Here is a 72,089-nt window from a genome sequence, read left to right as displayed (position 1 = left end):
AGCACAGATTAGGTAAACTTATCAAGACACTTCGATCTGATCGAGTATTTGAGTATTTCTTGGGATAGTGCAAAGACTATATGGTCAATGAGGGTGTTGTGTACCAGTTTTCCGCAATTGACGCTAAATTAATTTAGGTATCAAATAGGAATAACAGAATTCCACTTAACATGGTTAGATCTATGATCAGTTATGCCACATTATCTCTTTCATTTAAGAGTTTAGCGTTAATGACATCGATGCGTATTATGAACTGCATTCCATCTTAGTCTGTCTCAAGGATACCGTTGAGCTGTGTTTTTGACTAAATCTTAGTTTGAATCACATGCATATATGGGGTAGTCTTGCACATGTGCGCTTGATATGGACAAGTAAGTTGGAAACAGATCATATAGATTTGATAGCTACTCTAAAATGTCACTAGGACTGATTATTTTATGATCTCAATGATAAAAGTTGATTGTTTACACTCACTGTTTATCTATAAGAGAATCATATTATGAATCACATACCTAGTAGCATAGTGTTAGAGAATATGGTAAGAGTACCAGATGTACCACATATGAACACACTTATTATAGAAATTGAGAATAATATATGAATTCCCTATTAATGCGTTAGCATCATCGATTTCTGCATCGGTACATTGATGTAGTGGAAGGATTATCATCCAATTCGACAGAATTATGTTTTTAGGTGAGACCATTATGGACATCCCTGTTAAACATGAGTTGGACCCAGTAAGCTACACGGAAGCGTGAACCGATGTGGATACAGATCGTTTTGGTGAGTTACTATGAAATCAGAGTTGGAATCTATGTATCCTAAAAAATTCTGGGATCTTGTAGAACTTTCTAGTAGGGTGATTCCTATGGAAGGCAAGTTAATCTACAGATAGATACCAGAAGATTTCTTAGTGAATATATCATGAGTGTACAAGGGAATGTCATTATTTTTCTAATTCTATATATATTGATGACATCCTACTCATTTAGAATGATGTGGAAGTTTTGTCATTAATAAAGAGGTAGTTGTTCAATTACTTTTAAATGAAGGATTTTCAGGATGTAAGCTAGATTCCTAGGATCAAGCTTTTGCAAGATCAGGTTAAAAGGAAAATAGGCTTATCTTAATAATCCTACATTGATAAAGTTTTGACCAGGTTTGGTATGCATAACTCAAAGAATGAGTTCTTGCTTTATTGATATGGATGGCTCTCTCTAGTAAGTAGTTTTTCAAGACTATCAAAGGAGATTAAGCAAATGAGACTGGAACAATATGTTTCGGCATATGAGAGTCTCATATATGCCATGGTCTATACCAAACAGGACATCCGCTACATAGTAGGGATAGTCAGTAGAGATCAGTCCAATACTGGACTTGACAACTGGTCTATTGTGAAAAATATCATTAAGTACCTAAGGAGAATCAATGATATCATACTCATTTATGGATGTGATGATATGGTCCTAGTCAGGTATGCTAGTTCTGATTTTCAATCAGAAGTAGATACTGTGAGGTTCATGACTTAGTGTATGTTCACTTAATGGAAGGGAAATCAGTTGGTAGATTGTCAAGCAGATTTCAACTGTTGACTCAAACCTGCAGGTGGAATATATTGCAGCCTTAAAGGTGGCAATATAAGCCTATTGGTTTGATCTCACTGATTTAGAGGTTGTGGAGCATACTAGCCTGCCTATCGAGCTATATTGCGATAATAGTGCAGAAGTAGTCCAAACCAATGACCCAAGTTTCCATAGATGAACAAAATACACTGATAGGAAGTATCATGTTCTACATGATATTATCCGGCAAGAAAATGTACTTGTAGCTAGAACATTGCATTGGAACACAACTTTGTTGATCCATTATCAAAGGTGTCATTGATCAATAATTTTGATCATCATCTGGATAACATTGGAGTTAGGTGCAATTTGAATTGGCTATGAGGGCAAGTGGGAGCTGTTGGGATTTATATGCCCTGGCATAGCAAATTCCTGTTTGGATTAATTGACATATGTTCCTGACGTTTCTGAAATATTTATGTTTTATACAATTGGTGAATTCAATGTATTATATTTCGATTCACTATGAAATTGATAGTGTCCATGTAATTACAAGAAATATTTATATATATGTATGTGATGGCAATCAATGTATGATATATAAATAGTAATTATAAATTGTTCATAGTCGGTAATTATGGATGAACTCATAATTAATTAAGACTTGAACTGGATCCGCGTTAGGTTGAGATATATTGCGAGAGCCGTCGTATGCAATTACTCCCTATCACTATCATGGCATTTGACTCTTAAGCATGAGAAAAGTATAGACTCTTTTATTAATTAATAATTATTTTGATTTGTTCGGCGGATTCTTCGGGATCCTTAGACCGACACTTCGGGTAGTTATGTAATTAATAGTTAGAGGGTTATATTTTCAATATTTGCAACATTGCTACTTGTATTTATTTTTTATTGATTATGGTTGATCACAAAGTAAATTCGAAGGCCTTCGTATGATTTTAGACAAAATGATTTATTATATATTTATTTATTAAATTATTATTTTTGTCGAACAAATGTTTTATTGTGATCGAGCCAGAAATAATCAAAGGTACCAAAATAAATATATTAATTAAGTAGTCGGATTGATGGCATTATTTATCCGATAACTAATTATGCATAGAGGGGTCAAAGTGCAACATTGACTTAGAGGTTATTTATTATTTAATTGGAGTTCAATTAATTTCTTTTAGTGGAGTAGAAATTAATTTATGAATTAATTTAATTGGGTCCATGGACCGGGTCAATCATTAATTCATTGTAGCCAATAAAATAATAGGCCCAATGGATTCTCACTCATAGCCCAACTTGATATTGGAATCATATTAGATTTGAGACATGTGAATTAGAGATTGAGAATGATTAGTTGTTTCCTTTTCTTTACCTTTATGTTGCCTATAAATATACATGGTCTATGTATATTTTGGGGGTGATTTTGATGAGAAGAAAAAAAGGAATAACTTTTCTCTCTCTAGAAAATTAAGGTTTATGTTCTCATCTAATGGAGGCTCCTACAAGCCTAGTTTTCCAAGGTCATTCATGGGGGCATATGAGTGATTCCTAAAGGCAAAATAATTACCAAGAAGATAGAGATCCAAGGAGAAGGCATCTTGCTAAGGGATCTACAATAAGTGAGAACATTCACTTTAGAGGAAAGTTTTAAAGGTTTACTCAGACCTTTGATGTAAGTATTCAATCCATTAATTGAATGATACATCATATTTTTATTTTTGCATAAAACTTGTCTCTATGTAATGAATCAAGATCTATGAATCAAAATCCCTCGAAAAGTTTTTAAAACTTGCACGTTTCCCAACAGAATACATGCAACAAGACAAATGGAATGGTAACTTCTCTGTTAAGTGGCCTAGAGAACAATTTGTTGAAGCATATTGCCCTAGAGAACAATGACAACAAACCTGTGACTAATTGTAGGGACACTAAAGAGGCATGATTCCCAAGTCCCTTTGTTTAGTTCTTTTCTCTTCCATATGCTTAAAACATAAATATTTTCTTGATATTTTGCAGGTTAAACTAGAGCATGGGCTTCAAAATACTAAAAATATTCAAAGAGTATACTAACAAAATATGCATCTTGAATGATTTTAGTTATTATGAGGGTCCACATAAGACAATGCAGGAGAAGAAGGCTAAACAACAATGAATCATATTATTCAGTATTTTGTTCACTTTAATTTTAGGGGCTCAAAAATATCTAGCACATAGCGTTGTATATTTTGATTTAACAGAGCCGAGATCGAAAGAATAAAACAGACAGTGATCGACGAGGAAAATTGGAGAGAGACAGGAGATAGCAAAGATAGAGACTATATTTTTATTTTTATTTAAATAATTTACCATTAACATCGTTGTTTGTTCCATTTCACTCTTAAATTATCTTTTTAATAAACATACCTTAAATAGAGTTATTTATATTACAGCATGGGTACAACATGATCCATTTACAACAGAGGATCCTAATCTGAGAAAAAGAATTAGGAATGGGCTAATATAAGATTGTGAGAGAGAATATTAGAGACAGAGATTTTAGGGAGATAGTTGTTAGAAAGAGAGAGAAATGAGCTAATATAGGCTAAATATATATAGAATTGAGAGAGGGCGGGAGAGGGTGTAACGACCCGTACCCAGGGGTCCGAATCACTAATTGGGTCCTTACCCGAACCCGAGGTCAACTAAGGGCATTATAGTCATGTCCTGTGTCCATTCAAGGTTAATACATCATTTTTGCCAAAATAAATTTGGTTACATCAAAATACTACAAAATGACCATAGTTATAATTACAAGGTCACAAGTTACAAGTCGATACATATCATGCTAAGGCTTAACAAAAAAAATGGAACGTTGGTTATAAAAGATAACAAAAATTTAATCTTCTAATGCCGCCTAAGCTTGTGGTGGAACATCGTCTACCATTCCCTTCCTGTGACCTGAAAATGGTAATATAAGGGCTGAGCACAACGGCTCAGTAGGAGGTACCTAGGACACACCACTTAATAACTCTGTGAATCCAAACAAAGCATAGAAAATACAGTACGAGATCATGCTATATTAGAGGGGAAACATAGTAATAACATAGTCCATCCAACCATATTTACACAATGCCATGCCAAAGGGATGCAATGATATGCCAATGTCGCTCCCCATTTACCAAAACATTTCTGTTTTTCCATTCCAAACTGTTAAATGCAACCCGACCCATAGCAGCTCTATGGCGTCACGAAAGAAGGATTGACTAATTGTCCAAGACCACAAGGTAACTCCAGGGCATCATTTGGGGCCTAGGTAGCTCAACCACACTAGGGTCTCTCCCTAGTTCCCTCTAGATCACATTAACGCCACGGATCACTAGGCAGCTCCTAGGCACCCTGGTTTTCGCAAACCATTTCAAATCTTTTCCTCAAAACAAATCTCATTTCTTTTCAAATCATATAAGAGCACCAATGCTCACAACATACTAACACTAGGAACGATCACTGTACGTTAGACACCGCGTCCCGTTCTACCTAGAACTGTCATTCTCAAATGACGACCTTTATGCCATACTACGACACTTGATCACCTATTCTATCTCTACCTTTCTAGGTGTGATACCCCTCAAATCCGAGACACGGGTTGATCAGGCCCACGCCCGAACTCGAGGGAATATCAAAATATTAATATTTTAAAACGAACACGGAATACAAAACGAAATAATAAATAATTAACAGCTGGAAGAAACTAAAAATAAAATCCTTTAAAATTAAAAACTTAAATCCAAAACCTCTAATAACAAAACAACTCGGGAATCCATCCATTGGACCCCTAATACAAAAATCCAAACTGAAATAAACTACAAGACCTCCAAAATTAATCCATAGAGAGAGGTCCTACGTCATCGGAAGAGTGAGTAGTAATCTCTGCTCAGCACGATCAGGTCTAAGTCTGGAACTGACGAGTACCTAAAAAATAGAAGTGGGTCAGGCCCACGAACAAGTTCGATCCTATTACAATCCAAGCAGAGACTCGATATGCATATACATTCTAACCAACTCAACAATATCTATATAGTCCGTATATATTTATATATCCACACTACAGGACTCTCACTGGACTATGCAGGGGATCTAAACCTGAGTAGAAGGCAACATGCAAAGCGCACCTGAGTGAGCATTAGTACCTAAGCCTAACAGAGTACACCTCAACCTAGCATATCCAGCTACGCATCCTGCTGCATATACACACCCTAACCATCAACTCTGAGACTCAAACTCATATCGCGGTACTATAAAAATATATTTAAAGTCCTGTTCCATCCATCCATAAGAAATCTAGTTGGTCATTCAGCTTGTGCAGCTTCTTTGACCTAACATAGATATCCAGCAATCCAGTTAGTCATTCAGCTTGTACAGCTTCTTTGACTTAAGTATAAGTAGGATTTATTTTATAATCCATTCCCTTATTCCATGTAGGTAGGATATAGTATTTTGAAACTAATCCAAACCTAAACATGCCACCGTCCCATACCGGTGCATGTAATTCAACAATCAGCAGTTGATAAAACAAGTAATAAATGTAATTATCAACTATATAGTATATCCAGCAACCGACAGTCAAACATTTAATTGTAAACATCAACTCTTTCATATTAAGCATGCTAAAACTTTGTAATTTAACAGGCCTATTTAATACTACTCCACACAGTTCCATGATTGATAATACAAATCACATATATAACTTTCAATTAAATCCAAGTAAGCATATCATATTTTACAAATTTACAGGTTTATCTTATAATACCACACAGCTGTTCAGGCGTGAATAAAACAGTTAATGTATGTATACATCATTCATCCATTATAGGCATATAATCATTTTGTAGTCCTACATGCTTATAATCCACTACAGAAACATGAACAAAACATATCTCCATTCACAGATAAGCTGCTACACATAAGTTGTGCAGTTTAAATCCTCAATCTCCAAGACAGTCTACTAATTTTCTTTAAAATTATGTATGTTCCAACAACAGACATTACTTTATTTACTATGAATTGTCAAGCTCTCTAAAGATTGAATTTGATCATAGACCTCAACCAAAACTCGCAATTACAGCTTCTAAACACATCTGTAGCATCAGAAACTAGTCCTGAACCAACCCAGAGTGTCAAAAACACAATAAAGGAGGAAGGAGACGTCTCCCCACAAGGGGAGCCGCCTCCCCCTTGAGTGAAGCCGCCTCCACCATTGATGGAGCCGGCTCCCCCTTGTGGGGAGCCGCCTCTCTGCTCCAAATCTCCTCTTCTCCTCCAACCCTATCCCCTCCGACGACATCCAGTGCATTCATCCTAAATTTCGCTACAATTGGGTAACCTATGTCCCAATGTGATCCAAAAATAGTTCAATGCCTTAGTCATTCACCGACAACAATCGGAACAAGAATTATGTAACAAGAAGTTAGAACGATCAGTTTATCCTTTAAGAACACACGCGGTTCTTAACCAAATCCACCATGTGAACCAGAGTAATATTAAGGCTTCTCAGAGTGTTATAAACTAACTCAACACGGTATATACCAGTTTACATGAATTATCAATCTAGTTACATGTATTATTTTATGCGTTACATATAAAAGATTTCAGAACAAGCAATATAACACAAGGCTAAGTTCAGTTTAAAAAATAACAGAGTCATGTAAACCAGTTTACTTTTAATCCTTATACATTCCTGGAGTTGTATTAGACATGCAAAGAACACAAGTCAACGGGATAGAGTTAGGATTAGAACTTGCCTTACACTGACGTCTTCCTAACGTCTCCGGCCAATTTTCTATTTCTTCCCTCTCTGTTGCTTCCCAGACTTCTCCAAATTACTCTCTGCCTTTACTATATCTTGAATATAGTTCTTAAACCATAGGCAGATCATTATTGGTATATTTATAGGCCATGAATCGTAGGTCAATTAAACCCTAACTGACTTACCCGACCCGTAGACCAACCTATATTGTATAAACGTCGGCTACTTAAGTTAGTTTTATTATAAAGCTAAAACCCTAACCTAATTTAATAACCTAATTATTACAACAGTGACTTTAAATGGAATAATACAATTAACAATTTAATTAGCACACAACAATTAGACAATTAAATAATTCATATAATTCACACAAAACAATAAATCAAATAATTCACATAAAATAATTAAATCAATTTAAATTCAAATATAAAATAAAACTAAAACAAATAATCAATTAAACAACCCAAATTAACAATTAAACAAATAAAAATGCAATAAAAGAAAAATTAAAATACCGAGACTATCCTTTTTAAAATTAGGGGTATTACATTCTTCTCCCCTAACAAAAGGAATTCCGTCCTCGGAATTCGCTCTTATCTTCTTCCAATATTTCAAGAAACTGCGAGCGAATGACATCCTCCCGTTTCTAAGTAGACTCATCCTCATTGTGATGACTCTACTGGACACGAACTAAAGGGATAACCTTATTACGAAGGATTTGATACCAACGGTCGACAATACGACACAGTGGCTCCAAATAGGTTGCATCCGGCTGCAACTCAATCTCTCCAACATCGATATACTGATACCGATCCTCATCTCGCAGAAATTTCCGCAACATGGAAACATGGAAAACGTTGTGTATTTTGAAACTAATCCAAACCTAGACATGCCACCGTCCCATACCGGTGCATGTAATCCAACAACCAGCAGTTGATAAAACAAGTAATAAATGTAATTATCAACTATATAGTATATCCAGCAACCGACAATCAAACATTTAATTGTAAACATCTACTGTTTCACATTAAGCATGCTTAAACTTTGTAATTTAACAGGCCTATTCAATACTATTCCACACAGTTCCATGATTGATAATACAAATCATATATGTAACTTTCAATTAAATCCAAGTAAGCATATGAGATTTTACAAATTTACATGCTTATCTTATAATACCACACAGTTGTTCAAGAGTGAATAAAATAGTTAATGTTTGTATACATCATTCATCCATTATAGGCATATAATCATTCTGTAGTCCTACATGCTTATAATCCACTACAAAAACATGAACAAAACATATCTCCATTCACAGATAAACTGCTACACATAAGTTGCGCAGTTTAAATCCTCAATCTCCAAGACAGTCTACTAATTTTCTTTAAAATTATATATGTTCCAACAACAGACATTACTTGGTTTACTATGAATTGTCAAGCTCTCTGTAGATTGAATTTGATCATAGACCTCAACCAAAACTCCCAATTACAGCTCCTAACACATCTGTAGCATCAAAAACCAGTCCGGAACCAACCTAGAGTGTCCAAAACATAACAGAGGAGGAAGGAGACGTCTCCACACAAGGGGAGCCACCTCCCCTTTGAATGGAGCAGGCTCCACACCATGTGGAGCCACCTCCACCATTGATGGAGCCAGCTCCCCCTTGTGGGGAGCCTCCTCTTTGCCTCTCTGCTCCAAATCTCCTCTTCTCCTCCAACTCTGTCCCCTCTGGCGACGTCCAGTGCATTCATCCTAAATTTCTAAGGCTACAACTAGGTAACCTATATCCCAATGTGATCTAGAAATAGTTCAACGCCTTAGTCATTCACCGACAACAATCGGAACAAGAATTATGTAACAAGAAGTTAGAACGATCAGTTTATCCTTCAAGAACACATGCGGTTCTTAACTAAGTCCACCATGTGAAACATAGTAATATTAAGGCTTCTCAGAGTGTTATAAACTAACTCAACACTATATATACTAGTTTACATGAATTATTAATCTAGTTACATGTATTATTTTATGCGTTACATATAAAAGATTTCAGAACAAACAATATAACACAAGGCTACGTTCAGTTTAAAAAATAACAGAGTTATGCAAACCGGTTTACTTTTAATCCTTATACATTCCTGGAGTTGTATTAGACATGCAAAGAACACAAGTCAACGGGATAGAGTTAGGATTAGAACTTGCCTTACACCGACGTCTTCCTAACGTCTCCGGCCAATTTTCTGTTTCTTCCCTCTCTGTTGCTTCCCAGACTTCTCCAAATTACTCTCTGCCTTTACTATATCTTGAATATAGTTCTTAAACCATAGGCAGATCATTATTGGTATATTTATAGGCCACGAATCCTAGGTCAATTAAACCCTAACTACCTTACCCGACCCATAAACCAACCTATGTTGTATAAATGTCGGCTACTTAAGTTAGTTTTATTATAAAGCTAAAACCCTAACCTAATTTAATAACTTAATTATTACAACAGTGACTTTAAATGGAATAATACAATTAACAATTTAATTAGCACACAATAATTAGACAATTAAATAATTCACATAATTCACACAAAACAATAATTCACATAATTCTCATAAAATAATTAAATCAATTTAAATTCAAATATAAAATAAAACTAAAACAAATAATCAATTAAACAACCCAAATTAACAATTAAACAAATAAAAATGCAATAAAAGAAAAATTAAAATGCCGAGACTATCCTTTTTAAAATTAGGGGTATTACACTAGGCGACACTCCTTTGAACACCGTGCACACAAGACTCGTGACCTCAGTCACAGTAACCCACTGACTAATCAAAAGAGAAATGTGCCTATATGACAACATCGCCCTCACTAGCTATAACGACTAAACCGTCAACAATCGCCTCGACCAACGCACAACCCTATCACCCACCTAATAATATACGATAAACAACTTACATTACAACAGTTTTGGTTTTTACCAGCGCTCAAAAGCGCTGGTAAAAGCCTTAAAAAGCGCTGGTAATTCAATTACCAGCGCTTCTTTAAAAGCGCTGGTAAATCCAGTGTCGGTAGGCCTTTACCAGCACTTTTGGAGAAACGCTGGTAAAGAGCTTATGCCAGCGCTTTTTTAAAAGCGCTGGTATAAGGTCTTTACCAGCGCTTTTTGGGAAAGCGCTGGTAAAGGGTTATTTGAAAATTTTTTTTTTAATATTTTTTTTCCCCTTATGCCAGCGCTTTTTGGAAAAGCGCTAGTAAAGGGTTATTTGAATTTTTTTTTTTTTAAATATATATATATATATTTTTTAAAATATATTTTTTTCCCTATGCCAACACTTCTTAAAAGAGCATTGGTAAAATTATTTACATTTTTTTTTCCCATTATTGTTTTTCGAAAAAAATTTCTTCACGGCTACTAAATGTATCCTAACACAAGTCAATATAAAAATACCATCCAAATTGTTTTTACAAACAACCACAAGTTAACCCTGCCAATATGAAAAATACCATCGAAATTGACTACTAATACCACCACAAGTTAAGCTAGTAAAAAATGTATACTAATACAACCACAAGTTAACCTGCCAATATGAAAATACCATCCAAATTGTGTAGATAAAGGTACTAAATGTCACAAAAAAAGAATTAAGAATTTTTAACAAATGTAGTACAAGTTTTTCAAAAAGAACCCATCCAAGACGAAGGAAATTCAAAAAGCACAGCCACAACCCCATCTTCAACTTCAACAATTCTTCTTGCCCATTTGATTTGAATTACCCTACATTTTTTTATAAATTCATTAAGCGCACATTATAATAAATGAAAATTTAACATATATATAAGATAAATTAAAAAGTTCATAACCTTAACTGAATTGGCATCACGATTAGAAAATGGATTTGTGGATACTCTAGGAGGAGCATTTAAAGAATCAGAATCCTTGAAAATAACAAAACAAAATACATGAAATCTTAGCATAAGTAAACATATATTTAGTAAAGAGTAAAACTAATAATAAATATACCTGTCCACTACAATTTTGTTGTTGCATCTGCATTAGCATAGCCACCTGTTGTTGTAAATTTTCCAACTTGTCGTCGTAGTTGGCTCGTAAATTTTCCAACTTGTTGTCATAGTCGGCTTGCATTTTTGAAATCGTCTTCTGCAACTCTACACGTGTAGCACGTGCCTCCTCCTGGGATTTTTTAGCATTATTAATCAGTTCAGCTTTACTAGGAGAGGGCCCCCAAACATCGCTTGGTGTAGGCCCGAAACCAAGCATTCGCACATGACCAGTTCTCTCTTCTCCCCTCACAATGGAGAACAAATCATTGGAGCTGCCAATAGGCGAGTCAGAGTAACTTTTTTGAAGTTCTCTTATGTTTTCCTGCCAAAAAAAAAAAAAAAATTTGAACTATCATGACATACTACTATGAAACATCCAGAACTGAAAACCCTAGATTCTAAATAAAGCACAAAAGAACTGAAATCTCAACAACCTATAAACATGTAATGCTTAAATATACATGTGCATGTATAATATATATATATATATATATACACACACACACACACACACACACACACACACACACCCCTAAGCTTTCATGACAAAAAACAAAAGGATTTAAATGAAGTAAATAGAGAGAAAAAAAATTAAATTTTTATCAAATTAGTAGTTCTTTTAATACATTGTGCTAAAGTATACACTTAATAACAAATGTAATCGAGTCATTATAGAAGAGAAAAAATCAAATTAGTAGTCTTTTGAGGTACCAGACATTGTGCTAAAGTATACAATATGATTAAAGAAATTGCCAACTTATGAGTACTGTTGTTTATGTCTAAATTTGAATGTCCCATCTAATTGAAGAATCTTATGTAGGTAATTGGACAAAAGACTTTGTGTGCAATTATTATTATAGGACACATAATTCTATGTCTTTTAGTTAATTAGATTCACTAGGCAAAAGTTTTTGCACCTAATATTATATTTTACTTTTTCCCTAGGTTATCATAATGCAATAGAAGAAAAAGCAAGTAAAATTGTTACTAGAATAATTTCTCTGGATGCATTTATTCTTCCAAACACTCACTATCCATAGAAAGAAGGAAAAAAAGGTGAAGGGTGAAATTGAATTTGAGTAATTTACTAAGGAGATGTGAAACCTCTTCTGTAATTGTGTTTCTTTCTGCCTTTAAGTTTGGTATACTTTGATGTAAATCAGCATAATTTCTCAGTGATCATGATTCGTGTGCGTGTGAGATGTAATAATTTGATTTTCATGGCAAGCTTTTTGAAAAAAGAATCTAAATTGGATTAGAAATCTACAGAGATTGAATCTGAAACAATTTTTATCAACATGCCAAGCTTTTTGAAGATGGAAATCTTTTCAGAACTGAAAAAAAAAAAAGAAAAAAGAATCTAAATTGGATTAGAAATCTACAGAGATTGAATTTGAAACAATTTTTATCAACATGCCAAGCTTTTTGAAGATGGAAATCTTTTCAGAACTGAAAAAAAAAAAAAAAAAAAAAAAAATTCTGAATTGGATTAGAAATCTACAGAGATTGAATCTGAAACAATTTTAACCAATATGCCAAGTTTTTTGAAGATGGAAATCTTTTCAGAACTGAAAGAAAAAAAAAAAAAAAAGAATCTGAATTGGATTAGAAATCTGCAGAGATTGAATCTAAAACAATTTTTATCAACATGCCTAGCTTTTTTAAGATGGAAATCTTTTCAGAACTGAAAAAAAAAAAAAACAAAGAATCTGAATTGGATTAGAAATCTGCAGAGATTGAATCTGAAACAATTTTTATCAACATGCCAAGCTTTTTGAAGATGGAAATCTTTTCAGAATTGAAAAAATAAAAAAGAAAAAAAAGAATCTGAACTGGATTAGAAATCTGCAAAGATTGAATCTGAAACAATTTTTACCAACATGCCAAGGTTTTTTGAAGATGGAAATCTTTTCAGAACTGAACAAAAAAAAAAAAAAGGAATCTGAATTGGATTAGAAATCTGTAGAGATTGAATCTGAAACAATTTTTATCAACATGCCAAGCTTTTTGAAGATGGAAATCTTTTCAGAACTGAAAAAAAAAAAAAAAAAATCACAAGAACTTTATAGATCATGAACAAGTGTTTAGTAGCCTTAACATAGCTTGTATATAATATTTGAAGTTGTCCACATTCAAAAGACTATTGCCACAATATATGAGTAACAAATTAACACAAACAACAAACAACAAATAGCAAATACTTCTTCTTCGCAACACAAATCAATCAACAAGAAGCCTCCACATACAATGATTCCATACTCCCATGTTTTTCAACAAATACAAGAAAGTAAATTGCCTCCATACAGGCCGATGATTTAAAAATTGGTCACTTCAAGGCACGTGACTCCCTAATACAGCGTAAAGAGTTTAAAAATTGGTCACTTCAAGGCACGTGACCCCCTAATACAGCGTACACCCCTTTTTTGTAAAATGGAAGTGTGAAAAATTACAATCATCTCCGAAGCAGCAGCATCAGTAGCTTTGCCATCCTTATTTACATGTGTGCGGATGAATAAATCTACACGAGAAAGCTGAATACATTGTTCTTCCTCAATCTATAAAAGAATACATTGTGATATATATTATTTACCACTAACATTTATAATCATTCAACGACATAAGAATTGAAATAATTTATATTTTCCATAAAAACTTCAACTAACCTCGGCAGAAACACGTGCAAAACTTTTTGTCCTTGTAGTATCCATCATTGTCTGCTTCCCACGACGTTCTTTATTTTTTTTGCTGACCTCCTACAAAAAGTGTGAAAAAGTAAAAGTTCTTTGAGTAAAGAACATTCCACCTAAAATAATGAATGAAAACAGGTAAACTATAAATTCAACTCATTGACATCAAAAAACATTGTGATAAATGGAGGATTACCTTCGCCATAGGCATACCCCCCAATGCCTAAACAAAAATTCCCAATGCTCCTTTTCAACATTAGGTGGTGGTTTTGCCAATCTTTCTTCATCTGTATCCCTAACTGAGTAGTATTCATTTTTTAACTCACACTTATACCCCTTCCATTTTTTTTCCGATGGAGGATATTGTCCATTGTTTTGTCATGATTCCCACATCATATTTTCCCTGAAAATGTGATAATTGTTATATGTTAGTCCACTTTTTCCATAAAAATTATTTTAATGTTATTGAAGGGTTTTACATTTACAATGTTCCACATATTCTCCTTCAGCCGTTTAGGCATCTCCCACTAAGTTTTGTAGCACAAAGGAGCTAATTCACCCTTCCAGGCAAGTGTTCCCAGATAATTAGTATGTGTACCACTCCCAGGACCGATCGGCTGTCCAAACTTATTAACCCTAAACAAAAATTAACAATTGTAGATGTTTAGTACAAAAATAAAGATAGAAATCCTTTTTTCTCCTTCATATTGAATATAGTCTAATTATGTAAACTATATAAGATGATCTATATATATATATGTACCTTAAAGGTAATAAGGTTTTCGCGTCTATGACATTCTTGCATTGTGTCAGACCCCGTCTCTTCTTTGGCGGTGGTTGGGATGATTTTGAAGTTGAAGCTTCGGTATTTTGTTCACTCACTTTTTCCACTTCACTAACCGTTCGTTTCATTGTCAACTTATTATTTATCCTTCCTAGAAAAGCAAACAAAAAAGTGAGAATTCAATTAAGAGAATGCAATCAAATTGTTAAAAAAAGACAATAAAATTGTAATTCAACACAACATCTAAACATCAGCATGGGCAATTTAATAACTATGACACAGTGGTAATTATTGACTCTTCTCTTCAATCTTTTCACAAAAAAAAAAAAGCGCCGGTACTGTAACACCAATACCAGCGGTTTTCCTTAAAGCGTTGGTACTATAACACTTACACCAGCGCTTTTCCTTAAAGCGCTGGTATAGGTGATACAGTACCAGTGCTAGTAGAAGTGCTGGTACTGTATCACCTATACCAGCGCTCTTCCCAAGAGCGCTGGTAAAAGACTAATCTGTTGTAGTGAGTGGTCATCTCTTAATAGTATCCATTTTCATTCAAGACAATGTGCAGACTGCTATTATAAATATGTTCTAAAAGCAACAATTATTTTTATTTTTATTATCAATTCTATACATAACACCATCTGACCCAAGGAGTATGTTTACATATAAAGTCCAATGTGTCTCCTCATAGAGGATTTACTTCAATTCAGAAGCCTTTTCATACCCAAACACCCTTCTGATTCAGGATTAATTGGATATAGCATCCATTCGACTTCTCTGCTACTTGGTGCTTGAATTCTGAACCAGTCCAAAGGAAAGATCACAAAATTTACTACTCCGTAACTAGTATGAATATTTGAATACAAACTAAAGTCGAGCAGAATTGTTAGGTCAACTTAGTTCTAACTCTTGTTGATAATTTTGTCCAAAAATTCCTTGCAATATCAGGCCAAAAAAGCCTACCAGAGATTAATGATAGTCCAAAACATATTATTGGAAGTTTACCAATTTCTATATCATGAATTAAAACTGACATTGACACCACTAAGGATAAATAGGTCATCCCACTTTGAAGACAATTAAGGTGAAATGGAAATTATTATATGCAAAATTGCAGAGAAAGCTTCATGAAGTAGGTAAGGAGATATAGGATCTACTCACCTAAGCCCTCTAGATTGTTAATATATATATGTGTGTGTGTGTGTGTAATATATATATACACACATAGCACCATTTAAGCTCACTGAAAATGTAGCAGTAGTTACACACTGTAATATTATCAGGGAAATAATAGGTTGTTAATATATATATCCATGAAAAAAAATAAATAAAATCTAGCTCACAATATAATAGGATTTCATAAGATCAACATTTATATAGAGCATCAGGAGAGCCTATGTCCCAATCTTAGTTCCTCACATGCTGTTGTATTAAGGGGATATTGTCAACTATGCTTCTTTCTTTCACAAAGGCAACCTGTTTGAATTAATGATAGACAGCAATATATATATATATATATATATATATATATAGATTTAGGTTTGCTTTTCGTAAAACGAAAAATTTGGCAATAAATTTGTATGTGGTGGTTTATTTATTTATTTATTTTTACCTGACAGAACTTTGTAGGCATTGTTACATCAAGGCATGCGTCTGATTTTTTTTGACAACTTGGATTTTGCACTTTTGATGCCAATGCGCAATGGCTATTAAATTCCTTTACTTCAGCATCCAACCTCATTCAAAGAAAAATTCAGTTGCTAGCATACCATCACCACTCACCAACCATTTTTTCTGTCAAGTATGGCTCAGCCAAGAAGCATGAGCTCCCCTGCACAAGCCTTATTGTATTAGTTTCGTAAAGCCAAGCTTTGGCTCTCAAAAGACTAGAGAAATGGATTACTTGGTACAGTTTGAATTTACTATCATATTTTTAGTGATTATTAGAGCTCAATAGATGCGGAAAGATATTGACAAATTTGTTCTTCGCATCACTATACTTCTCCAACCCCGTCTGTCCTGAAAATTAATTAGATTTTGTTGCTTGTTCTAATGTAGTTTACCCTTTCCCAAAAAAGGAGAAGTTGTGATCTCCCATATATAAACCATTTTGGCCTTAGTTTCTACCTGTAATATGCTACCTTCGCAGCACGTAGTTTAACATAGGCCAGAATAATATATTTTTCTTCTGCTATAAGCTCACTGTTTTGGGGATTATTATATGTATGCTTTTGAATCTTCTTCGATTTAATTATCCCTAGCTTCGATCAGTAGTTCAAGAAGAGATATTACTAATTAGTCTTTTATAAAAAACTTTGACATCAGATCTTAAACCTTTCCAGTTTTTTTGATATTGGGTTATCTTTGAAAGACTGATTCTATTAATTAGTCTCCATAACTAACCTAAACAGTGTATGGTGCTTAAGGTGTGCCGTTTACCATCGTCAGCTCAAAATACAATTTGTTTGTTTGTTTTAGTGAGGTAAAGGTGTAAAGCAAACACATATGCACCGCATGCACATTGCCCCACTTGGGACTTGAACCCTCACATTTTTGGGAGGAGAGGTGGTACTACCCAAGCCAATGACCTAATGGTGAATTGCAAGCCAATGATGCAAATACTCAATTTTGTAAAATATTCAACTTAAAGTGGTAAAATGAAAGTAGTCTGTGGATTGAGATTTTTAAAATATCGAATCCAGTTCAAGGGTCTTGGTTATCTATTGGAAATTAGAAGTCATGCAATTTTGGAGGACTGAAAATTCCTCATAATCTTGGATGAGTTTAGTGAAGGTGATGAACTTCCTAATCTTCATGATATTTCAGTAGCTAATGGTGATTGGACGTAGTGTAACAAGCAGAGAAAATTTTGGTGTATTTGTGCCAAACTTTATAGCCTCAAAGTTTGTGGCTGAAACTTTCCAGCATACCAAGATTATGGTATGATAGTTAACTGCCTCTTAAATGCAGCTTCAGTTCCAAAACCTTTCTAGTTCGTAAAGTTCCAAAACCTTTCTAGTTCGCAAAGGTTTGTGCCATGAGAAACACATTGAAGGCATTACTAAAAGGACTATAAGGAATAATTTTAAATGAATAGATAAAAAATTAAAAAGCCGGAAAAGCAATCTTCAATACCTTCAAATAATATTAGCCAATCAAATGTGAGTTATCCCCTTCTTGATTGCTAACGCGAAGGAAACCAGGACAAAGGCTGAATTATAATGGTCACACTATCAGCAATAGCAAGAACATAGCAAGCTTAGTGTCTTGTAGCATACAAAAACAAAAATTTTTGTTCAACTAGGAGGCAAAAGATCTTTGACTTCCATTTCAATATTCTCTCAATGTTTGGTTTCCAAAGTTTCAGAGAGTTTAGAACCCTTTTTGCAATTTGCAGTGGGTCGGTCAGTCGCTTGAGGGGTGGGGTGATTCGATGCTACGTTTAGGGAAGAGAAGACAACAGAAAGTGAAATTTTTTGAAGACAACATAATACACCTCCAACCTCAATCTAATCTGTTTAGAAAACTGGTCATAGAGCTGGTCATCTAACTTAGCATTAGTTCAAGTAAGAAATGATCATTACTTATAAGATAATGTTATGATTATCCTAAACAGGTCTATGAATTAGTTTATGGTCTATGAACTTTATTGAAGTGTATTTTTTTAATAATAATAATTAAAAATAAAAATAAACCTTTATTAAAATATGTACTTATTTTGTGACTCGGGTGGAAGCCATAATATCACAACATCCAGGAGTATCTGGTGTAGTTGTTGTTAGACTTCCAGACACTCGATTTACGGAGATGGTTGTTGCTTGTATTCAAATAAGAGACAACTGGAAATGGATTGATTTGGGATCTCATATCTCAGCAAAGAACATTGAATTTTGCTTATCCACTCACTGGCACAAACTAATTTCTAATGCGGATATCTAAAATACATAGCAGAAACAAGACATTAATCCATGTTCTTATTTTCATATTCAACGGCTATTATAGTCTCTTGACAGTGGTAAGGAAAGACAGTTATGAGGTTCTTGTCCGACCAACTTCTGTATGATGTTAAAGTACGTATTTAGAATTAAGCATAAAGTTTATTGGATTAATCCTCATATAAAGAACTTGCTTTTAATCCATATAATTTATATGGATTACAGGCCAATTCCATGAATAATCCCTTATGATTGAAGAATCTAAACTATTCCTGAATGCACTATATAACCCAGTGGAAGCCAAGCATCAAATCACAGTTAATGTTTTTATCATTCGTTCTAAACACTTATTACAGAGTTACTGTATAAAAAAGGCTGTTCTAAACACAATATATTTTAGTGTTTGACGACTTGCATGGCCATTAAGTATATACATTTATATAAAAGAACAAAAGAGCTAGAGAAGAAAATAGTAACCTGCAACAAGACAGAGTATGGAAACTAATCTACAAAATACCATGAAAACCCCACAAGAAAAAGGTACGGAAGTAGAGATATAGGAGGATGCATATCCTCCATTGAAAGCTATTCAAGATGCAATTAGCATCAAAGAAGTCAAAGAGCAGGAATCAATAGTCGTTAAGCATCACGCTCGCAACTCAAAAATATGCAACCATGCAGAAATTTTCTGTTTCATTTATGATTGATTTTTCAATTTGGATGAACAAATTCTTATTTCATAATAACACAAACACTACATATATATATATATATATATATGAATTTACCTGATTCAGTATCAGAGAGATCTGACGAAACAAAATCACCTACACAAGAAAGAATCAACAAAATAAATATGGAGCTTTCCCAATCCAAAAACCCTAGAAAACAGAGAACAAGGGAAACTAAGAAGAACAGATAAGAAAAGCAGCCGATGCCAATCCAAGCTAAAGTTTAAGAGTTAAAGTTTTCTCAATGTTGGAACAAAAAAAAAAAAAAGAAGAAGAAATTACCTGAAAAACGAAATCAGACAAAACTTGTTCCAGTAATCCAAGCTAAGATCGATTATTTCCTCCTGTACAAAGAAAAAAAAAATTTGAAAACAACAATCTTAAGTACAGAATGAGATCAAATAGTGGTTGCAGAATCATTGAAATTAGGAGGATGCGTTGTCGCGTGAAATCAAACCCACCTGATCTCAAATCAAACCCACTCGAAGCACTTCTGCCCCTACGCACTCGAAGCACTTCTTCCCCTTTGCGTGAAATTAGGAGGATCTTGTTTACTGCTTTGGCTGTTTCCGTATTCCCAGCTAGATGACCGCGCTTCTTTCCCTACGCACTCGAAGCCGAATTGCTTCAAAATCTGCTTTGGTTGTTTCCTTCGAATTGCTGTTTCCGCATTCCCGACTAGATGACGGCTAGATGATGTCTGGAATGGGAATGTGAAGTGGAGAATGGCTGAAGGATTAGGGCTATTGCAAAATGAAAGGATTAGAGGGCTTTGCAAAATGAAATGGGAAAGTGGAGAATGCAATGTTAATTCCCCACAAAACAACATAGTTTTAGGGCCCAAATTTCTCTATATATAAAATCAATGGAGGGAAAAAATAGAGGGAAGGTAAAAAAAAAATGGAGGGAAGGGTAAAAAATGGGAACACCTACACCAGCACTCCTAAAAGAAACGCTGGTATTACACATATACTAGCGCTCCTACAAAAAGCACTGGTACTATTACCATTACACTTATACCAGCGCTTCTAATAGGAGCGTTGGTAATATTTAAACCTATACTAGCACTTCTACAAAGAGCGCGGCCACTATTACCATTATACCTATACCAGCGCTTCTAAAAGAAGCGCTGGTAATATTTAGACCTATACCAGCGCTCCTACAAAAGCGCTGGTACCATTACACGTATACCAGCGCTCCTATAAAAAGCACTGGTACCATTACACTTATACCAGTGCTTCTAAAGAGAGCGCTGGTAATATTAGACCTATACCAGCATTTTTTTTAAAAACGTTGGTAAAAACCTAATATGTTGTAGTGTTATACTCTTTAATCCACCCTTGGATCATACCTTAAACCATTATACTCATCAGTGCTAAGACATCACGTCATAACGCCTCTACTACCATCATCCTCAAATGACAACCAGGACTCACATCCCACCGACTCAATAGGCTACCGCCAAGTAATCTCCCCTCAAGCACCCTTGGATGACATCATCATAACAAAGAGAGTATGCATTACTCTCGAAACTCTCCACAGCGACCACTACTTGCCACTAGAAAAGAACCTTTATATGGCAATGTCATGCTGACAAATCCCAAAAAGGAAAAATGAGCACCGCAACCGGAACACTCAAAGCCCAACTGTCTTATAAAAACCAACTACAACACAATCAACCACTAACACTTAACCGATTACTTAAACCACTCTTCCCAAGGCTATCTACACGTCTAGTTAAAGAAACTCCACATTCTAGGTTCAACATCATCACCTCTCCTCTTCATCGTTCCTCAAAACACCATTGACCCGAATAAAAGTCAAATGGGGCTACCAACTAAACCTATAATGTAATGATCTTCATTTTTTTTCATTTTTCATTTTTTTGGGATTTTTTTTATTTTCTGGATTATTTTTGTCTTGTCTCGTATTATGTGTCGGACACCGTGGGGTGTGCCGGGTGTGTTTGAGAGTTGGTTGGGGCATTTCCTTGAGTTCAGGACTCTTGGAAATGCAATGGATACCATTTCGGCTTTTTTTTTTTCCTTTTCCATTTTTCGTGTAGAGAGGTCCCAGGTGGGACCCGCTACTAGGGCCATTGAGCACGGGAGTTGTGTCACAGATCCATTACATATCATGCACTATTATTTTTAGCATATTTCATGGGTGTTGCTGGATTGTGTAGTTGTAAATTAATTTGTAAATGTATATATATATATATATTAATGTTATAATGAAAATATACTTTTTATGCGGGACCCGCAACATCACCAAGCCTTATAATGGCTTATTAACCATTTTTGGCTATCAGTTCTTCTCTCTCTTGCAGCCAGACCTCCCCTCTGTTTTCTTTTCTTTTTTCTTTGAGCTTCATTATTCTCCTCCATTTTTCGGCCAAACGGTTGGGTTTCCAATCTTGATTCCTTGACGGAAAACGTTCCTCCCGTCGTTGTCTATCACATAGTCAAAGGATTTAATTTTTGGAGGAGCAGTGATTATTTTACGAATTTTTGAAAATTTTTGATTTAATGCTTCGGAAGGGGTTTTGGGCCACTTGGAGTCAGATTCCGGAGCTAAGCCTTTGGAACAGTAGAATCTCCTCGTCGACGGCTGCGTTCCCACTGAACAATTTTCCGTTCCGCCGCCATTAACCGACGTTGACTTTTGTTGACCAGCATTGACCGCGTTGACCGGCGTTGACTTTTCCGGCCGGGGATGCATTTTGGCTACATTTGTGGTAGGGGTGTTCTAATGCATAAATTCTTATACTTTTGTGAATTTTCTTTCTTAATTTGATGTTAAGCATGCTCAATTTGTATAATTTTTGCAAGGATTGTTTAAATGTTGGAAGCGGAATACATGGCTACTTGTTAATTGTTACGTAGTGATTATATATTCCTATATGAAGATAAATTTTTGTCTTAAATGCTTATCATGTTAAATTGATGATTGATTGAAAGCATGAGTATTGTGTTTTAGAAAAAATTTATGTGGGATAGTATATGTAAAAAAATTTATTGTTGAGTTGATGATTTGAAACATGGAGCATTCTTGCATCCATTGGGAAGAGAAAATGGAAAAATGCTTTCAAAACAAAGGAAATAAATTTTTGGGAAAATATTTCTAAAAGTGTTCACGAAAACCGGACGCCTAGGAGGCGCCTAGTGGTCCGTGTTGTTAGTGTAGTCTAGAAGGGAGCATGGTTGAGCTAACTAGGCTAGATGCGATGCCTTGGAGGTGCCTTGTGGTCGTGGATAGTTAGTCAACCCTCCGTTTGTGATGCCTTGGAGATGCCTTGGGTCGGATTACACTAACGGTTTTGAAGTTGAAACGGAAATGTTTCGGAAACGGGGAGCGACATTTGCATAACATTACATTTCATGACATTGTGGGAAATTTCTGATTGGTTGACATTGGCTACATACTAGTTGTTATGGTTGAGAATATGTATTTCCCATGGTATGACCCCACTCCTTTTTACCCATTCCTTATGTGGATTCACGGGCTTATAAGAAGTGTGCCTTAGACACTTCCTACTGAGCTTATGCTCACCCCTTTATTATTAACATTTTTTTCAGGATACGGAAGGGAAGTGACGGACGACGCTCCTCCACAGGGTTCCATGGGTTAATGGACTGTTTAGACATATTTCGTAGTTATGATTTCATTTCATTATTATTGTTATTGCTAATTTTTTTTTTTAATTAAAAAAAAAAAAAGCCCGGTATGACTCGTATATTATATATTAACGTAGAAAAGGATGGTAGTGTCCTTAGTTGACCTCGGGTTCGGATAAGGACCCGGTTAACGATTTGGACCCTCGGGTTCAAGTCGTTACATATTAGATCTCCCTCATCCCAAACGTTCTAATCAACAGTCTATCTTTTCGGATCCTCAAACAACAAGTACCACCTTCTGATACTCCAAACATAACCGGAATACAACTCCAGTCCACATCATTCAATTCTAAAACATAATGCATATGGTAACACAATACTTACCCTCTATTACCTCATCGATAAATGACCAAACACTCCAATGACCACATACTACCTGTCTTATCGTGCAATCCTGCATTACACAGCTGACCACTATACAACACCTCAAGATTCTTTCGACGACCGTGTCAACCTACAACCCTACTTACCAACCGAGCCATGTAATCAACTCTCCAAGAGTCAATTACCTGCAACACACTCCTGTAGCTTCTTGAAATAGGAATCACCTTCGACTAGACAATCTCTAAAACATACTCTTACAAGACCACGAAATGATCCACAGAGTCCAACAAATCCCCTTAATAATTATAACCAACACACATTCTTAGATCGTACCAGAATACCCGAAATATACATCTACAACCCATAGACTACACTCGTGACTCTTGCAACCTCTATCACACCCACCACAAATAGGCTCAAAGAGAACCTCCGTACCAAACCGTGGCCAAAGTCACAAACAGTAACCTATAAAGGTCATACCTTTCCCCCACATCGAACACCTGACCTCCACGGTCACGAGAACCCATACACTAATACATAAAACCCATATACCTCACCCTGGACACCTTACTATACAACACGCAATCCTTTTAAGGTCTTGCTCCGAGCACCACACTAAAAAAAAAAAAAAAAAACAATAAGAAAACTGGAACTACCACGCACCGAATAGCTCATTATGCGAGCTAGAAATCCACACCCTTCGTTCGATAACAACTGTCACTCAACAACCCTAGGGCCACTGAGCTCCTTGCATACTCCGATCAAAACTCACACAACCATCTACGCCACAACAAGTACTCTACCGTACTAATAACTATCTCATACTCAACTGCATATACACACATGAACACATATATATATAATCGTACCCCATACCATGTTACAATCGTGTCCCTTCATTTAAAATTTAAACAACCCGTCACAATACCATACGAAACATGCTTGCATATACCGTGCTCACTACTTGCTACATTATCATTTAAAATAAAGCTGCACAAACCGTGCCTGTCACTTTCCGTTACCATACTCTTCATACTTGTAATCTTATCAAAATCAACTTGTTTTTAATCATTATCACATAAATATTCCGCACACATGGCCATGTAACATAGGTTTTAGCATTTAAACATGTAAACATGCGAACACTTAGCAAGGAACATGTCTTTCAAAACTATGAACACATAAGCAATTAAGCAAATAAGCATGTTTCTAAAATAATAAACACTTTAACACATAAGCACATGAACTATGCAATCCACCTTCCACACAACCCTTCGTAGGCCTCTACCTATCATCCTAATGGTTTTCAAACTATACGCTCTAATACCAAATTTGTAATGACCTGTACCTGGGGTTCCAAATCGCTAACTAGGTCCTTATCTGAACCCGAGATCAACAAAGGACACTATAGTCATGTCCTATGTCCATTCATAATTAATACATCATTTATGCCAAAATGAGATTAATACATCCATTGAAGTCCAAGATAAATTTGGTTACATCAAAATACTACAAAATGACCATAGTTATAATTACAAGCTCACAAGTTACAAGTCAATCATGCCGAGGCTTAACAAAAAAAATGGAACTTTGGTTTCAAAAGATAACAAAAATTTAATCTTCTAATACCGCCTAAGCTTGTGGTGGAACATCATCCGCCACTCTTTTTCCGTGACCTGAAAATGGTAATATAAGGGGTGAGCACAACGTCTCAGTAGGAGGTGCCTAGGACACACTTCTTAATGACCCCGTGAATCCAAACAAAGTATAGAAAATAAAAGTACAAGATTATGCTATATTAGAGGGGAAACATAACAATAACACAGCCGATCCAACCATATTTACATAATGTCATGCCAATGGGATGTAATGATATGCCAATGTCACTCCCCATTTTTCAAAACATTTCTATTTTTCCATTCCAAACCGTTAATGTAACCTGACCCATAGTAGCTCTATGGCGTTACGAGAGAAGGATTTGACTAACTATCCCTGACCACAAGGCAACTTAGGGTGTCATTTGGGGCCTAGGTTGCTCAACCACGCTAGGGTCTTTCCCTAATTCCCTCTAGGTCACAGCTTTTCGCAAACCATTTCAAATCTTTTCCCCAAAACAAATTTCATTTATTTTCAAATCCTTTTTTCCCATTTCTTACCCAATGCCATGCATAAATGCTTCATGCCTTCCAATGCCATGTCAAATATAAAACTTCATACTGCATTCAATTCTCAATAAAGTAGCATGCTTTGAGGTAATTAATACAATGACTCCATATAAAGCAAATTCATCATTTACTTCACATACATAGCATACAAGCATGTTAGGCATATTATAATTCAAATCAAGCATGCTCTTTCATAGCAATTCAACTAGGCATGAATATCAACTCATTTATCACATAAAATACAACTTCCACATTAGATACATATAATCCCTAATTTCCATAGGCAAGATCATACAAATTAAGCATGCTAAGACAAAATTCATAAGAGATTAATTCACCGAAATCAAATATTGAGTGGTATTAGATACCCCTACCTCAGAAATGAAGAAAAACCCCAAAATTTCCAAATTTTTGAAAATCCCAAAGTGCTCCAAATGAAAAACTGCTATGATCAATTTGAAGCTCTCGTCGTGCTCGTTAACTTTGCCTTCAGTGGTAAAGTTAAATTCTCAAAGATGGAGTGTAGATCTAAGCTTATATGTGTGGCTAAAAGAAAAAAAGAAAATGGAGAAAGAGAAATGGTGTGACTGAGAAGAAGAAAAATGGTTTGCTATAGTAGTGACAATGGTTATCCGTGAGTCCCACGCAACAAATATCTTCTTTTACCATCATTATATATATAAATATATATGTACACACACACTAAACACATTACAACCACTCATTTCTAAACACATAACTACACAAATATACATCAAATGAATATTTATGAAATGCAATGGCCATGAAAAATAATCACTGTACATCACAAAATCTATTGCGGGTCCTACCCGAGACCTCCCGGCCCAAAAAATTAAAAAATGCTGAAATGACCAACAATGCATTTCTAAAAGTCCCAAATTCAAAGAAATGCCCCAACAAACCTCAAGAATCACCTGGCGCACCCCACAGTGCCCAGCACACAAAACGAGGTGAAAACCAAAATAATCCAGAAAAATCAAAAAAATCCCGGAAAAATAGAAAATAGGGAAAATGAGAAATATTACAAGGGGATAGATTGGGCATTATTGAGGGTTTTGGGGTTACATGACCCGTACATGGTCTCTTTGTTTTTTTTTATTTCTTTCTTTTTTTTTTTTTTTTTTTCTCTTATTCATTTTAAATTATTATTGCTGAGAAAGGTACAATATGCAACAAAATTTCATAGTATAAAGATTTATATACACAAATAGTACTTAAGTCTTCAATAAGGTAATATGCACTATATCTATACTATGGGGATTGTCACGCCCCAAGATAGGAGTCTAGATTGTGAACATATTACATGGATAACTAAGGTCTCAACAACATCAACATCCCTGTGACCTGTCTCCACATACAAATCCACCTATCCATTCCCATAATAATACTGTATATGAAAACAAACAGATAAGATACTCATGTTACAACTTTATAGTCTTAGAGTCTATAATAACATTTATTACATAACAAGGATGTAACTGAACCAACTTTATACAACATTGTCTCATTATTACACACTGTCTTTTATGCAAAAGAAAATACCATAACCACCAGTCCCAACTCTATCAAAGCCTGGGGAGGAACGTCCTCTACGACCTCCTTGCCATGATTTGAAAATATGTGTATAAAATAGGAATGAGCACAATAGCTTAGTAGGAGTTGCCTAAAGTGCACTCTTTAATACCTTCGTTAACCCACCATTAGAACAAATATAAGATAAAGGGATCATACAAGCTCGGAAAAATAATATCATGTGATACAATAAAATGAAGTGCAATGCAATGCTAATGCCAATGCCACGGTCACTTCCCAACTTCTTGAGACACCAACCAACAACACACCTCGACAATTAATGTATCCTGCCCAAAGTAATCTCCAGCACCACAAGAAGAAGACTGGTCATCTATCCCTAACCCAAAGTAATCTCCAGCGCCATTTAGGGCCTAGTGACTCAACCATACGCAGGGTATGTCCCTACGTCTTCTCTAGATCCATTGACGACCTAGACACGAGGTAATCCCTGTCATCCGACTTTCACACTATTCATTTCTAATTCTTTTCTCAACAATCTTCTAATGAGATGTCTCTACTTTCATTTCTGTCTCAAATTTATCCCCAAACCATGCAAGATGAATGTTCATTTATAATGATACAATGTACAACATTTTAAAATCAACAATTCAATCTTTGTCCCATACACAATAAATATTATCAATTCTGTTTTCTATAAATCATAGCATGCTCATTAGCAAAATCAGCTGAACGTCATCACATTAAGTTTATGGTTCTATTCACTATAAAATTAAACCCTTTAGGCATGCTTCCTTTCCACAATTATATCATAATAGCAACAAAAAACTTAACAACAATTCCAATATTCAAGTGTACACCTTATCATGGGAAGAAAACACAATTTAGTTGTCAAATTTCAGTTTTAATATAAAACAAATATAATTGACTCACCAAAGACAAAGATTGTGAGATTTAAACAACCTTACCTCAAAAAAACCTTGAAACCCTTGTTACCAACAATCCAAATCACCAAAAGAGAGGTATTGAATCACCAACAAAGAAGAAAATGGAGCCTTCAAAATTAAGTTTAAAGAGAGTGACTATGGAAGGAAAATAAAAGGCACGAAATTAGCTTTTGCAAAACATATCTTTGTACATATGCATATAGAATTATACTAAGCACAAGCCAAATGTGAACAAGTGTCCAGCCTATGTGTCAAGTTCTCATGATAGTAAAAAATAAGACCTTGTGCAATGACTAAAACACCCTCCAACCACTACCAAATTTCTTCCATGCCACTTACATAGCAAAAGTCCACCATGTTTTTCATGAAATAATCAAATGACATTTAAATAAAATAAATACATTTGCAAAATAATCATAATCACGACAATAAAATAAAAATACGTAAATGCCAAAATGTCCGAGAGAAATGAAAAAGTGTAAATCATCACAGCCTCCCCAACATAAAAGGATTTCGTCCTCGAAATAAAGTCATACTTGGGGAAGAAAACAAACTCAGATACGCGGAACGAATATCCTGTTCTCATTCCCAAGTAGCATCCTCGACACCGTGGTGTCGCCATAAAACCTTAACGAGAGATACCATCTTACCCCTTAACACTTTGTCTTAAGTGTCAAAAATCTGAACGGGTCCCTCCTCATAAGAAATGTCTTCATTAATGTCAACATCAGCCCAATTCAACATATGAGATAGATCTGGCTCATATTTTCATAACATCAAAACATGAAACACATTATAAACCTTATATATCTGTGTTGGTAATGCTAACCTGTAAGCAACCTCGCCTACACGATCCATAATCTTAAACGACATAATGAAACAAGGTGACAACTTGCCACTCTTTCCAAACCGTAGTAATCCTTTTCATGGAGAAACCTTAAGAAACATGTGGTCTCCCACCTCAAAGGATAATGGCCGTCTCCGTCTATCCGTATAACTTTTTTATCGGCTCTGAGCAGTAAGGAATCCCTGCCGAATCAACTTAATCTTTTTTGTAGTTTCTAAAATAATATCGGGTCCTAAGGCAACTGCCTCACCCACCTCAGTCCAACACATTGGAAAACGACAAGGCCAACCATACAACGCCTCAAAAGGAGCCTAGTTAATGCTCGACTGATAGCTATTATTGTAGGCAAACTCAACAAGAGGTAAATGATCGTCCCAACTACCACCAAAATCAAGTACAAAGGCCTAAAGCATATCCTCCAAGATCTGGATAGTACGCTTCGACTAGCCGTCCGTCAAAAGAAAGAATACCGTACTAAAATGCAATGGTAAACAAATGTTGTATGAAGTCCTTCCTAGAATTTTGATATGAACTTGACATCCCTGTCTGAAACAATGGACACCGGAACCCTATGTAATCTCACTATCTCCCTAACATACAATCTGCAAAGTGTCTCTGCAGTATCTGTTGCCTTAACAGGAAAAAAGTCAGCTATCTTGGTCAATCTGTCAATAACAACCCATACAACCTCATTACCCCTCTATGACCTCAGAAGCCCAACCACAAAGTCAATGGTAATACACTCCCACTACTCTACTGCAATGGCTGTAATAGACCGGCAAGTCTTTGATGTTTTGTCTTTACCTGTTGACAGGTAAGACATCTAGTAACAAATTGAGCCACATCCTTCTTTATCCCATTCCACCAATACTGGCGTCTTAAATTGTGATACATATAATTAGTACCACCTGAATGAATAGTAAAACGAAAAGTATAAAACTCCCATAATACATCCTCTCGACAAACTGTAGGAACCATAATCAAACCTTTGAACCGTAAACCACCATCCGTGTGTAAGGTCCAGTCTTTTACTGTGTCCTCACCTGAAATCAATTAATGAATGGCAGCTAAGTCTGAATCCTATCTCTGTGACTCAATCACTCAAGTGACAAGAGTAGGCTAAGCCACGACACTAAACAGAAAAACTAACTCACTGCCAACACTACTATCACAACACTGTAATCCCATCTCTTCCAGATTCTCCAACATCTTCCATTTCTGAATGGCTAACCCAGCTAAAACTCCACGAGACTTTTGGCTTAAGGCATCTACTACCACATTTGCCTTACCCGGATGATACTGTAAATCAAAATCATAATCCTCCAAGTACTCAACCCATCGCCTTTATCTGTTATTCAAGTCCTTCTGAGAGAAAAGGTACTTGAGACTCTTGTGATCTGAGAACACCTCGAATCTCTCACCATATAAGTAATGCCTCTAGCATTTCAAAGTAAAAACGGCTGCTGCCAATTCTAAATCATGAGTGGGATAATTAAGCTCGTGAATCTTCAACTTTCTAGATCTATAAGCCACCACCTTACCACCCTGCAACAACACACAACACAAACTATCCCCATCACAAAATATAACATAACCCAAACCACACTGAGGTGTCACCAACACTGGAGCCGTAGTCAATCTCGTTTCCAATTCCTGAAAAGATGACTCACAAGCTTCAGTCCAATCAAATCAAATTCCCTTTCGGGTCAACCGAGTCATGGGAGCGGCTAAACGAGAAAAGTCCCTCACAAATCTGCGGTAATAACCCGCTAAACCAAGAAAACTGTGAATCTCGAACACATTCTTGGGACATTCCTAATTCAAACCTGTTTCTATCTTCGAATAATCAACTAACACACCATTACCTAAAACAACATGTCTCAAAAACTTCACTTATTGTAGTCAAAATTCACACTTTGAATACTTAGCATATAAATGGTGGTCTCTTAACATTTGCAACACTATCCTTAAATGGATCTCGTGATCCTCCCGAGATCGTGAATACACAAGAATGTCATCCACAAGCATTACCATAAACTGGTCTAGATATCTGTGGAAATCATGTCCATCAATGCTGCTGGTGCATTAGTTAAACCAAAAGGCATCACAATGAACTCATAATGACCATACTGTGTACGGAAAGATGTCTTCGGAATATCCTCATACCGAACACGTAACTGGTAAAAACCAGATCTCAAATCAATATTGGAAAAGTAAATAGCTCCCCTCAACTGATCAAATAAATCATCAATCCACTGTAAAGAATACTAGTTCTTGATAGTTGCATGATTTAATTTTCAATAATCAATGCATAACCTCATAGAACCATCCTTTTTCTTAACAAACAACACTGGCGCGCCCCACGGTGAAACACTAGGCCGAATAAAACCCTTCAGCCTTAAATCATCAAGCTGCTTCTTTAACTCTTCCAGCTCTACTGGTGCCATACGATACAGAGCCATAGAAATCAGCGTAGTACCAGACATCAAGTCTATCATAAACTCAACCTCTCTTCTAGGAGGTAAATTCGGCAAGTCATTCGGAAACACATTCAAGAAGTCACAAACAACCAACGGATCCCCACATCACCATCTTCTTCAGCTAGAATGCTAGCCAAGATAAAAGCACAACGATCTCGACCACGAACGCCATAACAGGCTAAAACATGGAAATCACCCCGATCTCCCACAAAAAAGAAACAATCGCCCTCAGGCGTACAAACTGAAACTATACCCCTGAAACAGTCTATCGTGGCATGAAATGTGGACAACCAATCCATCCTGAGAATGACGTCAAACCCCGCCATCTCAAGAATGATAAGATCAAAAACTAAAGTCTGCACCGCAATCATAATAGTGCAATCCCACACCACTCTATTCAAAACCAATGAACCACTAATCAGCGTATCAACACATAACACTCGGTCCAAAAAAACTGATCTCCAATCCCGATACAAGTGCAAATGTGCATGAAATAAATGTATGAAATATATCGAAATCAAATAAAATACGAGCCCAAGATCCAAAAACAAGAAACATACCCCTCACCATTGAAGGTCCTGAAGATGACTCAAGGACAACTGCATACACATGACCCTGAGGTGCCTGGGCTTGTGACTCTCCAGCATGAATCCCCAATTGCTGACCAGTGAAACTGTGTTATGGCCGACTGAGATGGCCTCTGCTGCGAACCATAACCACTACTGGAGCGCCCAGCTCTCCTCAGACAATCTTTCACCTTGTGGCCCTACTGACCACATCTAAAACAAATCCTTGAGGCAACAGTCAACTGCGGACACTCAATCTTAAAATGCCCTGGCTGCTAACAATGAAAATATATAACTCCACCCCTACCCGACCTCGATTGCACAGGAGTCATAAGAGCAGGTCATACTGGCTGCTACCCTCCAGACTGAGATGGACCACCTCTCTATCTTTTACCAGACTGGCCCTCTCTCTCTAAACCACTGACCTATCTCTGCCTCAATTGTTCTCGAGTCTGATTTCTATCATTCAGCTTGACTTTAACAATTAATGCCCTCTCAAAAGCCTCAGAATAACCCTTAAGGCACTGTGCTATCACAATAGGCCTGTTCTGGTAATGGAGTCCCTGTATAAACTTGTGGACTTTATCCTCTTCCTTACTTACAATTTCCAGAGCAAAACGAGAAAGAGAAGTGAATCTGTTCCCATAATTTGTCACTGACATACTATTGCTCTGGAAAAGAGAGTCAAATTCCTTATGCAACTCCCACCTTTTCGTTACCAGAAAGAACTTGTCATAAAACAACTCTTTAAAAACATTCTATGGCAGTGTCTCTGCATCTAGCCTATTAGACACAGACTTCCACCACAATTTGGCATCCTTAGTGAAGTTATAAGTAACCAAAAGAATTTTCAAGTGATCACTTATTACTGCCAAGGTAAAAATATGTTTTTCAACCTGATCAAGCCAGTTATCTGCGAACAAAGGATCTGTACTACCCTCAAACAGTGTAGGCATAAGCTTAACAAATCTGGACATAAGCTTGAGACGTCTCTCTGTCTCAGCCTCCTCTGCCAATACAACTGATTATGGGACTATCTAAGGAGCTGGCTGCGTCCTCAACACATCTTGAAAAGGAGTAGTCAGCACGTGCCAGGCTGACCCCTCACCCTCAACTGTGGGTGGCCGAATATCCTCCCGTCCAACAGGATGAGATGCGGAACTCTCCCCAACATGTCCAACAGTATGCCTATCTCCCAGGCCTCCAAGTGTCTTATACTTCCGACGAGGCGGCATACTCAAAATAGATGAAACACTCGTCAAGAAATGACAACACTAACAACAGTCCCAAAACTAACTTGTCATGAGTGAAAACCTTTAAACATATAGCATGCTTCATTTTAAGCAGATAAACACGTAGTCACATAAGCGCATAAGTATGCTTGCAAAACAAGTAACAAGTAATCACATAAACATGTAAGACAATGCAAATCATTACACTTGTAGCTGTAGACAGGCCTCTACCCGTCGTCCCTAGGTTTAAGGAACCATGCTCTGATACCACCTTTGTCACGCCCGAAGACCGGAGTCCGGATTATAAACATATTACACGGATAACAAAGGTCTCAACAACATCAACATCCCTGTAACCTATCTCTATATACACATCCACCTATCCATTCTCATAATAATACCGTCTATGAAAACAAACAGGTAAGGTACTCATATTACAACTTTAAAGTCTTAGAGCCTGTAATAACATTTATTACATAACAGGGATGTAACTGAACCAACTTTATACAACATTGTCTTACTAATATACACTTGCCTTTTATGCAAAAGAGAATACCACAACCACCAATCCCAACTCTGTCTAAGGTTGGGGAGGAACGTCCTTTACGACCTCCTTGCCATAATCTGAAAAGATATGTATAAAATAGGAATGAGCACAACAACTCAATAGGAGTTGCCTAAAGCGTACTTCTTAATACCTCCGTGAATCCACACAAAGAATAGATATAAGATAAAGGGATCATACAAGCTCAGGAAAATAATTGTCACGTCCCATGACCGGAGTCCAGATTGTGAACATATTACACAGATAACTAAGGTCTCAACAACATCAACGTCCCTGTAACTTGTCTCCACATACACATCCACCTATCCATTCCAATAATAATACTGTACATGAAAACAAACAGGTAAGATACTCATATTACAACTTTAAAGTTTTACAGTCTGTAATAACATTTATTACATAACAGGGATGTAACTGAACCAACTTTATACAATATTGTCTCACTAATATACATTGTCTTTTATGCAAAAAAAAAAAAAAAAAAAAAATACCATAACCACCAGTCGCAACTCTGCCGAAGGCTAAGGAGGAACGTCCTCTACGACCTCCTTACCATGATCTGAAAAGATGTGTATAAAATAGGAATGAGCACAATAGCTTAGTAGTAGTTTCCTAAAGTGCACTCTTTAATACCTCCGTGAATCCACACATAGAATAGATATAAGATAAAGGGATCATACAAGTTCGGGAAAATAATATCACGTGAAACAATAAAATGAAGTGCAATGCAATGCCATGCCAATGCCACTGTCACTTCCCAACTTCTCGAGAGACCAACCAACAACACACCTCGACAGTTAATGTATCCAGCCCAGAGTAATCTCCAGCACCACAAGAAGAAGATTGGTCATTTATCCCTAACCTAGAGTGTAACGCCCCAAGACAGAAGTCTGGATTGTAAACTCACCACACAAATAACCAAGGTCTTATAAACATAAATATCCCTGTAAACCTGTGAACCTTTCCATTCCCATCATAATACCACGCAGGAAAGTATACATGTAAGATACATTTATTACAATCATGAAGTCTCAAAGTTTGTAATAACATTTATTACATAACAGGGATACAACTGAACTAACATTATCCAACACTGTCTCACTTATGTACATTGTATTAAAAATAAAAAAAAATAAAAAAATAAAAAAAAACACGACGACCACCAGTCCTAAATCTGTCTACAGTTGGGGAGGAACGTCTTTTATGACTTCCTTTCCCTGACTTGAAAAAATGTGTATAAAATAGGAGTGAACAACCACAGCTCAGTAGGAGTTTCCTAAAGCGCACTCCTTAATACCTCCGTGAATCTACACATAGAATAGATATAAGATCCTTAATACCTCTATGAATCCACACATTGAATAGATATAAGATCCTTAATACCTTCGTGAATCCACACATAGAACAGATAAAGGGATCATACAGGCTAGGGAAAATAATATCATGTGAGATAATAAAATGAAGTGTGCAATGCTAATGCCAATGCCAAAGACACTTCCCATTTCCAGAAGCCTCAATTAATCCACATATTCCAACTGTTAATGTATCCGGCCTAGGGTAATCCCCAGCACAACGAGAAGAAAATTGGTCATCTGTCCCTTACCCAGGGTAATCCCCAGCGTCATTTAGGGCCCAGTGACTCAACCACACGCAGAGTATGTCTCTACGTCTTCTCTAGATCCATTAATGACCTGGATACGAGGTAATCCCTGACATCCAACTTTCACATCATTCATTTCTAATTCTTTTCTCAACAACCATCTAATGAGATGTCTCCACTTTCCTTCCCATTCCAAACTCATCCCCAAACTATGCGAGATGAATGTACATTCATAATGATATAATGTACAAAATATTAAAATGAATAATTTGATTGATGTCCATATACAATAAACATTATCAATTAAATTCTTTTAAAATTCTAGCATGCTTATTAACATAATAAATATCACAGTCACCTGCTCGAGAAGATGGTGTTGAACCAAGAGGGGGGTGAATTGATTAAACTTTTTTTTTTAACCAGATTAACTAAGTATAGAAACAAGCACACAAAGAACACTAAAACAAGTCAACTGGGGAAAAACCTTGGTTCTTGGCCTCAGTCAATAAAGTCCACTACTAGCTGGATGTACCTTGTTACACACTCAGTTGTCTCACTCTCTACACACATTCAAGCACAAGAATAGATACTAGTTTTCACAACCAATACACACACTAGTTGATTACAGTGCACACAAATACTCCCCCTATCCTAAGCACCCTTGCTTGGACCAAATAAGCTCATATAGCTCACCACACACACCATTACAGATGATAAACAATATAATCAAGTCCTTCCTACAATTGAAATAGGTTAGACAGCTCAAAACTCCAAGTTACTACCTCAAAACACCAATCTGCTGCAGTTAGGGTTTGAGGGGTAAAATAGGAATTTTCCTTCGAGATCAATCCACCAGTAGCTTCCACAGTCTTATTTCATTGTATTACTCATGTTCATATCTTCAAACAGTCAAGTATAGCATGAGTATATCACAAAGTCTAGTCACAGTGTTTTATCAAGCAAAAAACAGCACTGTTTTAGGGTTTTACAAAGTCAATATCATAGCGCACTAATATTTTGCTCCACAGCCAATTTCAATAGCTTTGATTCACCAATATAAACTCGCTAGTAGATAGATAATCCATAGAATAGCTAGACTTAACCATTTTGTACTTGAATCACAGATTAAACCAGAAAAACAAATTAATTAACTGATCTAAAAGTACAAATTCAATTTTAGCATGCTTATGTTCAAAACCAAGAGTTGAGCAAGTGTAAAAAGCTTGTTTATACCTATGACAGACTTCAAAAGTAACCACAATAGCTTGGAACAATTTTTCACTACTCAGACCAGCCCTTGCATCAGCAATTTTCACAACAGTAGCATCTCAGCACTTAGTACTCACACAAGGCTTGAATCAGTGGGTTTTTCTTGCATGAATCATCATCAAAGATAAAAGAAAAACTTGTTCAACATGAGGTTCTCGAGAGTTCTTAGCTGCAGCTTAACTTTCAGTGGATTTTTAAGGCCTAAAAACCCTAAAGGCTCCTATAACAGCATGTATATAGCGCAATACAAATATTTAGCTACTTTACACTGAATACATTGCTGTCACCTTTGAGCCAATGATTGTATAAGGACAATTCTGACATTCTCTCAGTAAAAGGACACAATTACCCTTGATATCTCACCACAAAATTCCACCTTATGCACCAGTAAACTCAGTTCATATAGGTGAGGCTACAATGAAGTATATCTCTTTTTGCTTAGCCTCTAAACTCTTCAATGTCATTGGAGGATTATATCACCATGGACCACAGCCACGTGTCACACTCCTAAGCATACCAAGGAAAACCCAAAAAACACCCTTGTAACAGCTGTATGTTGCACTCAGCACAATACTATTGCTGAAATTGAATTAACCACAATGTAGACACAACCACACCTGTTCAGTGCAATGCAGCAAGCTAGGCATACGTGTACACCTAGAATATAACTGAAAAAAGAATCAAACACCCTTGTAAACACCTGTAGCTAATCTTTATACTTTGAACCTCAATTATCATAGCCAATTTAGATAAACCAGGTATACAAGCTATGATGAAACAACATATGTCAATGTGTAGAGTCTGTCACTGAAAAGTAAATGACAATGATACCCCAGTATCATATTTTAAGCCTCAATGCAGATAAGGTATACACTTAAGGCCACTAAACCAAAGCTTTTTGACACTAAACAGGCAAACAAGTCTTAAGAAACCTTAGGACCAATAGATGGTTCTCAATTCAAGTTTATTTATTTATTTATTTTCTTTTTCAAGTAAATAACATTCAATTAAAGAGATATAATTCACCAAATTTAAAGGTTATGAGATTTAAACAACCCTACCTCAAAATGAGCTTGAATCTTGCTAAACAACAATTTAAAGCAACTCCGAGAAGGAATCAAAGCCACCAAAATGAAAGGAATGTTAAACACCCCTTTGTGTAGCATAACCAAACCCTCTTTTTCAATACAGTTTTTGACAACCCCACGGTGGGAATATGCTCACAACTTTTACACCAAAAAGGAAGTTTATGACTTCAAGAACATCTTTCCTTCATACACCAACTTCAAATTCTCAACACAAGGACTCTAAATATGCAAGTAAAGGAAGTGACTACGGAGGAAAAGAAAAAGGTCGGAAATTTCGACGGCAATACACTTTGTACCTATCCTTCTCACAATTCATACGAGATACAGATAAACATAAGGAGCCTCATCATGTACATAGGTGTCAAGCCCACACATATAGTCAAAGGTAGGACTATGTAAAATGACCATAAAGCTCTTTAAACAATACCAATTCCCATCCACATCCTTTGCATAGAAAAAGTTTATTATGTCCCTCCAACTCATATCAAATACCAAGTATGTCATTTACATACAAAAGATCAATAATACCCCTCATTAAATAACCAAATGCCAACTACGACATTTTGCATGACAATGACCACAATACCCTTTCTTAAGTAATCAAATGACATTTAAATAAAATTAAATCCATTTGCAAAATAATCATAATCATGCATAATCCGAAAATGATAAAATGCAAACCGTCACACTGAGTAATCTCCAGTGCCATTTGGGGCCTATTGACTCAACCATACGCATGGTATATCCCTACGTCTTCTCTAGATCCATTAACGACCTAGACACGATGTAATTCCCATCATCCGACTCTCAAATTATTCATTTCTACTTCTTTTATCAACAACCGTCTAATGAGATGTCTCTACTTTCCTTTCTGTCCCAAATTCATCCCCAAACCATGCGAGATGAACGTACATTTATAATGATACAATGTACAACATTTTAAAATCAAGAATTCAATCTCTGTCCATACACAATGAATATTATCAATTCTATTTCTATAAATTATTGCATGCTCATTAGCAAAATCAACTCAACATCATCACATTAAGTTTTGGTTGTATTCACATTAAACTTAAACCCTTTAGGCATGTTTCCTTTCCACACTAATATCATAATAGCAACAAGAACTTAACAACAATTTCAATATTCAAGTGTACACCTTATCATGGAAAGAAAACACAATTTAGTTGTCAAATTTAAGTTTCAGCATAAAATAAATAAAATTGACTCACCAAAGACAAAAACTGTGAGATTTAAACAACCCTGCCTCAAAAGAAGCTTGAAACCCTTGCTACCAACAATCCAAATCACCAAAAGAGAGAAATTGAATCGCCAACAATGAAGAAAATGAAGAACATTTCTTTAAAAACACAACCACCCTTTCTTCATTGAAACCCCCCCCCCCCCCCCCCCCCCCCCCCCCCCCCCTCTCTTTTTTTGAAAACCAGGCTTGGAAACACACACAACCCTTTTACCAAAAGAAAGCTCATCATTTTGGGAATAACTTTCATTCACAACCCAACTTCAAAATCTCATCAAAAAGGCCTTCAAAATTGAGTTTAAACAGAGCGAGTATGGAAGGAAAATAAAAGGCACGAAATTGGCTTATGCAGAACATATCCTCGTACATATGCATATAGAATTATACTAAGCACAAGCCAAATGTGAACAAGTGTCCAGCCTATGTGGCAAGTTCTCATGATAGTGAAAAATAGACCTTGTGCAATGACTAAAAAACCCTCCAATCACTACCAAATTTCTTCCATACCACTTGCATGGAAAAAGTCCACCATACCCTCATGAAATAATTAAATGCCATTTAAATAAAATAAATACATTTACCAAAAAAACATAATCCGACAATAAAATAAAAATACCTAAATGCCAAAAATGTTTGGGAAAAATAAAAAAGGCAAATCATCACGGCGATTTCTTGCAATTTACCTCTTATCTTTTCTTTTCCAAATTGCTACTACAATTTTAAAGTATCTCTTGCTCTTCTATGGATAGGAGTATGTCTGAGCAGCAGAACAGCGAGCCACAGGCAGTGGAGGAGCCCAAGGGCCGACCCGTCGGCGGCACCGAGTACAGCTGGTGCAAGGCCGTGCCCGGTGGCACCGGCATAACTGTTCTGGGTCTTCTCCTCTCAAAAACCCCAGACTTGTCAGTTCTCCAAAATGCCCTCCACAACCTCCAAATTACCCACCCTATACTCCGGTCCAAGCTCCACACCGACACCCCCACCACCAATTACAGCAACACATTCTCCTACAGATACATGACACCACCTACCAGCCCTCTAGATCTCTTCCAAATCCAATGGTTCGATCTTCCATCGACGGCTCACGTCCTCCAAACCACTAACGACAACGACGACGACAACTCCTTTGACTCTGATCCCTTCCACCTGATCCTCGAACACGAATTGAATCGAAACACCTGGAGTAGGAATAGTGCTAGTACTAGTAGTGACGACACCGACGTGCTCTTTGCCAGCGTGTACAGTCTAAGTGATGAGAAGTGGGTGGTGGCGCTCCGCCTTCATACGTCGGCGTGTGACCGGATGGCGGGGGTGTGGTTGCTGAGGGAGCTGTTGGAGTTGTTGATATTGAGGATGAGAGGGAAGGAGGAGGGGGAATCAGGCAGTGGTGGGCTGCAGGAGGAGGTTATTAGTTTGGGAATTGAGGATTATATTCCGAGTGGTAAAGATAAAAAGCCTTTTTGGGCACGAGGAGTGGACATGTTGGGCGACTCTTTGAATTCTTTCAAGTTGTCAAATTTAGACTTTAGAGATGTCCATTCCCCAAGAGCTTCCCAGGTGGTCAGGTTGCAGATAGCGTCACAACACACTCATGGGATTATTTCTGTAAGTTGTCGTCGTCGTCGTCGTCGTCATCATCATCATATATATATATATATATATATATATATATATATATATATTCATTTGTTACCTTGGGACTCTGGCCTGCAATCAATCTAGGAATGTAGTAGTATTATTTTTCTGCTATGAAAAACATGCTATACACCTAATACATCTAATTGAGTAATTTCGAAAGGCGTCTTCCATAATAATCCGTAGATTGTTTTTATTTTTTCCCCAAAATTTGTTGAAAACATTTTAAAATGATTGAAACAATAGATCAGATATTGAAGATGATGTCCTTTGATCAAATACTTTACTTGTAGAGTTGTTGGTGTTGGTTTATTTTTATGCTTTAGAAAATAATAATAAATTTATGGTACATAATGATCAATTGATAAAAGCTACTATTACGTACACGGCAACTCAGTTTTGAAAAGGAGCTTGACAAACTTGCTTATTTCTCCTCCTTGATTGTTACTCTTTGTTTGTGCTTGAATTACCCCATTGGCTTTACCAGTGGACATGCATGTGGGCTAATAAAGCTTTAGTCAAGGCATTTTCAAATGTTGTGCTTCAAGTAAAATGATGTTTAAAATGGATGGTTACTATCAAGGGTTCCATTCTTATAGCTGACATTGAAAAACTAAAAGAAAAAGGGTTTATGGTACAAATTTTGCAGGGTTGCAAGTCAAGAGGGATCAGACTATGCGGGGCCTTGGCAGCTGCCGGATTAATTGCTGCTCGATCCTCTAAAGACCTTCCTGATGATCAGTGGGAGAAGTATGCAGTTGTGACCCTCATCGACTGCCGTTCGATTCTTGACCCAGTTCTTAGCAGCCACCATCTTGGTAAGACCCTAGTCTCTATGCCCCAAGCGACTTCTTTTTTTTTAGTTGGTACTTACATACACATATCTGTGCTGAGACTTGAACCCTAACCTCCTTTTAAAAAGTAAGAGACTGATACCGTTAAACTACTGACCCGTTGGTGCCTCAAGCGACTTCCCTAACAGTTAGCTGCTTAAAATATTTCCTACCACAACCAAACTTGGCTATGGCACTTTGAGGATAACTTGTGTTACTTGACACCATGTCAAGTTTAAATCCAACCATATTATAATGGGCATAAATTCAACCCCAATCTGTGTCCATTATCTAATATATATCCCTGCTTACTTAAGCTATTAGGAGGGAAGCTTAGAAACATACCCAATTGTTATTTCCCGAAGTACCTTTTCTTAGTTGTCATCAAACCCAACTCATTCTAGTTTTTGTCATTGCACCAAATAATGAATTATGTCAACGAGACTCATTCCGGTTCGCCCATTAGGCCTCAAAATGATAAACCCAAGTCAAATATGTGCATTGAATAGACTTATCAACACATATCCTTTGTTATCTTAGGCCTTCTCATAAATGAATGAAGTTGGAGGATATGCAGAGCAAGAGCAAGAGCTCTTGAAGAGTTTCTCTACTCAGTTTGTAGCCAAATATTTATGTCTGTGTTGTTGTGGCCTGAATTTGGTGTCAACGTGGCTTGTTGGATGAGCTTGGTTTTTAATTTGTTTTTTGCTCGTGGGTCATGGACCCTAATTAGTACTCTCTTTGAAGCCTGATATATAAGGGTGTTAGGGTTTGAAGTGAGAGATAGAGACACACTGAAAATCGCATAGAAAGAGAGTAAGAGGCTGAAACTTGTAATCTCCTATTTTTAGTATAGTGAGGATTTTTGCTTATCTCTACCGTAGATATAAGCTCTGTCGAACCATACTAAATCTTTGTGTTCTTTATATGTGGTGTTTACTTTTCTGTGGTGTGCTCTTTGTAATAATCTAGTTAGAGTAATATAAAATGGCTTTTATTGTTACACAAACAATTGATTTAGACTTAAATAATCTTGTTGTAAATGATATTTGGTGAGTTATATATACATATATATTGCTTGAATTGTCAGATTATTTGCTTTAAACATTGATCCTATTTGAAAAAAGTAATCAATTTTAAGAGCTGATTATGATTAAATTGATTTATTACTTAAGCCTATAATCAATTTATATCATTTGATCAAATCGAATTTTAAATCAAAACTGATTAAATCACTAAATCAGATGAAATAATCCAAAACAGACATTTTATTTTGTATGTGATATTATTCTGCATGTTTACTTGGTGCACTGAACATGGTGACCCTAAAACAAATTCAGGGTTTTACCATTCTGCCATCGTAAACACACATGGCATACGAGGAGGTGAAAATTTCTGGGAGCTGGCAAAGAGAACCTACACAGCCTTTGCGGATGCTAAGAACAACAACAAACATTTCTCAGACATGGCAGACCTCAATTTTCTCATGTGCAAGGCAATTGACAACCCTGGTTTGACTCCATCATCATCCCTGAGGACTTCCTTCATTTCTGTGTTTGAGGACTCTGTGATCGACCATTCTAACAAGTCGCTGCGAGAGATCGGACTGGAGGACTACCTTGGGTGCGCTTCGGTTCACGGAGTGGGCCCGTCTATTGCCATCTTCGACACGATACGGGATGGAGAACTGGACTGTGCCTGTGTGTACCCATCGCCATTGCATTCGAGGAAACAGATGCAAGAGCTCGTTAATAAGATGAAAAGGATTCTAGTTGATGCCAGTACTTGTGTGGAGGGTGAGTCGGGTGACTGTTAGCCCTTTTTATGAAATTCTGCCATGCCAGTAACTGTTTCCCTATGGATAATGCATGCAGGTTCTGTCTGTCTGTCTCTCTCTATATCTTTCTATATATGATGTATGTATGCATATTACGGAGTATTTTGTCAGCAGTTAAATAGGAATAAATAGGAATTAAGACTATTCAAACTTATCCTTTGCATTACATTTTGAGTTTTGAATTATTGTTGCTCTTGTTATCTTGAGAAGACTGAATCTTGCTGCTATCTGGAATATCATTTACTGCCTTAATAGGCCCCCTCAAGCGAAGCGGAAGTTCCATGATGTTGATATTGTCACGTAGGATAGCGAAGCGATTCGACCAATGGCTTTGTAAAGATGTCGGCCTTTTGATCTTTGATAGAGATGAACTGAACCATTAAATTTTTAGATGCCACTTTGTCACGCACAAAATGAAAATCAATTTCAATATGTTTGGTGTGTGCGTGAAACGTACATAGGACTGACAGTAAGGTATGTAGCTCCAAGATTGTCACACCATAAGGTAGGAGGTGTGGGCAAAAAATACCAAGTTCTTTAAGAAGAGACTGAATCCATTGAAGCTCAGAAGTGGTTTTTTTAGCAAGAAACCGATACTCGGCCTCCGTACTTGAACATGAGACAGTTGCATGTTTCCTAGAGGTCCATGAAATGAGATTGGACCCAAGAAAAATGCAATAACCACCGGTAGAGCGTCTGTCATCAGGACACCTGCTGCATCGGGGTATGCATGTACTTGTTTTAGCTCTCTTCTGCTACTAGTTGCCATTTGGGTTTTGGGAAAAGGCCCAACATGTAATTACACATTATATTTATATTAGTTGCTCAACTTTTTGAAAAAAATAAACATGAGGCCACGGGGAGACGTACTATACCACGTGACAAGCTAGGGAATGTCTACCACTAGTTTATGGGACCGAAGCTTTATCGTAAGCGACTGAGCGTTAGAGTAACCGGTAAAAAGCCTTTATTGCTGGTTAGGGAGCCAGTATTGCTACTGTTTGTTTTGGTATAAGGCTAGCAATTTGTGGAACCCCGAGAAGAATAGCAAAGGACATCGCAATAGGTAACAATGCTATTGCGAGCCAAACAAGGCCCACAACTGCTGCAACGGCTCTTTTTCATTTTTTTTTTTTTTAGGTTTTTTTCTTTACTATTTCTTTTTATATGTAATTTATTTTTATTGTAAAAAAAATATTTATGATTTTGATTATTTTATTTTATTTTTTATTTTGAAATAAATATTTATGATTTCTATTTCTTAATCTTCTAAAAAAATTTTAAAAAAAATTTGTCAACAAATATATATGAATTTTTTATTAAAAAAATCATATTGTTAGAAATGGTTTTTTTTTTTTTTTTTTTTTCTTTACTATTTCCTTTTATATGTAATTTAATTTTATTGTAAAAATTTTTTTTATGATTTTTTTTTTTATTTTTTAAAATTTGTCAACAAATATATAAGAAAAAAAAAATTATAAAGTAATATTTTATTCATCACAAACATACAATATGAAGAAATACATTTTACTCAATATTATCGTTAAACCTCTTCATTACCAAATTTATTCTACAAATGCTCCATAAGATCTCTCCTAAGATCTCCATTATTTTCTACATTGCGAATCCTGCTGAGGCGAGTGGAGATGTGTGCTGCCAAAAATGATCGGTCTCGATTGTAGACCGACTCATCTGTTGGAGGTGTCCATTCCAAAATATTAGTGTCACCCTCATCTTCTATGATCATGTTGTGCAATATGATGCACGTTCTCATTATCTTGCTCAGGTCTTCTTTCTTCCAATAATATACTGGTCCATGTGTTATAACCCACGTTATCTACAACACACCAAATGCCCGTTCAACATCCTTCCTAACGGCTTCTTATCTTTGAGCAAACAATTTCTCTTTTCCAATAGTTGGGTGCGGGATGGTTTGAATCCAAGTTGCCTACTTAGGATATATACCATCAGATAGGTAATACCCCAACGTATGGTGATGTCCATTCACCTCGTAATTAACTGGAGGCATTATATCATTAATGATACGATTGAATACTGAGGAATGATCTAAGACATTCACGTCATTGTGTGAACAAGCCATACCAAAGAAAGCATGCCAGATCCATAGATTTTTTGATGCAACCGCCTCCAATATAAGGGTAGGCTTACGACCTCTCCCCTTGTGTGTGCCATGCCACCTTTTAGGGCAATTCTTCCATTCCCAAGCATACCTGGGAATCCTCTTTCTTCCCCTTCTTGAAGTAAACGTGCAATGTCGCTTTTGTTTGGCGAGTGTAGGGGGAATACAATGCAATTACAGCATCACAAAATCTCTTTAAGCTTTCGATCGCAGTGCGCTCTCCAACCTTTATGTACTCATCACAAAGATCCGTTGAAATTCCATAGGCAAGTATATGTATTGCTCCTGTCATCTTCTGTATAAGGGTGCACCCCATACGACCAGTAGCATTGGGCTTTTATTTGAAAAAGTTGTCATGAGTTGTAATATCGTTCAAAATGCGAAGAAACAACTGTCGTCGCATTCGGAACCGTCTATGAAAGTATTCAGGTGGAAACACAGGATTTTCAGCGAAGTAATTTTTCCAGAGTTGTTGTGTTGCATCCTCCCAATCACGTTTAATATATCATATCTTCTTTGGTTTAAATAATGCTTTTAAATTCTCAGGCATAAAAATACCCAGAATCGTTTTGATCCTTAACCGTCTCCCGATCAGAATCTGACGAATTTTCTGAAGAATCAGATTCTGAGATTTGAAAAGATTGTGATGATGAAGCCATTTTTTTTCTTATATAAAAGTTGAGAATTCAGAGAAGAGAAAAAGTGGTAGAGGAATCAAATAAGAGAAAAATGGACTTGAGGAATGAAGGAAGAGAAAATGGACTTGAGCAATTAGAAAAGAGTAAATTAGTGGTTTATATAGCCATTGGGAATATAGCTATTGGGAATATAGCCGTTGGATATACAACAATCTCTATAAATATGACACTCATTTTACTCATTTCTCTCATCTTTCAACACTCATTTCTCTCATCCTTCAACACTCATTTCACTAAATCATCATCCTTTGACATTCAATGGATCAGCAACCTCCATTCAACAACCCTCATTTTAACTAATATGGAAACTTTAAAATACCATCTCAATTCAATTCAGGGTGGCACTCTCAAGATCCAATCCATTTTGAATATACATCTCAGTCATAATTCCAAAACCAAATTTATTCAGAATACACACCTCAATTTCAAAATCCATTTTGTCACCCTTACACATCTCAATTCCAAAATCCATCTCAACAACCCCCATACACACCTCAATTCCAAAATTCTTCTCAACCTTCTCAATCACAGCCACCCTCAAAGAAAAAGAGTGGGAATTGGTCCGAAGAAGAAGATATAGCATTGTGCAAAGCATAGATCATGACTGGTGAAGATCCAGTGACGGGTACAAATCAAAGTATGGGTACATTGTGGCAACGAATTCATGCTCATTAGGTTAGGCAATTGGGAGACAAGATAATGGAAGAAAGATCCCACGGTGCTCTGATGAACTATTTTTTAAACTTTCAACGTGATGTAAACAAATTTTTAGGATACTACAAAAATGTCCACGACAATCCAATTAGTGGTTACAACGAGTATGATATGGTAATTTTTTAATTTGTACACTATTTTATTATTATTAATTTTAATCCAACTTATTAATTTCAATGATTATTTATTTTTTATAAATGAATATTGTTAGAGAACTATATAAACTTCAACAGGAAAAAAAAAAAAAATTAAACACGATCATTATTGGAATGTTCTTCGGGATTCGGAAAAATGGCAGATGCATTGCAACGTTAACGAAAATCTAACTACATGACCAATGAAAAGAGGTGTTGATCTTGATATTAATGAGCCAAGAAATTGGTTTGAATTGACTCCAACAACACCAGGTTCATTAACTCCTACAGTATCAACTCCAGGGTCAGTAAATCTTGGTGATGATGATACACCAGTCGATACCGAAGGTTCGAATATGTCACGTCCCGAGGGACAAAAAGCAAGGAAGATTCGTAAAAAGAAAACGCCATATCTTGAAGCAAGTATTCTTAAACAATTGGAAGCTGTAACAGCACAAGGCGTCATGTTTGGTGAAGCAAGTGTGGAAGGAGAGCGAATGAGACTTCAACTTTCCATGGAGAAACAACGGACTAAGCAGCTGGAGATGGAATCAAATTTGGAGAAAGAACGGACTAAACAGTTAGAAATAAAAACAAGAGAAATGATGGCTGAAATAGAATTTGAAAGAGATATAATGCGTCAAGATTCATCGAAGGCTCCAACAAAAGTATCAAAGGCATGGATCATTCAACCACAAAATCAAATCTTAAATAAACTAAATGAAGGTGGTGGTCATATGTAATTTATTTATATTTGTGAGAAAATATGCAATGTCTTTTTATTTTATTTATTTAAGTGTGAGAAAATATATAATGTCTTTTATTTTATTTTATTTATGTAATTGTGAGAAAATGTGTAATGTCTTTTTATTTATTTTATTTATGTAATTGTGAAAAAATACGTAATGTATTTTTTATTTATTTAATTATGAGAAAATATATTAATTTAAATGTATTAAAAGAAGTATTCTATTCAAATATATAATAAAAAAAATTTCAAGTGGTTGAAAAAGTAGCCGTTTTAAAAAATACAAGCAAACAAAAAAATAAATATGTTTTAAATTTTTTTTACTCAAAATATTATATGTATTAAAAAAATACAAAAAAAAATAATAAAATAATATATATCAATTAACCCATACTGTGACTAAAAGATAACAATATACTGTTGCTAGCCACATCAGCACAATTGCTGACGTGGCTAGCAATCCAACAAAGCCTTGCTAGCCGGTATTGCTAGCATTACACCGGCTGCCCTTAGAGTGGGCCGTCACGTGGTTAATCTAGGTGACAAGTTGCTCTCTCGGGTGATAGGTTGCTAAATCACAAAATGCATTGATGTGAATCATACCAGACTCAGGTTTTGTTTTATCAGTTTGAACAAAAGAAAATTTAAATTTTAATGGTTGTAATGATAACATAATATTACAAATTTATTAAATAATGACATATAGTGATTGGACTCAATTGATTGATGGCACACGTAATGAAATATTAAAGGTGTAGGCACAGATAATGAAGTATTAAAGGTGCAAGAAGTCTCTCTCTTTGAGCAAGGTTGTTCCTTATTTTTTTTTTTAGTTGGTATTCACACACATTTGTCTCTTCTCAGAATTGAACCCCTAACCTCCTTTTAGAAAGTAAAAAGCTAATACTGCTAGGCCACTACCCCGTTGATAGCAAGGTCCCTCTTTATTACTCATGCATCCCAAAATTCTTGTCGTGTATTAAAAATCCTAGGTTTTTAATAGGCAAAGGAGTAGTATACACTTAGTGTACTTATTTGTTTAATCAAGTTAAAGTCAAAATGATACTTTGAATGTATTATACATAAATGGACTTGGATCCTTTCTGCTGCCTCCAACAAGTGTGGAGATTATATCTCACTTGATGAGAGTTGAAATGGGTCCATCTAGTGATTCAATCTTCACCACATGATAGGGCCACAGAGGATCATTATCCAAAAAAATAATACATTCATTTTTTATATGAAGCATGCATTTTTGGACATCCCAAAATAAAAAGATAAACAAGAATTTTGGGATACAGCAAATACCAATTATGCAAGAAATTTTTCTTACATTGTAATTTTGCTTACATTAATACAATGTAGTTTTTATAATTATGTTGAAAATAGTTTCATAATGGACATCAATAATTAAAAAAATTCTATTTTTGTTTGGAGTACGGTTACAGGTTAAAGTTATCCTAGATAGAATCTAATAAAAACTTTTGTCAACTTTTCAAAAAAATAAAAAATAAAAAATAAAAAATTATAACAATTATTAATTATCACATCAAATCAAGTAAATTGTATTGTGAGTAAAAGTATCTCATTTTTATTTTGTCATTCCTTAGTCTAAGCATGTACCCATCAACAAATAGGTCAGCCAAGTCCAAAAATGACATAGCTCCAATGTATAAATCATTTTGTTGGCAAAAATAAAATAGATTCAATATCACGATCTCAATCATGGTCACTGTCCTTCTTCGAAGTCTTCTCTTTCTGAAGCATGGGACTCTTGGTAAGTCTATTGATTTTATAATTTCAAAACCCTAGCAGTGTACTTTATTGATTGAAACCCTAATTATAATTTCAAGAGATGATTTGCAGACATGGAAGCTCTCTCCCTCACTTCAATTTGGGAGATTTTTTTTTCCCTTTTTTTTTTCTAAGGCTTTTTATAACGTGAACAACATTTTAACATGATGGCTTAGGCAAGCTCTTCAAGTTCACTGCACATTTGGGGTAAGCATTTGATTTTTCTATCATTACTCATATGAATTTGGATTGATCAAAATAGTGGTTTGATATTTTGAGTGCAGTGGTAGTACCACTAGACTAAACGCATAGATACAAATATATGTAATAATCTTCTTTCATTCCCACGTATTTATAACCTTTACCGACAGACCCAATTCCAATAAGTGAGGTCCTATATACCACTCATATGTCATCATTACTAACGTTCTGACCACCTGAAAGCCACAACTCATTTTCGGTTCACTCAGAAGAACACGGGTAAAAGATCGTAACTTTTGGACCTAATTATTAGGTAGTATGCGTCAATTAAGAAATGTCACGTAATTAAATGTGTCAGCCATGAGTGTTGCTTTTCCGTTTGTCTCAAAATTCAAGCTAGAAATCCTTTAAATGCATCCAAGTCTCGTTCTATTGGTTGGAAATTAGTGATGTTTCGACAACGTAGTATATTTATTTTTTCAAAAAAGTTCCAGGTGAATAGAGGTGAAACTGGGTTTGTGGGAATGATTGTCTCACTAACGAAGAAAGATGGAAGAAAACTAGTTGAGTTTATATATATAGATATCTAGTTTTACCCTTTTGAATTGCGCCCTTAGGGCACCCATGCTTCAAGAGGGGAGAATTTAGGCAAGCTTGATTGCGGGCTCATCAAAAGATATTATTTTTTATTAAATATAATTCTGTTTGGGCTTGGGCTTGGGCTTATTAGGCTTTGGTCTGGTTGTGTGTTTTGCTTTAGAATAATAAAATCTTCTAGAACCCACATATATTCGGATTAACCAAATTGAATGGATCATATGTCATGTATTTTTTTTATAAAGGTTGGAATGCGAAGTAGAAAAGGGGAGTGTAGACATCCTCATGAAGCATTAAGAATTGAATAACTAATGAAATTTTGATAATTTTTCAATGCTTCGTGTGCCAACAGGATCAAATAGTTCGTTAAATTCAACAATTTCTTCATTTGTAAGATTTTTCATTATTACTTACAAATATCAATATCAAAATCTAAGAAGAAAGAGAAAGAAGAGATTGTAGACACAAAGTAAAGAAAGAGAGTTGAGAGAGGCTGGAAGAGCCAAAAAAAAAATAATAATAAACAGCAAGCAAGGGAGAGGATCGTTCCATATTGAAAGGATATTTATGGTATTTGAAAAAAAAAATAATCAATTACTTATTAAATTAGGATTAGAAGTATCAATTTTTTTATTATTTTTTTTTTTTTTTATTTTTTTTTATTTAAAAGATTTGAATGTGAAGTAGAAAAGGGGACTGCAAACATCGCCTTCTTTTTTATGATACTCTTGTATTTTATAAAAGGAATCTGAAAGGCATGAAGAAAGTGAGCTTGTCAGGCCTACTTTCAATGACTGAGCCTTGGCCTCCACTGCTGGGAGGGAGAAAAAAAAAAAAAAAAAAAAACACTCAACAACAAGAGCAATTGCTCAATTTGATCATGATCTTCACGCCAAGGTTAATTTCACTAATGCCCATGTTTAGTCACCTGTTGTTCTTCCTCCATTAGATGATTCAGCCATCTAAATATTATCAGCTGCTGCAGCAGCAGCTGCAGAGGCTGCCTTGTCCAATCCCAGCTTTTGTAACTCGTTCAAGAAACTATTAACATTGGCAGCATTAATTTTATACGGGCTCTGGATAGGACCAGGGAATGAACCATTTGTCACATCTTCCTTGTACTCCAAAAGAGCTTTGTTGATGACTTCTCCAACATGTGCATACTGGTTGACGAACTTGGGGGTAACATGCAAAAGGTGAAGAAACCAGTCCATAAAAGAAGTGAAGAAACCCCAAGGGGTTGGCTCCAATGGTGAAGCCCTGGGACTCATTGAGTCTCGAGTTCGAATCCTCCCGAGTGCAATCAATTCCTTTATGGGTTAAGACCGCGGACATTATCCATGCTTTACCAGATGCGTGTGGAGGGGTCACTTTGCACAGGTCTTGTGAATTAGTCGGAGCAAAGCCCCGAGCACTCCGATTAGCCAAAAAAAAAAAAAAAGTGAAGATCATCAAGCCAGAGTGGAAAACTAGCATTAGTGGAATTAACCTTGGCATGATGTGGATGCTGCAACATTCCCAGTATATCATGGTAAACCAAGGCCTGCAAAAACAAATGGAAGTTCTCAATACAGAAAGTCTAATCAGCTATATCAGAAATTCAGTTAATCATCCTCTTTTTCTAATAAAAGTGAATTGCCTTGAGTACATGTTTTTATAATGAAGAAACCCAAACATCAAGGAAACTGCAAACATAAAAAAACCCTAATAACATAAGAAACCTATTGGTTGCTCAAAATACTAATTTTTTCTAAAAATTATCCCCAAAAATATATAAAATAAATAAGAAACGTAATTATTAAAAAATATTAAATGAGAGAAACAATCAATAAAACCATCCTACACCCTAGAAGCACAACATATATAGAGATTGTTGAAGGATTTAAATATTAAAGTTACACCCTTTCTGATAGCCTAAGTTTTTGTAGTAGCTTCTTGTTAATTTGTTAATATGGTCTTGATGAGTTCAAACATCACTATAACCCTGAATCAAAAGAAGGCCGCACAGTAGTTTATACTTGAGAAAAGAAATATTGAAAATTAAAAAGGATATTTTTAAAATGAGGCATTCAATTTAAATAGCAGCATGGCATTTAGATGTAGAATTATATAATTTGACTGACCAAAAAAAAAAAAAAAAAAATTGTAGAATTTATAATTTGTTTAGCAAAATGTCACGATGCACAAATTGGATAATTAAATCCCTTCCAAAGATAAAACCCAAAGAACTGGAGGATATGACATCACAAAATCAGTAATTGCAAAATAAAACACCTAACCTGCCCACTGTAGAAAGGCCCAGCTCCAACACCAATTGTGGGAATTTGAAGAGCAGATGTTGCAGCTGCAGCCACAGGTGCAGGGACACATTCCAGAATGACAGAAAAACACCCAGCTTCCTGTAAGGCTAGGGCAGCTTCCACAACCTGCAAAAAGAAATCTAGTTTAACATAATCATATTAAAAACACAGAGGGTTCATGAGTACTGTTTTTTTTTTTTAATGACGTGTGAACCCTAGGGCCTGTAGCTTTTAGGTAAACCCCCGAATAAATGCAACAACCTACAAGTCACACCTATCGGGTAAGTCCGGATTTTTGTGAAGAGAGACCTGGACAGCACTGGCGACATTTCTCCCTTGAGGCCTGAACGCTCCAAGAGCACTAATGGCCTGAGGAGTAAGTCCAACATGCCCCATAACTGCAATTCCAGCCTCAACAATAGCTTTTGTTGCTGCAATTCTAGAAGGAGAGCCTCCTTCCAATTTAATCGCATTCATTCCTCCTTCCTTCAAAACCCTAACTGTTGTATCAACCGCCTGCACATAATCAAAACTGCAACATCACCAACCATGACACCTTCAAGCCCAATTTCGACACCAAAATACACGTCATTCAAACAATTCAACAATGCTCCATTTAGTTGCCAATAAAATGTAGAAAAGGAGAACAAACATCTAAAAAGTATGAATTACCGTTATTTAAGACCAAGATAACTAAAAGAAAATAGCTTTTTTTTGCTTCAAAATGTTTTTTTGAGACCAAGATAACTAAAGAACAAACACCATTTACTATCCTTTCTTTTTTGAGCAAAACATCAAATCAAATTTCATTTTCGAAACCAATTTTAAATTCCAAAATGCACTATAATTTATTTACATCCAGCGTGGCTCAATTCTCTAAAACTTAGAAAACAAAAATTGTTTCCAGATAATTATGAATTCTGTAGAAATAGATTATTTTAAAAAAAAATTAGTTTTGCTTTTCAGTTTTTTAAAATACGAAAAAAAAAAAAAAAAAAAAAAAAAAAACAGTTGAACCAAACCAAGCCTTTGGCCTGCATTTCATACCTACAATTCTAGTCAGCAAAAGTAAATGCAAGTTCCACTTTTAAAACCAATATACAGAAAATAGTCCACATTTGCTTGTTTTGTTTATAGGGGCGAGTTTTTTCATTTTTCACAAACAATGCCCAAACACAAATTATATTTCTTTTTACCATCCCTCCATTTTCTAATCAAACAAACACAATTAAGCATTACCTGATGAGCGCTCGACACGTATGTTCCGAATGGAAGGTCCCCAACAAGTAGAGGCCTCCTGGCACCGCAAGCCACCACGCGACAATGCACGAGCATCTCATCTAATGTTATGGGCAAGGTGGTGACATAAGCAAGCTGTTTTGAATCCACAAAACAAGAGATAAATTCTTAAAGAATTCTGAAATATTATTGATAAAAGGCTAACCTAACATTAGAAGGAAACTAAAATATAATCCTATAAGGAAACTAATCCTAGAAAGAAGGATAAAAATAAATTCTCTCTAAAGAATCCTAAAAAATAGAGAAAGAAACCGAATAAAGTAAAACTACTAAATATAAAATCTCAGAACATTCGGACTTCGTTAAAGCCTCGAACAAAAATCCTGAAATAATCAACAGCCTCCTACAACACAATAAAACATGATTTCAGAGCCCTAAACGAAGGTTTTCAGCCGAAAGCCAGCATGGCCCACAATGGTTTTCCTCAATGCTCGTTTCCACCCAAAGAAACACTATTGGTTTGTCAAAATTAAACGGACTTGTTGAACTACTTGTCAAACTGTGTAGAATTCTATCCTAAATCAGTCCCCTTTACTTCAAAAGAACTCGTCCTCGAGTTTGGCTGTGAATAAAATGAATTATTGCGTGCCACAAAATCATATTGTTCACTTCCATGAGAATCTCCAAAGCACAACACCCAAGTATTTTCATCGACACATTCCCGAATAAATAATTCCTAATTAACAATCTACTCAAATAATGATACTTCACCAATTTAAAGCCCGAATTCTCCTATACCATCTTGGACATTTCATTTGGAAAAATTATTAACCGACTGATCATCAATTAATTCTTGTTGCTCAATTCTAACATTGAACTTTGTGTCACCATCTTCTTCTTTTGTTGTGCTAAAGTGCTTCCCTGCATCAACCAACTCTTGCAAATGAATTAATGTTTTCAAATCTTTGAGTTCATCTTCTTCAACTACAATAGGTGAATCAATAAAAAAATTCTTTTGATCAATCTCAATAATGTCAGTCGTTGCCTCAATAAAATTATTATTATTGATGTCACAATCTTTCTTGTAAATTTTCTCTGTAGACTTTTTGACACATGGACTATCTTTCCAAAATTTTGGTATTTTTGAAACATTAACTCCTCATACTTAGATGGTAGAAATTTAGCCACGAACATCCGTTTCATCTTGTACCACGACCAAACAGGATGTGATCCTTCCCTCTTTCTATGGAACTGTTTGTTCCCACCAAATTAAAGCCGATCCTTTAAGCTTGAAGGTAACAAGTGGAACTAGCTTATTTTCAGGTACATTAAAATATTCAAAAAAAAATTTCAAGTTCTTCAATCCAATCCATGACATCTTCAATAATAAAACTTCCATTGAAAGTAAGTAGATAAAGTTTTACCTGAAATTCACGATTGCTAGGGCGTCTACCTCGATCACATAATATGAACTCCTCATCATCGGAAAAATCATCGAAATAATCCGCGTAGGTTGGAGGCCTACGTCAATAAATAGGAACATAATCCCTGCTCGATTGGCTGCGAGACACATCATCAGCGCGAACAAGAACTGAACCATGAACCTGGTTGCCACAAATTCCAAAACCAATTGCTATGAACCGATCTTGAGTATGCATGGCTGCCCAAGGGGCCTTCACTCTACAATCTTTGTCGACAAAGTGGGTGCTACGAAAATGATTAGTTGCCATCAGACCAGGAAAAGACAAGGCTTTGATACCAACTGACATAAGCGGGAGCGATTAGACATTCACAAGGAATGGGTTACTTTGAATCCACAAAGTATGGTGTTTTGAATCCACAAAACAAGAGATAAATTCTTAAAAAATTTTGAAATATTATTGAAAAAAGGTTAAATTCTGCTCTTGCAATATATTAATATTTATAATAGAGTAAACCTAACACTAGAAGGAAACTAAGGATAAAAATAAATTCTCTCTAAAAAATTCGAAAAAATAGAGAAAGAAACCTAATCAAGTAAAACTACTAAATATAAAATCTCAGAGCATTCGGACTTCTAAGGCCTTGAATAAAAATTTTGAAACAATTGGCAGGCCTCCTACAACACAATAAAACGCGATTTGGGAGCCCTAAACAAAGGTTTTCAATTGAAAGCTAGCATGACAGCTTGTGGGTTTTTCTCAATGCATCGTTTTTACCCAAAAAAACCCTATTGGTTTGTAGAAAAAGAACTTATTGAACTGCTTGTTGAACTATGCATAATTCTCGCCCACGTTAGGTGGTGTCATGGATGTGGACCACCATGGAAGAAGAGTCACCTATGAGGCACACATCGATTCTGGCATTGTCAAGATGGACTGGAACAGGTAGTCATACGCTGTCACGACGGTTATAGGCTCGCCCCTACGGTGCTTTTGCCAAAAATTGGTTAGGGTCCCTCTCTGGTTAAGGTTCTTCGGCCTTGGTCCGCCGTAGATTGTGCTTTTAGGGACATTGCTCATACATTTCGGGTGGAAGAGAGGGAGGGTCCGTTGAGGAATGAGGATGTTTTTGAGAAAGTGGTGAAAACTGCCATTAGTTTGATTAATGAGTTTGAAGCTCTCTAGAGAGATAAAGTTTTGTAGTCCTACCAAGAGAGGACGGACAACCGAAATGAAAAGGAAAAAATTGTTCCAACAAGGAGTAGATAACATATGATAATTGTACCATAAGTCAATATTTTTGTAAATCAGGGTGCCACTCCCATGCTCCACGTGCTTCCACTCTCGCGCATGCTTTCGCTTTTGTTCTCGTGTATGACTTAAATTTTGTAGCTTTAGTACTTCTGCTCCTGCACCAGCTAACTGTGACTTAATTATACCTTTTAAAAAATAAAAAATAAAAACTAATTGCTGATATTCTATTAAAATTGTAAAAAACCATTGTTAAAAGTCCTGATACAGGGTTCAAACCTCTGACACATCATTTGTGTGCCAATTTTCAACCACTAAAGAACAAAATTTTAAAACAAATTTATCAAAAAGTTTCAGCACGTATCCTTTTTCTAAAATTAATATTAATTACCATCTTATTTAGAAAAATGATAAATTTGACGACTTCTATCTAACGACTTGAAACCCGACCAAGGTAGAATACTAACTTGGTAGTGCGCGTAATAATAATCACGAATGGTAAGTTCTCTTACTCATACTCCCTTCCCAATTTTAACGCACAACATTCCATAATCATAATCCACCCAAAGAGATCCTAATCCAAAGAGAGAAGAAATTGAATAAAAAGTTGTCACCGGAATTCGCAAACTTTTGGGCAAATTTCCTCTGGCACCGAAATTATATGTGACATTCAGGACCTGGTGGTGTATATCCTTTTGCATTTGCCTTCGAAATCCCATTTGATTTAAGTCGGTCCTAAAACATGGCTTTCTCATATCGCTTCTCTCTCATTTGACAATTACAACACCGACGACATTCAAAAATCTCTGGTTTTTCTTTGTTGATTTGGAATTCAAATCAGATATGTTCCAACCATCGACTCCTCCTATGGTAATGGTGAAGAAACCTAGGGCTGCAAATTCATGTTATGAAGTAATTAGGGCACCCTCTCGTGTGATACTTGAAAAGTTGCAAAGCTTCAGACGACTTTGAGTAAGATTCTGAAAAACCAAATAAAAAAACTTAAAAGGCATCCAGCAAACTATTTGAGAGTTAATTATTTTCTATCCAACAAAACAAAAAAACAAGTCCATTAAAAAAAAGCTACAAAATATATTACACACATATTAATTCATATATGAGATTCTGGTATCTTTCTTGAAGAATTTTTCCATTTGTTTTCTTGGAAGCTTTTATTATTTAAAACAATGGATGTTGCCAGGGATGGATCTAGGAATTCATATTAGGGGGGGGGGGGGGTGTGCTGGAGGGTTTTTTTTTTTTTTTTTAATTTCAGTGGGGGCAATTTCAAAATTTTATGGGTATAAATGCAAAAAAATATAAATTTAGGGGTGCAAAATGAAATAATATAAAAATCAATGGGGGCAGATGCCCCCACTGAGCCATTCAAGGATTCATGCTTGGATGTTATAGAGAGTAGAGATGGAAAGTTTCCTTACTTGGTATATTTTGGTTTTAACATTGGTCCACCCTTATTACCAAGTGGCTAGCCACATAACAAGTTGTTAGTAGGTCAAAATTTTCAAGTCGGGTGAAATACCAATACTCTCTTATTTATTAGTCTTCTACTTAATGACTTTTTATAGAGAGAAAGTGATGTCTTCCCACCGAGAGAGAGAGAGAGAGGACCGATAATCATCGTATATTATATATGACGTATCTATACACATACTTTGGCTAGCTCTCTTTCTCTCTCTGAGATTTTCTTCTTTCTCTCTCTGTATCTATACACACACATAGTATATGTTTCATCTTTAAATTTGAGAAGTTTAAGGTGAGATTTTTCTAAGACAATAGAAGTTTAAAGTTGAGAAGTTAACTAAATAGGTTTGTTTGGCTTGCTCCATTGAGTTAGGGATGTTTAATGTATTGAACTTTGGCTTTCATTGAGTTTTCTTACTTTGACTTGTCATTAAACTTGTTTTTAGATGAAAATACTTGAGTAAGAATGATAGTTGTATGACTTAATGTGGAAAGCATGCCTAAATGATGATGTTGAATGAGTTATTGTGTGCCATGATGAGGAATGTGCCCAACTAAGTTGTTATGCATATGTAAATTGTTATTTGGAAATACTTGTATAGTTATGAGAAGTTGTATTATTGTTAAACAAGTTTAGTTAATGTTAATGAATGTGTTAAGCATGCTAATGATGATTGGTCTTGAAGTATCTTAGAAACTCCTCATAAATGTATGATTAGATGTTATGTTTATGAGCATGCGTATGTGATGATGGAGAATGAATGATAAGGCTAAATAATAAATGTTAACATTGAAGGCTTAGGCATGGTGGGAAGGTTGAGGAGATTTTATCAAAGAAGTTCAATTTTGACAAGTTTGTGAAATGGATTTTGTGAAATAATCGGATTTCGCGAATCCGGTGCTAACTTGGCCTATAGGGAGCGCGTACCGGTTATAAGACGTATAACATTCCCAAATGGTAGTCGGATTTGAGGCCAAGGATAATTAATCAATATCGCCTCGATAAAGTCTGTTAACGAATTTTTCATGCGAGTTAGGTCGGTTTGGGATCAAGGGTGGGACAGTTAAGCATTGTATTGCATCTCCATACATATTCGTGATAAATTGTGTATGTGATATTGTGGAGTTGAAATGTGATTTATATTCTATAAAATTTAATCTTGGTTTCTTTTAAGCCTTTCTATGTATTGCTTGACTCAAGGGAGTCTAAAGTTAGTACTTTAGGCATCTCCTACCAAGCCTTCATGCTCACCCCTTCCTTTATCATTTTTAGGTCACGGCAAAGAGGTAGTCGATCTGGCCCCCTTTTTTTATTGCTATCTTTCCTAGGTAATGAATTGGCCACTTAGGCCATGTTAAACCTGTCCCAAACAACACATAATCATGTAATAAAGATGAAATAACGTTCATACATTGAAATGGATTCCATTACATCATTTGAAGTGATAATAAAGTCGGTTACATCTCAAGATAGGCACGAAGCCAAACATGGGATTAAAAATCCTAATGAGACCACGAAAGGGCAAAAGAATGGTCTCAAAACTATTTCTTTCTGCACAAAAAAAAAAAAAAATGAATGCAAGTAACTATTAAAGGTACATTATAATAAATTGAATACTTGCATCATTACAAGTCCCAAACTTATCAAGTTTTATATGCCTCAAAATAGACTAAATGTCTAGTTAACAAAAAAAGTCCTCAATGTTGTCATGCATGAGGTTGAGGGTCGTCCATGATTTCCTTTCCGTTTCCTGAAAAATGGTAGAGGGGTGAGCACAAGGCCAGTAGAGATTGCCTAAGTGGAATCTCTTCAAGGAAAGTAGATAATGCCATGTTTTACATGTAAAGAATAGAAAAGTGATGGCGTGATCGTGCTAGGGATCTCAAGTACACCATTTAGAACATCACATAGTCACAACATCATTCCTGAACAATGCAATGCATGTGCATTATGCAACCACATCACCGTACACACCACTACATGTCCACACACCTACACCGAAAACGTACTAGCTAGCTGGACCTTAGGTAACTCCCTCGGTCCCTAAGGAAAATTTTGTTATCGTACTTGACAAAAGGGTACCTCCCAACAGTCATTTGGGGACCGAGTCGCTAAAACTACTCACGAGTACCTCTTGTGTCCCTATTAGCCAACTAGCACCACCGACAAAGCGGTACCTCCCCAAAGCCAGGTTTGAGAAAAACCTTTTTCCCAAAGCTTCTCAAATTTGCATTTCACCCTTCCACATTTCTAAACACATGTTTATACATACCCACTTCTTATGAGTTTAGAAGATGTCATCAATGCCATGTGGATAAAATGCACCATATGTAAACCATTCAACTTTATATCATATTTTCTCAATCTTCAAAGCGAATCATACTTGCAACAATATCAATTAAATTGATATAATATCATTTGATTAAGATTATAAGTAAATAACATGTTATCACAACATTCTAGCATACTTTAGCCATAGGGTTCACCATTGGCACATTGAACAACACGTACATCATTCACAATTATACACAAAATATCCATGTAATCACCCATAGCTCAACAATTTAACAAGTAGTTCAACATGTATAAACCCTAGGTACCAAATTAACGTACTAACATCAAATTAGCTTAGCAAGGAGAGGAACAACGTGCAATTAGCTACAAAACACTAGGAAATTGACAATTGAACAACTCTATCTCAAGGAGGCCAAAAAGCCCTAAAATTCCAAATTCCTCCAAGTCCTCCAAATTAAACTTTGCTCCGATCAAATCGAAGCTCTCATCCAGCTCTTTAACTTTGCCTTGTATGGCAAAGACCAGATTGTAGAGGAATGGGGTGAAAATCAAGGCTAAAACATGTAAATAACAAGTTTGTAGAGAGAGAAGAAAAAGGCCATAGTTTGGATGAGAAGGAAAATGGCCCAAAATCTAATTATGTGGCCCTATAACTTAGTCTTGGTCAACCTTGGCCCCACTTTGACCAACAAATGGTCCAAAATGCCCAGGTATGCAATTACCCCACTTAATATGCCACAAATGCACACTTAAACACACAATCATATAAACATGCATCAAATAATAATAATAAAATTTAATGAGCCCAAAAAATAGTCCTGGGTAATAAAAATCCTAGTGCAGGGCCCACACAGGACCTCTCGGCCTGAAAAATCAAAAAATACTAAAATGCCTCAAAATACACTTCTAAGAGTTCTAAACTCAAAGAAATGTCCTAATTGACTCTCAGGATGCACACTACATGCTAAATGGTGCCTGACACGCAAAATGAGGCAACAAATAAATAAATACGAAAAAATAAAAAATGTCAAAAAATCCGGTACATCATAACACATATATAGAAAAATGTTATTAGGGTAATGTTTCATAGTGATTGACATATGGAGCTTATCTATAGATATCTTGTTCGATCATGTTGAGGTTGTGGAGGCTATTTCACTTAGAAGGATTACAAGTGTGTTAAAGAAATTCAACTTTTTCTTGAATCAATTGGACATATTAACCCTAATCGAACTAGTTCAATTTTTTCTTGAACCAGTTAGACATGCTAACCCTAATTAAACCAGTTTAAGATTTTTCTAAACCAATTCATATGTGTTGGGAATTTGTGGAAATTAATTAGTTTCTAAGTTGGGTTTGTTTTACTCTCCGAAAGGCTTGAATTGTGCAGTTGCGTTCCTTTGTATGAGACTATTTATACCAACCATAATAAGATCTTAGGGTGTGATTGGTGAGAGAAACTATGTGCATCTCATACAGTGGGGGCAAGTTATATCTGATCTACGTCGACCTCCGTGGATAAAGGATCGAGAGACAATTGAGTGACAATTATATGAGAATTGTGAGTGCCTTAATTGTTGAGTGATTTTATGACTACATGAGAGAGAGAGAGAGAGAGAGAGAGAGAGAGAGAGAACAAGTTGTGAAATTGAGAGGAAATCTTCATTGAAATCCTTCATACTTTCAGAGTGGAATTTGTTCGGTGCGTTTCATGGACGTTGCCTTAAGTTTTGGGTGAACCACATATTTCTTGTGTTCTTGTGATTATTTTTTGTTTTCTTTCTTTTGATTGCTTATGATTTTTCCTCGAACATCGTTGTTTTTTGGTTTCCGCTATGACAGATCAAGTTAAATTATCCACTTTATACTCTCCCTCGTTGCTTACAATTTTTCTCAAAAAATGGTCTATATAGTTAGGGGGTGTCCATACATATAAGTGCAAACAACTTCTCCTCACAGGCGATATGGGTAGTCACAATCACCCCCTTATTAAGACCTAACGTCTTCATTTGCCTAACCCGCATGGGTTTGTGCACGCTCCCCCCATTTTCGGTTGGTGATTAGTTCTAATATAATTTGTCACAACTAACCCACACAGTGTAAATATTGTTCTCTTTGTATACCCTGCTCTTAGTGCAAACAACTTCTCCCCCTAGTCGATGTGGGACATCACAATTTTTTCTTACATCTTCATCATTATGACTACAAGGAAGGTGATTCAATCGCTACAAAGGGGACAAGTTATTCACGAGGCAATCGTATTCTTCCAGCAACCCGTCTACAAGATTAGAATCTCCAGCAACGGACTAAGAATCTTATATGTTAGATTAAGGTGTTGAGTGACTAGGTCTTGGTAGAGTACAGTGGGTGTAAGAGACTAAGACAGAGTGGTTTATTTTGCCTTGTTATAATGGATTATTTTATCCAAGACAAGTAATCATCGTAAATTTTTCTCAATGAGATTTTCCATGTTAAAAATTTTAGTGTTATCTAGTTACTCTACTTTACTTTTGCTTTGTGTGATTGATTTAGTTTTAATTTGGTAAAATTAAAAATATTTGAAAATTAGTTAAAGCAGCAAATTAAACCTATTCAGTACCCCTCTTTCATTTCATATTAAACTTTTCACACCACATTTGAATTGCACAACTCACAAATTCAGAGGCAAAGATACTTTAGGATCCAATATCCTTAAGACCAATCTTATGAGATTTTTTTCATAATTAACTAAGCTGGGTGCATGGTGTTTGGCCACAAAAATTCTATTGGTTACAGGTGGAAAGGTGGAAGGTGCAGACATGCTAAGATTCACCGAAAATACAATAGAGATGGAATAGCGCCAAACTATATTGTAAATCTGGCCGTGAGAGGCATGAAGTTTAGGTGATTGTAGAGAGCTTGGAATGACCGCTCTCGCAAGGTTCTTTTTGCCTTTGTGGAAAAGGACTTCGGAAATGGAAAGATGGAAATGCTTGTTGAAAGTGCTACTGGAACATTGAAATGAACTAAATTGAAAGTTTGAAATTCATTAAACTAGGAACTGAAGTACAAGTGCTGCAAATACAAATTAAAGGAATTAAAATACATGTGCTGAAATTAAAGTGCTTGAAAAGTAAGATTATATTATGAAATGATAAAGTGCATGAACTGAAATGAAGTGTAAATGAAAATAGGAGTCATTTGATCTGTGTGGATATATCCTTTTATTTTGTCCAAGTCTTCTATTTATAGCCAATGGTAGTTCCATCTGTTGTTGAGATGCTGCCAAGTATAACATCTGATTTGTGCCAAGTGGAATGTCTGATTTTGTCCATGTGTCCCATGTCTCCCTTAATCTTCTCACAATGTTGACATGTATAAGAAAATGATGTCCCATTAATTACAACTTTGAAGGAGTGGTTTTGGTGGTTCAATTCCAATTAAAGGCTTTCAACCATGTTCTGAAACTGTCGAATGGAATGGACCACGATCTCCTAACTACCTGGAATTGCCTTTAACTGATGCGTACAAATGTGTACTACTTAAAAATACCACTTATAACTATAGCAAATTCATCATTATAGATTAATGCTATAGTAGGGGGCTGTCAAATCATAAAGATTGCTAGTTTACGGCAAATAGAATTATAAAATTACTTTCTAGTTGATAAAAGATATAATAGTTCAATTAGTTTGTCACTCAACCTACGAATTTAAATTGCATAAAACAATAAATAATTTGAAAAGAATGGATTGAACTTATAAAGAAGATCATACATTTTAGGACTAAGCATAACCTATCTTTGGTTGGCATGGTTCATCCACCTAAACTAGGTTGTGGTATGAACCATCTTCCCTAGGCATGGCCTATCAAAGTCCTTCAATGGTATGCTGCAGCACATAAAATTAATTAAATATCATAAATTATCTTCAGTTGGTATAGACCATCTACCTAACTACATTAATCTAAAGGTGTAGCATGGTCCATCTTCCTTAAGCATAATCTATATAAATACTCAATTATATACCAATATAACCATTCCATAAATTTTTTCCCATTGTCACTATAGGAAATCAAGTATATAATTATGTCAATGTGATTTCTAAGACAAGATAAACAAATCAACATAATTATATATTCAAATGATAATCATATACATCAATTCAATGTAAACACTTCTAATTTATAAAACTGAATATATACAATAAGAATCCCCAAATTGAAATACAATTTAACACATGTTTACTTGGTCTAGGTTACATTAACTCCCTAGAAAGGAAGTTAGCCCCTCATGGATATGGCAACAACCTCAAGGATTAAAGAAAAGAAGAAATTCCCTTTTTTCCCCATTGTTGAAAAACACAACACAAGAACCCTAAGAAAATCCTCTCCCTCACAATCTCTTTTAAAAAACCAAAACTAACAGACTTGATTCAAGCATTTGCCCCCTCTTTATCATTAGATGAGTTTTAAAATAAAATAACTCGTTCAAATTCAAATTTCTACTCAAGATATAACAAAATTGGACTTATTAAAAATGGGGGCCTGTATCCTCGTGTCCGGACGCCAGTTCTTGCATCCGGACGTGAGCCCTGATATTTAGTGTCCGGACGCCAGTTCCTGTGTCCAGACGCCAAGCACACTACTTGGCTTCTTTTTTTCTTCTACAGTGCTAGCTATATCCATCGCCTGTTTGGGCCATTTCTTCGTAAAACCACTTGATGTTTAGGCCCAATATGACTTGTGCTCCAAAAACCATTAAAATCTTATTTATATTCCTTTTTCGCAATTAGACCCGTAAAAACACAAAAATAAAAAAATGAAGCTAATCTATATACATAGATCATGGGCTTAACTAGTGCAATTAAGGGCGCTTAAATATGCAATATTTGACGCTTATCAGACCCCCGAACTTACATTTTTCTAGTCCCTTAGCAAAACAAAATTGAAACATAAATTTCTCCTCTTTCGTGGAAGTGACAATTGCATTTAGCATATGCAACAAGCCTTTTAAACCCCTAAGTATCCCTAGAGGACGAGTGAAGTCTCGTGAGGGTTTACCAGAAATGATACCCATAAACACTAAGCAACAAGGCTTATTCTAGTATACATTGAAACATATGACTTTGGAAAAAAAACTCTATCATGAAGACTACAACAAGTACACATACAATGATATCTCAAAACAACATTCAATTCCCAGCATTCATGCATTAACAAAATAATCCACATACATGATCTTCAACATCTCAGTTATAATAGAATTTCATCTTAAGTTCCTTAAAAGTGAACCGAAATTTAATTTTCTTTTTATAATGCACTTTTAACCCTTTTTTGGGTCATACAAAGTCATCCACATCCTTAATTTGTCTTTTGAAATCATAATCCAAGGCATTAATTTATTTGAACACATTTTGTGTTTATTTATATATATATATTTTTTTTATATATGCATGACCATGTGCAATGTCTAAGTCTCTTAAGCTCTCTAATCACCCCATGTAACAAGCATTGAGCCAACGACTCCCAAACCAGATGATCTTAGGGCATTAAGTGTAAAGACACTCCTAAGGGCGTAATGACTTTGAAGGGTTAGGTTACAAACTTAAACTAATCATACATCTTACATTCTTTCCTTATTTTCTTTTTTAATCAGTCGACATATTAAAAGAATGCAATTTTTTTTTCTTTTTTAATGGCAAGGATTATTTTATTCATCCGACTTACTAATTCAGGGAGCCAATTAAGTAAAACCACAAGGAAGGGAATGCAATTTCCGGTGTGCTCAATGTGCATTGTGAAGTCACTTAGAGATGAAAGAATCCAAAATAAAACATTCAAATCATGCAATGGACCTTTTTCATTTGAACACTCATGCTAGCAACTTTCAATCATTCATTGATATCCTATATAAGCATACAAATTATATTAATCACATAGACTCCCTCCAAACTTAGTTCCAATAACACCAAAAATTATTTGCCTGAACATACAATATTTTTATATATTATTATTATTATTATTATTATTTATAAAAAAAAAATAATTCAATTATATGTACACAATTCAACTATATTCAACAATGACAATATGCTTGTGAATAGCAACTCTCAACACCCCCAAACTTACATTATACATTGTCCTCAATGTATGAAAACAAGTATATAAAAATTACACATGCAAAGAAGTGTAAAAGGAGAGAAACTACCGAGTGCGAGATCAAAACTTCAGTGCAACCAGTTTTAGTTAGAAAACTAAACTTCTCTCCCCCAAACTTGGACCTGATAATCTGTGCACAAAAACTGGGTACCAAGCATAAAAGCATAGACATATATATAAAGATATAAATATTAAGTAATATGTTATGCTTTATTCAAAACCGGGAAAGAAAACCAAAATATGTGCATATCAAAAAGTGCACCCACAATTGTCATGCCAAACATGGCCCAAAACCTAGAATTATTCAAAACACACAAAACAGAAATAAATAGCACAAACTAGATAAACTAAAGATAAAATCAGTCCACCCTACAAAATAGAGGGTGAAGTGTCAGCTCCTCCAAGAGCATGATCATTTAGTGATTGCAACAGTTCGAGCAATAAGTTGCTCTTTCCAATCTTTAAAATTGTAAACCTTCTTTGAAGTCATTCGTTGCTCATTACATGGAATCATAAACCCTTGGTCCTTAATCATCTCTGTGATTAGATAGGGAAATGGGAAGGACCAAGTCAAGCAGCTTTTCTGTTGGCGAACAATCAATTTGTTATATACCTTTAAGATTTGATTCATAATCAAAGTGGGTACAGAAATCCAAAAGTTATTTTCCGTCGAAAAGAGAGAATCCAAGAGGACATTGTTGTTTTCTATAGGTTTTCCAATTGGAAGAACATTCGGAATTAATATAACCTCAATGAACCAAATACAGGGTGGCACAGAAGACCTTTTAGAAGAGGCACTTGCTTGGCTTGTGAGAGTGCTATGTGTTATTTCTTTCAAAACATCTGTTAGGTTATCCAATAAGTCAAGGATATCCGGTAGTAGAGCATAAGAGGCTGACCGTCCACATCAACTGGGGAGTTAATGGGACATCCACACGCAACTGCAATATCATCCAATATAAATGAAAGCATGGTGCCATCAATTGTAGTTGAAAGTTTGGTTGGTTCCTGAGGTTTGTATGAAATATTCTAGTAGAACTGACAAACAAAGCGAGGATGAATCACACCATGACATGGATTCAATATGGATGCAAGGCCATGTTTCATGAGATTTTTGACTGCCGAGTCTGTGTCGGCACGCCTCGGAAGACATTCCTAACATCGAATGTAATCTTAAATTGAAGGGGCCATTTAGACCAATTCAGAGCAGGATCTTCCTCAATAGACCCCTCGGAGGAGTGAGGGCGCTTAGAAGTAGAAGTAGAGGCCATTTGAGTGAAGGAAGTTTGTTCAGGACTTTTATCAAACACGTGATGTGCAAGACTGAAAAGTTGTAACACCGCTAATTTTAAAAGGATAGTCTCGGTAATTTTGTATTTGTTTTAATTACATTTTTAGTTGTTTAATTGATTATTTGATTAATTGCTTATTTGTTTAATTGAATTAAGTGTTACATTTTGTATCTTTGTGTTATTGGTATTTGTCTATGTGTTATTTTTTTAATTTGATTATGTGTTTAAATGGTGTTTTGATTAATTATAATTAATTGTAAATTCAATGTTTTGTTTTTATCTTATTTTATGGTTATGGTTAGTAGTAATGGGTCAATCAATTAGGTCCCATGAACTACTTGGATAGGAGGTTGGATGGGTATGGATAATTACCCATGGATAGTAGTATATGTATATATATCGATATATATGTATATACATATAAAAGGGAAAATAATTTATTAATTACTTTTATGGTAACTTTAGTATCAGTATTTAATCTGATGTATATATTTTATATATTTATATAATAAATATATACATAGATTTTATATGTATCATATTTTAGGTTACCTTATAACATATGGTAACTTAAGTATTATTATATAATGTGCTAATAAATAGTGGGATGTATATAATTTATTTATTTAATAAGGATAAACATAAATTATATACGTATCATGTTTTAGGTTACCTTATAATATTATGGTAACTTAAGTGTTATTAGATAATCTGCTAACAAATAGGGGGATGTATATAATTTATTTATTTAATAAGGATAAACATAAATTATATATGTAACATATTTTACATTACTTTTTTATATTTTAATTTTTATTTTCTTTATTAAGTTGACTTGGAATGGAATTAGGATTAGGGTTAATTTTCTTTAGCCTATATAAATAACATAAGTATAAGTCTGTAGGAGAATTCAAAAGTATTGTATGTGATTTTATATTTTATAGAGAGTTAGAGAGAGGAGGAAGAGGAAGGAAGGAGAAGTTTAACTTTTGATTCGAAAGTTCAAGGTAAGTTTTTCTTCTATCTCTTTCCTTTAATTCGTATTTCTGTACATGCTTAGGAAATTCTAGGATTTATTAAACGCATAAAATTAAATAATTATGCATGTTTAATTGGATTAGAACATAGGTTTTATGAAATTGGTTCATATCTGTTTTTGTGTTATGAATTGATAAATGCACGATTTTGATTTGATTTATGGTATGAATTTTTATATGTTTAAATTATGTAATTTTTTTTTACATCTGTGCAGTGATGGAACGTAGAAACTTGCCTAGGATTCCTGAAACAAATAAAGAGTGAATTCACATAAAATTCTGGGTTGAATCGCGTAAACAGGGTTTGAGTCGTCGATACAGTGCTCGAGCCTTGGGGACCAAGCTCGAGCCATGTAAGGAAAAGCTCGAGCAATTAGATGTAAAAGCTCGAGCCTGAGAAGGAAAGCTAAAGTAATAGGGTAAAAAGCTTGAGCCTGAAGTGGGATGCTCGAGTCTTAGACAGGGTGCTCGAACAATTTAGGACAAAAGCTTGAGCCTTACCTAGAGAAGTTTTGTAAATAGCGTATTATTACTTCTTGTTGATTTTGAAGGGTCCTGAACATTAAATATGGACTAGGTTTGGGTTTAACTAAATTTAAATAGACTCGATCATAATGATGCTTGCTATTTGAATGTTTTAAACAAACAAATGGATTTAATCTTTTAAAATGTTCTATCAATTGGGATTAAATGTGTAGGATGAATTGGATATGAAGAATTCTTATTTGACGGTATAATAAAATATCATCATGTATAACATTCAGTTTGTGTAGGATATATGATATAGGAAGCTTAAATAAATAATAAGTCATTCCCATTTTGTGATAACTTGATATCATATTATCATAGTTATTTCTGGATTGTTTGATGTATTTCCTTAATTGTTACATCAATTGTTGGATTGTGTGGTTTAATGCACCGGTATGGTATGGTGGCATTTTAGGGACGGATTAACTTATCAGTTAAGTCCTACCTATTATACATAAGGGAATGAATTAACTAAAATATTAAGTCCTACTTATATTCAAGTCAGGTCAACTAAACAAGTTGAATGACTTATAGAGGATTAATTATAAAAGATTAATTTATACTGGATTATATATATATATATATAATTAGGTGCCATGATATGAGCTTGAGTCTCAGGATCAGTGGTTAGGGCGCGTATATCACCAGGGATGTGTAGCTAGATATAGTGTAGTTATGTACCCTGGTAGGTCTAGGTACTCATGCCTACTATATGTATGTTTTGCATATTGCCTATTATTCAGGTTAAGACAACCCTATAGTTTAGTGAGGTTCCTTTAGTGTGTGTGTGTATATATATATATACGGATAACTAGTTATTGTTAGATTGTCTAGGATGTATACGTGTATCGAATCTCTGCTTGGACTGTAGTAGAGTAGAACTTGTTTATGGGCCTGACCCACCATTATTTTTCAGGTGTTCGTCAGGAGTAGGTTGTTGTGCTGACCAGGGATCAGTCTACTTTACTTTTTCGGATTTTCTACATAGGAGTTTCTTTTACGTTTCAGTTTTTTGATGTAGACAGTTATTGCTGTCACTTATTCTATTTTGGATTTTTCTAGGGGTCCACACAGTATGGATTCCTGAGTTGTATTAATGGAGGATTAATTGTATCAGAATGTTTTTATTAGCAATAAGAATTTATTCTGAGGTGTTATTGGATTATTATTTTTAGTTTTCTTTCAGCAAATTATTTATTCCTATTTATTTTTTTTGTACTTTGTGTTCGTTTATTGCCGATTTGTTTTTGATATTTTTGGGCTTTTGGGCGTGGGCCTAGCCAACCCGTATTCGGAAATCCAGGGGTATCACAGTTGGTATCAGAGCACTCTAGGTTCAAGTGTCCTTAGGAGTGTCTTTCTTTATGTGACTTTTGCGTTGCGTCTCTTAAAACTTAGAGCCCGTATTAGGATTCATTGTACTCTATTTACGGTTCGTTTGGAGGAGCTGATGTCAATTATATTCTGTAGTTACAGAATAGTTGGCACTAGGAAAAGGATGGGGTCTAAGGCGACGGCGATAAAGACCCAAAGGAGTAAATGAGTACATTATCGATTTCATTGCTCGAAGGTAGAATTAGGGATCGAACGTTTAGGTTCGTTTGGCACTACTTTAAAGTATAAGCCAAGGAAGGATTTAGGTATGCATGATAGGTCACCGCATATTGGGGCCAACACGACTTTAGTTAATCTTAGAAAGGAGACAAGTGAGGAGTAGGAGCCTGAAGAGGATCCTAATGGAGGAGATTTTTGCGTATCCAAGAAAGAGGGTATTAAATCTTAAAGATGGATGATCGCGTAAGGGTGATCTTATTTGCTAGTAGGATAACGAATGATATTAGTAGAATTGGGGTTAATCAATCTACCAATAGTTAAACATTCTTATCATCTCTAAAAGAGATATATAAGAAGTACTCTTCAGGAGTTTGGGGATTTGATGGAGTTCTTATCAGAACGAAACGTATGATTTTGTATTACGTTTAGGAAAATATGTGGATTATGTTGTGACGTTCTAATTTGCTTTATAAAGTTAAGTTAGATAGTTTACATTCCGCGTATAAGGAGGATGAGGGTTGAGCCCTTAGTATTTGTTTAGGCAAACATATGTTGCTTTTAAGCTATGTTTAAAAGATGTGTTTCGAGGTTGGATGATTATCTACGAGACTATAAAGGGAATTTTGAAACAATCTGGCAAGGTTGATTTCAAAGGAGACTTTCCTTTCTAGAAAGAACGATGTCCTAAGTAGGAGTATATTTTGTGCTATTGTTTTTGTTATACATGCTTTATTTTCGTTGATTATTCTGGTTAATGGTGTGTGGTTTAGTTAGGGACAGAAGTATGTGATCAGCTAACTATTGTTTTTAATAACATGGAGTAATAGTGTTATTTACGCTAGAGTTGTGAGCATGCGGTTATAGGATTTGGTAGATACACATAAATCTAGCCAATCTATTGGACCAGGACATGTGATAAGTGTCGAATATTGCATATTTAAACGCCCTTATTTGCATTAATTAAGTCCATTAGTTGATTATATTGTATATATTAGCTTCTTTTGCACGTTTTTGCTTACTTTTAGGTTGGTTCCCCAAAGATAGTTAAAAGTGAGGCTTTGTAGAGTTTTTGAAGAATCAGGGTATGCCG

At 35.5% G+C, this 72,089-nt stretch overlaps 3 protein-coding genes, 2 long non-coding RNA genes and 1 pseudogene across 5 annotated transcripts; 1 reads left to right on the top strand and 5 right to left on the bottom strand.

Annotated features, from left to right (window-relative positions):
- Positions 1–9,581: 9,581 nt before the first annotated feature.
- Positions 9,582–14,313, bottom strand: LOC132301456 (uncharacterized). The gene is made up of 6 exons (XM_059798706.1): positions 14,305–14,313; positions 14,085–14,174; positions 13,872–13,976; positions 11,381–11,743; positions 11,221–11,295; positions 9,582–9,677 (listed from the first exon to the last, which is right to left on the bottom strand). Exons 1-6 carry the CDS (start codon positions 14,311–14,313, stop codon positions 9,582–9,584), a joined length of 738 nt encoding a protein of 245 aa, XP_059654689.1.
- Positions 14,314–14,618: 305 nt separating this feature from the next.
- On the bottom strand, positions 14,619–18,143 carry LOC132300295 (uncharacterized). Its single transcript, XR_009480387.1, has 3 exons — positions 18,028–18,143; positions 14,872–15,043; positions 14,619–14,744 (listed from the first exon to the last, which is right to left on the bottom strand). It is a non-coding gene; the product is annotated as an uncharacterized LOC132300295 (long non-coding RNA).
- A 15,350-nt stretch (positions 18,144–33,493) lies between these two features.
- On the bottom strand, positions 33,494–38,201 carry LOC132300294 (uncharacterized). Its single transcript, XR_009480386.1, has 4 exons — positions 37,843–38,201; positions 34,404–34,471; positions 34,093–34,235; positions 33,494–33,971 (listed from the first exon to the last, which is right to left on the bottom strand). It is a non-coding gene; the product is annotated as an uncharacterized LOC132300294 (long non-coding RNA).
- A 1,582-nt stretch (positions 38,202–39,783) lies between these two features.
- Positions 39,784–43,620, top strand: LOC132300293 (uncharacterized). The gene is made up of 3 exons (XM_059797316.1): positions 39,784–40,735; positions 41,415–41,583; positions 42,939–43,620. The coding sequence occupies exons 1-3, from the start codon at positions 39,872–39,874 to the stop codon at positions 43,412–43,414; spliced, it is 1,509 nt and encodes a 502-aa protein (XP_059653299.1). The 5' UTR covers positions 39,784–39,871; the 3' UTR covers positions 43,415–43,620.
- A 1,385-nt stretch (positions 43,621–45,005) lies between these two features.
- LOC132301455 (uncharacterized) lies at positions 45,006–45,891 on the bottom strand. The gene is made up of 2 exons (XM_059798705.1): positions 45,667–45,891; positions 45,006–45,272 (listed from the first exon to the last, which is right to left on the bottom strand). Exons 1-2 carry the CDS (start codon positions 45,889–45,891, stop codon positions 45,006–45,008), a joined length of 492 nt encoding a protein of 163 aa, XP_059654688.1.
- Positions 45,892–50,811: 4,920 nt separating this feature from the next.
- Positions 50,812–56,501, bottom strand: LOC132298743 (3-methyl-2-oxobutanoate hydroxymethyltransferase 1, mitochondrial-like; annotated as a pseudogene).
- Between the last annotated feature and the right edge of the window lie 15,588 nt (positions 56,502–72,089).

Source organism: Cornus florida, unplaced genomic scaffold (assembly GCF_030987335.1).
Source record: "Cornus florida cultivar Cherokee Brave unplaced genomic scaffold, ASM3098733v1 CherokeeBrave_3.0.0_Hap2_Chr03, whole genome shotgun sequence".
Lineage (NCBI taxonomy): Eukaryota > Viridiplantae > Streptophyta > Magnoliopsida > Cornales > Cornaceae > Cornus > Cornus florida.
The sequence above is the reverse complement of the archived record's forward strand: the minus strand, read 5'-3'. Positions and strand labels throughout refer to the sequence as shown.

Excerpts from the sequence above, each read along its gene's own strand:
- LOC132301456 (XM_059798706.1), bottom strand. Across the intron at positions 11,744-13,871 it reads CTGCTGCTTCGGAGATGATT|GAAAACATAAGAGAACTTCA; the intron begins GTAATTTTTCAC and ends TTTTTTTGGCAG. Across the intron at positions 11,296-11,380 it reads AACAAAATTGTAGTGGACAG|GATTCTGATTCTTTAAATGC; the intron begins GTATATTTATTA and ends GTTATTTTCAAG.
- LOC132300293 (XM_059797316.1), top strand. The coding sequence starts at position 39,872 with ATGGATAGGAGTATGTCTGAGCAGCAGAACAGCGAGCCACAGGCAGTG. Across the intron at positions 40,736-41,414 it reads ACACTCATGGGATTATTTCT|GGTTGCAAGTCAAGAGGGAT; the intron begins GTAAGTTGTCGT and ends CAAATTTTGCAG. Across the intron at positions 41,584-42,938 it reads TCTTAGCAGCCACCATCTTG|GGTTTTACCATTCTGCCATC; the intron begins GTAAGACCCTAG and ends AAACAAATTCAG.
- LOC132301455 (XM_059798705.1), bottom strand. The coding sequence starts at position 45,891 with ATGGGGTGCACCCTTATACAGAAGATGACAGGAGCAATACATATACTT. Across the intron at positions 45,273-45,666 it reads GGAAGAAAGAGGATTCCCAG|ATAACGTGGGTTATAACACA; the intron begins GTATGCTTGGGA and ends GGTGTGTTGTAG.